Genomic DNA, 61835 nt, shown 5'->3' on the forward strand with positions numbered 1-61835 from the left:
CTCACCCTGTCCCCTCACGGAGCTGCCCAAACCCTCCTGGAACACGGCCACATCCACAACAGGAGTCCTGCTCATCGCGGCCCAACGCCCCGGCTGCTCGCACCACGGGGACCTCACTCTTCCTGTGGGGCCCCCAGCCCAGCCCAGTCACGGAGCCCTGGGCTCCGTCCGGGAGGTGCCCCAGCCCCCCGGCCCATGGGGACTCAGGCTCCAGGGTCAGCCGCAGGCCTGGGGCGGGACCTCGTCCAGGCATCTGAGGACATCCTGGCACCAGTCCGCCTGCCCCCATGCCCGCCTGGTGACGCAAACGGGGTCCTGCACAGGAAGGAACCTCGGCCAGGAGGGCGTTCCGCTGAGTTAACAGGATGAGGCCAGCAAACGGCGCTCAGGGTGGCGGTCCGCCTGCCCAGGGTGTCAGGGGCGAGGTCCCGGGGAAGCCCGGAGAGGCCCATTGTCTGTCTCCGACACCCCCACCTCCCAGCCCCCAGCGGGAGCAAGCACCAGGATTTGGCAGCATTCTGGGGTTCCTAGGGCAGGGCGGGGGGCAAGAAGGAGGGAGGCAATCCTGTGGGCAGATCTGGGGCGGGGGGGCTGGGGGCCAGAGGCTCTCCACAAAGGCTTGTCTATGGGCCCAGACCTGGGAGTTTCTTCCAAGAGGAAGGGAGTCCCGAGCAGGGACACAGCAGCCCTCCACCAGGGCTTGTGTGGCCGGGTGCCTCGCACGCAGGACCCAGGTCCCTCTGCCTCCTCACTTCCCCCAAATCTCAGAGGCCAGCCGGACGAGTGAAAGGACAGACCAGGGACTGAAACCGGAGCCCTAGCTTGTCTGCAAGGGAGGCCCCCAGTGCAGGGCTGGGAGCGGTGGCCACAGCACATGTGCCCACACGCGGGCTCAGACACACTGGCCTCCTGGCCCCCAGGCCCCAGCACGCCCGCCTCCCCCCCAGCCTCCCATGCTGAAAGCCACACCTGCAGGACTCATCCCACCCACCCCAAGAGCTGGCACTGAACCCAGAACCACTGTGGACCATGCCAGGCTCATCTGACCACAACCAGGTGGGGAAACTGAGGCCCACCCTCGGTTTCTGACTTGGCCGGGGAGCAGCCAGACCCCACCTCCACAGCTGCCCAGGCTCCACCCCCCAGACACCTGCTGCGTGCAGGACGGAGGGCGCGGGAGGTGCGCAGGGCCGAGGCCGGCGCTAAGAGAGCACGGGGGGTGGTGGGGAGCAGGTGATCTGGACAGTGCTCCCCAAAGACCAAGGGGTGGGGCTGAGAGGGACGCACGAGGGCCCCACGGCTGAGTGCAAGCTAAGGCGCGAGCCTGGAGCGACAGGCCCGGAGCCCACCGATCCCCTGAGGCCGACACGAAGCTCAAAGGCCCCACCCGGGCCGCCACTGCTGGGTGCACAGGGCCTGCTGGGGCGGCAGTGGCCGTGGGCCACGTGGGGTCATGGCAGCCGCTCACCCGGAGGGCTCCTTCCCAGAGTCCAGACCACAGACCTGCCGAGGGCAGCGGTGTCAGCCCTCCTGCCTGCGGCCAGTGCGGGTCAGGAGCTAAGCCCTGCCCGGAGCCCATGAGGGGGGCCCTCGGCCTCTAACTCGCCAGGGGCAGGAGAGCACCAAGGAGGCCTGGGGGCCTTCCTTCCGGAGAATGGGGGAGGAGGACACAACGAGCACTGGCGCTCAAACGCACGTGTGCACACACGCACACTGATACATATATGTTTGTTCACACTCACACGTTCACATGTGTTCACACACTCCCACCCATGCACACCCACACACTTTTCCACGTCCTCACTCAACCACGTGGCACGTGCGTGGGCATGGACACACTCACAGGGACGCAGACACACACTCGCACACCCAGACACACACTCCCAGCAGCACGCACTGGCTGTCTGGGGGTGGCCCAGCCCCAGGGCCTCCGTCAGGATCCTGCCCCAGGACCCCACCGCAGGGCCCCGCCCCGCATCAGGCCTGCTTGTCACACACACAGGGACGGAAGGAAGTTCCGCAACCCTGCACTGTCCAGTGACATGTGAGAAAGCCCAGGCCTGGCCACCACTGACACCAGAGGCCCCCCGCACCATGGGCCCCACCCCCATGGCCGGTCCCGGGCTGGGGGGCTTGGGGTGAGCACGGGTAACTCGAGTGCTGCCTCACATTCCCCTCTGACCGACACGGGCTCCTCGGCACGAACGCTCCTCCCACTTGGCCCCAGCCTCGTCCACCTGTCCTGAGACATGCACGCCTGGGGGCTCCCACTCCCCCTGGGGGCCTGTGAGTGACACCTCGGGAAGACAGTCTTGGCCATTTTGTTCATCTGGGGACCTGCCCTGACACGTGCTGGGCACCAGGTCACCCCGAGGGACCCGAGCTGGATAGATGAGTCCCTCTCCTGAGCATGGCCAGGGTGGGGGGCGCTGGGGGACAGCAGCTTGGTAGAGGCCAAGGGGCCACCAGGCTCAGAATCGCCCAAGCCCCAGATTTCTTGCCATCCTTGGCTCCAACTTTCTGCCTGGACCCCATGCAGGGCAGAGTTGGGGTGAGGTCGGCTAAGGAAGGGGGGTGGCAGGAGCATTGCCCATGCCAGGGGTGGCCTCAGCCACAGGAAGCAATGTGCCCGTGGGCCTGGCAAAAGGAGCCCAAGGTCTGCCTGCCCGGGGTAGGCCCCACCGAGGAGCCAGGACAGCTCCCTCTGAGGCTAAGTGGCTTTGAGAAGCCCGAGCGCCAGTCCGGAGGTCGGAGCAGATCATTCCTCTAGGACAGAAACTGCCTCTCGGAGGGGGGGCTGCTTCCCACCAGTACGGCTTCAGGCACCCTCCCAGAATAAACAGGATGGTCCAAATGCTTCACAGCCAGCTTTCTGGAAAAAAGGAAGAGAGAGGGGGAAGGTCTCGAGGGGTCGCGTTTGCCTCTCCCGCGGTGGCCCGTCGGGCGACCAGCGTGGTGCCCCTGAGCTCGGAATCAGGAAAGACGCGCTCGCACGCCGGCACACTCCACAGCTACGCGGTGGACACGCAGCCCGCGACCAAGTGCAATCCGAGCCACGACACACCTATCTGCCCGAGGCCTCGGTCGCAGAATACGTAAATATGCCCCAGAGTGATAAGAGGAAGGCTCAGAGAGGCGTTCGCGGGAGAGATGGGAGAGCGCCAGGCAGTCAGACCGCCACTCCCCAGATCGGCCGCGGTGAGAAGCCAGACGCCAAGCGCTGGGAGTGAGCCCCGACTCGCGAATCCGGGGACACAACGAAGACCCCGTGTTGCACGGTTTGCTGCTATGACGTGTCCTCGCCTGCGTGGGCCGGGGGTGGGTGGTCAGGGAACAGAGCCGGACTGGCAGGGTGTGTGGGGTTTGTCCTCGGGGACTGAAGTGCTCTAAAATTGGTGGTGACGGTTGCACAACCCCGCGAGGCTGATAAACACACTGAAGCACACGCTTTAAAGGGGGGAGTCCTTGGGAACATGAATCACAGTTCAACAAAGCTGTTAAAGAGGAGCAGCGGCGACTGTCTACAGCGGGGCCTGTGAACGCACTGCGCTGTGTCCCCGGGAGAGCGCTGTCCGCAGAGTGAGCGAGGCACGCGACGGGCAACCCCCACCCCACCCCCAGCGCCATCCAGCGAGAGGCTGAGCAAGAGCCCATGGTGCACTGGCTCCGTGTCCCGTGGAAAGTCGAATTCCTTCTTCCTGGGGCTGGCGGGTCTCCCTGCCAGCACCCCTGCCTCTTCCTGGGGGCCACAGGCGGTGCCTGGCAGCCCGCACAGGTGTCCAGCATTACAAAGTCACCGCATCCCTCCCGGGGGGCCGGCAGCTGGCCAGGGGCCCTGAGCGGCACTGGCCGCGGAATCTGCAGGGCTTGGGGCAAAATGGAGCCCCAGGACCCCTCGTTCAAAACTGTTAAGAATTTTAGTGTGGCCGGAACAGGGCGTGAAGCCCTGCAGGACCCTCCCCGGAGCTGGAAGCCCAGCGAGGACTCCTCGATGCAGGACAGTGTCCTCTGCACCATCCTGTGGCCATCTCTCACGCCAGCCTCAGCACACGGGAGACCCCAGCAGAGGCCGGGTCTGGGGCCCCGGCTCCCCTGCTCCTGGCCTGGCTCACAAGGACGGCAGCTTGTCTCCCTGGCCAGCCCAAGTCCAGCTGTCGGGGCTGCCCGAGGCCATGTGCCCAGGCCAGCAGGTGGGCGGCAGCTGCGGGGCCCCCTCCTTGTGGGGAAGGAGGGGACACACCACACCCTCTCCAGGGGTCAGCAAGGCCAGGCCCAGCCACATCCCGCCGTGAGAGGTGACCTGTGGGTTCCCACCCTCCTCCAGTCGCCAGGACCCCACTGCCTCCCCCCACACCCCCGTGACAGGTGAGGGACCCCAGGCTGCCCAGAACCAGCCACCGCACTAGCCCTGCCCATTCTTGTCCTGCCACTTCCTCCGCCAGAGTGGGAGCCGGGGTCGCGGCCTCATGACTACAAGCCCCCGCCCCCCGGGGCCAATGGGGAGGACAGCGGCCCACATCCTCCCAGAAACCCCCACGTACCCGGCTCGGGGCAGCCGCTCCCGCGTGGCTCCTACCGCTGGTCTAACCCCAGGGTGACCGTCCGGAGACCCCCCCCACCCCACTCCGGGCACCCAGGCGCCCTGCCTCAGCCCTGGCCCTGGCAGAGGAAGCCAGGGGGCTTGGTGTGGACACAGCCCAGACAGGCTGCCTGGGGACTGGCTCCGGCCCGGCGTCCCCTGCCCTCGCTTCCTCTGCGGCTTCCTCTGCGGGGGGCGGGGAGGCCTCCGGCCGCCGTCCTACTGGCGCCCGTTCCTGTGCGAGAGGCAGGCCGGGCCCCGTGGACACGCAGGTCCCAAGGCTGCCCGCACATGCGTTCCCTCACTTTCCGAGACTCCTCCAGGTGGGTATGGCCGCCACGTGTACCAAGGTGAGGCCGGCTGGGGCCCGCCGGGCAGGGACCCGGGGCTGCCGGAACAAATCACGAGTGGGGTGGGGGAGCAGCGACAGGCCTGCAGGGTCTCAGCACCGGCGGCCAGAAGCCCTCCATCAGGACCACACTCCTAGACCCTGCCAGCCTCTCCCTGCCTCTGGAGGCGCCCGGGGCCTCTTGCTCTCCCAAACTCCCTCTACTTTCTCCCGTGAGGACCTCGGCCGCTGCATGTAGGCCCACCCTGAACGGCATGACCTCACCTGAACTCCTAAGAGCCACAGAGACTCCTGAACCAGTACCATCCCGAGGCTCTGCGGGGGGGCAGGAATTTGGGGGGACACTAATATCCAGGAGCTCACTGAGGCAGGGAAGATGGGGTCCATGAAGGAGTTTCCCAGATAAAGGAGGGGCGCGTGCATCCCTAGGCAATGGCTGCTGGGAGAGGCCGGGCTCAGCCCACCCTGGGAAAAGCTCCGTGACCGGGAGACAGCAGTGGGTAGACTTTGAGGACCAGCCACCAGGACAGACGGCTCTGTCCACAGGACTGAAGTGAGATCAGTGGTGGGGGCTGCGGCCCAAAGCAGGGAGGTGGGATCTGGTTCTCCCCTCAGCCAGGACCCCTGCCCAGGAAGCCCTAGTGCCCCCCTCCCAGGCCAGCGGAAGTCAACAGCAGAACGGGGCTGTGGGTGTGACACCCAGGAGGTCAGGGCCATGGTTGCAACAGGCCCTGGTCGGGGCTGAGTAGACCTCATGGCCCGGAACCCCATGGACGTGGGGGCGAGAAAATCCACACACAAAAACCAGGGGGAGCAACGTGCCTCGTTCAAGGTCACCCAAGGCCTAGAAGACAGTCCGGGGAGAGGGTCCCGGCCAGGCCCAGGTCCAGGCTCTGGCTGATGGAAGGTGTAAGAGGCTCCCACGGCAGGCAGGGGAGACGGGCAGCCAGCGGCCCAGGAGACCACACTCAGGGCAGGGCGAACTCGCCCAAGACACCCCCTCCGCCCCCAAGGAGGGGACCACGTGTTTGAACCCGCCGGCTGTGCCCCGCAGCGGTGCTCCAGCTGCCCGCGGAGCGTGTGCTCCCGTGTGAAGAGATACGTGTGCAGGTGCGCACATGCCATGGTCACCTGCACGTGCGTGTGTGTTCACGCGTGTGCTCGCGTGTGTGACCTGTGTGCGTACCTGCCTGCGTGGGTGCAGGGCCCTGTGGGGGAGAAGCAGCTCCCTGAGGGAAGGGCAGAGCCCGGCTTCCTGGAGAATGTGCCCGAAGTGAAGGCATGCCCCCTCCCCGCCCCCTGCCCAGAGGGGCATGCCTCCCCTCACTGGCCCGCACCACACAGACCTGCCCAGCCCTTCCAGGGCACGAGGAAAGGAAGCAACACTGGCCGAAGGGCCGGCTCTGGGCCCCCCAAGCCTGAGCGGGTCCGGGGGCACCTGGGCAGCGTCTGCCTCCAGCCAGGCCCCACGGCAGCAGGCTGTGAGCAGAAGCCACTGGGGTTGAGACTGCCGCCAGGTGCGTTTGCCAGCCTAGGAGCAGGGCTCCTAGCCCGTCCCCCGAGGGCCCCCCAGGGGGACCTCTCCCCATGGATGCGTGCCCAGCCCCGGGCCAGGCGCGGGGCACAAGTCACAGGCACGCACGAGCCCCTCCTGGAACGGGGCGGGGGGGTTATGACGTGAGCAGAGGGGCTGGGGGAAGGGGCTGGGGGAAGGGCCAGGGGCTGCCTGGTCTGCCAAGTGTCCCCAAGCTCCCCGTCCCAGCAGCCAGTCAGCTGCGGCCCCACAGCCTGAGTACTCGCTTCACTCGCCCCTGCACCACGGAGCCTGCTCACCCTCCTGTGACCCTCAGAGGTGAGCACCGCACTGGCTCCCACCTTACAGGTCAGGAAACTGAGGCAGCAGACAGAGGGCCACTGGGCCAGGGAGAAGCGGGTCCGCCACCCACTGCCGGGGACCCCCGGGGTCAGGGACTCGAGGCCTGCCCAGAAACCACAGCCTGAGCAAGGCCTACCCCCTCCAGACACCGACTGAGGTGACCCCGCTCCCTCGAGGCCTCCTCCCAGCCCGGCCCAACTGCTCCCAACCAGCCACGTGGCACCCCCAGCACCCCTCAGTTCTTGGCTCCCACACCTTGCCCACTTGGTCTCCCCAGGGTCAGGTGTCACCTATGTGAGGTTGAGTCTCAGAGAGGTTGAGTTATCAGCCCAAGGCCACACAGCACTGAGGTCATGCAGCTGCGACACTAAGAAATCCCACACGGCCACCCACATCCTGGGAAAGAGCCAGACCCCAGAAGTGCAGCCTGCACCGGCCCACGTTGCCCCAAGAGCACGCATTCGGGCCTGGACCCTCATGGCACCCCGGTCCTGCCAATCTCTGAGAGCTGGTGGTGGCCCAGACGGGCACTGGTTTAGGTGAGGGACGCCCAGCCCCGGGCCTCACTTGAGGCTCAAACTCAGTCCCCTTCTCAATATAACCGCCACCATCACTGCCTCCCCGCCATGGGGGCGACCACAGAATCCCAAGAAGGATGCATGGCCTCGCCTGGTGATGTTGTGAGAACCCCCTGCCTGGGCCCGGCCTCTCTGTCCACCCCTGACTGTGGAACAACCACAGAAACAAACTTCCAGATGGCCAAGGACATGGGTCTTCCCTGCCCTCTGGGCTTGGTGGCCCCCAGCAGGGTCCCCCCGCTCCCGCTGCCCCACAAGCAGCCCTCCAAAAGAACCACCTCTGTCCACCTTGGGGCTGGAGAGACGCCACAGAGCCACTGTGTGTTTGCCACCACCCCCTCTGAAATAGCATCTTTGTGCGTGGAGGGCCAAGCTCCCCCAGGCACTGAACGAGCACAAGGCGGGCAGGCATTGCTGTCCCATTTTACAGATGAGAAGACAGCGTCAGAGAGACTCCAGTGGGTGGGAGCTGAGCTCCGAATGCCAGGCGTTTATCAGGAGGCCAGGGGATCCCACCTTTCCCCTCCCCAACACCCACGTGGGGACCAGCCGGTTACCCACCGCCACCAGCCAGGGCTGTCCCTCCCACGGGGGGGACACAGCTCTGCCCTTCAACGGACCTGCTGACGAGACCTCCCCGCGCCCTCCTGACAACGTCTTTCCCTGTAAGTCATTAAACTGACACGTGATAATTACACTGATCGCAGCTGTTCACACAAACACTTGCAAGGCACGCAAAGCTCTGTTGTTTCTCTCAAGGGGGGAAGGGTCTGGTGCCCAGGACACACCGAGCGTAGGGAGGAGGGTGCTGAACCCCACGCAGGGCAAGTCTGGGCTCTGCAAAGAGTACAAGAGGCCGGGCGTGGGGTAGGGCCTCCATCCCGGGGTCACTCCTGGCACATGCGTGTGCACACACACACACACCACAACCCTGCCAATAGTTCCAAGGCCGCATCGTAAGGCTGGACCCCCAGCTCGCAGCCTGCAGGCTGCCTGGAGCACTGGCCTGGAGCCGCCTGGAGGCCTGTCCCTAAAGGTTGTCCGGGCCTGGGGCTGCTGCCTTCCAGCCCCCGGGGCCAGCCAGGGCTGCCGCCCAGACTCTGGGCCATCTACTGGTGACAGCGTGCTCTCCAAGCCCTGGGAGCTGGCCGCCCGGGAAGTCTTTTCTGAGAGATTGACACCCACACCATAAACCCAACAGAGACACCTCACGTCAGCTCCCTTCCCCCAGGAGCAAATGCCTTCAGATGGGGCTGTGCCCAGGGGACCCTGAGCATGGCTGCACACACTGGGCCCTGCTCCAGGCAGGGAGACCCAGGGGAGCCCGTCACATGTGCGAATGGCTTTGTTTTGGCTGGATTAGCCTGTGCCAGAGCTCCAGTGACATGTGGGTGGGACTCCGGCCCCTGGGCCGTGGCTCCAAGGCAGGGATTTCTCTCCCACACTGGTGACGGAGGGCTGGAGGTGGCCAAGACCGAGGGAAGAAAGCCTACCACCTCCTGGTACCAGACGCTGGCCCCTAGCTACCCCTGACTCCTGCGCCCACTGCAGCTGCCCACCACGGCCAGGCGGCCAGGCAGCCTCGGGTAAACATGTGGCTGGTGCCGTCGGTCTGGCAGAGTAAGACGCCGGGCCCCGGGTCCCCCGCAGCCAGCTAGGGGGTGCCACCTGGGCCTCCCCCCCCCATCCAGGAGGCCTGGACACCCACTGAGGCCCGTCTCCTCCAAGCCTCTGCCCAGTGGGCTCTGTCCTGTGGGCGGCCGCTGCTCCCACCTCCCCGTGCAGTGGCTCCCTAGAACTGGCTCCCAGCATGGAGAGGGGCTTCCCACACTAAGGCCATGGACAGGCAAGGGGCCATGGTGGCCTGGGACCCAAAGGCAACAGTCCCACCCCTTCCAGGGGGCCCTTGGTCCTGGCCACTTCCACCCCTGGACACCTGGGGCCAATGCAGGCCCCCCTGCCCCAGTTACCGGAGCCGGAGGCATCCACAGAGACAGTGGCCCGCAGCTCCACTGCCCACCCCCCTGCCAGAAGCTTCAGTGCAGCCAGTGCCAGCACCAAGGCCTGCCCACCTCCTCCGAGCGGGGTCTCTAGGGGTCCTTCCTGTCAGGAGGTCCTTCTGCCGGCTCCGCTCCGGGTGGGGAAAGGGTTAATTTCCATGCAAAAGAGGAAACCGCGGCTCAGGAAGCATCATGTCCGCAGTGGGGGGACTGGGGGGAGGGCAGCACCGGCAGTTTGGGGGCAGCTGCAGCGGGCAGAGGGCTGGCCCAGGGGCGCGGCCAGCGGACTCACCGGGGTCGAAGTGCGAGCTGAAGGCGAAGCTGGGGTTGAAGAAGGACGACGACATGGCCAGGGCCAGCAGCGCGGCGGGCATCCCCGGGCTGACGCTGCGCTCAGGACGCCTGGGGCCCCGGCCCGCGCCGCGCCATCGCCGAGCGGCCGCCGCAGGTGCGGGGCGCAACCCCCGCCTGTGCCACGGCGCGACGACCGGGGAGAAGGAGGCGGCCGCCCCCGCCCGGGAGTGCACAGCGCCGGGCGTTTGGGGCGGTTGCGGCGGCGCCGGGCACCGAGGGACCGTCCCCCCAACGCCCCGCCATCTTGCACCGCTGCGGCGCCCGCTGCAGGGGGGGCCCGTGGGGCGCGGGCGGCCGGCGGGGGGCGGGTGTTGAGGCCCACGTCCCTCCTCCTTGTGGGAGCGGGGGGAGTTACAGTGTAGCCGGGATGGGTTTTATGTAACTTGGGTCACGCTCGTTCATCCGTCCATTCATTCCCTGGCGCGATGAGCACGACCCCTTGGCAGGGCCCAGCTCGGGGGCAGGGGTGTTGTTGGAGCAGGGGGAGGCATCTACACCCGCAGGGCCCAGGGCCCAGAAGGCTTTGGGGAGAGCAAGGCTCAATGCTCCTGGCAGAGGAGTCGGCCCCTTAGGGAGAAGGTGCCGGAACGTGACCTTCTCCTTCTAAGGGGGCCGCTTGTATAGAAAGTACCCAAAAGGCAAAGGAATGGTCCCGTCCTTTCCCTTCAGACCTTACAGGTCCCCTGAAGGGGCAGTTCCACCCCACCAAGGACCTGCGGAGAACAGGGTATCCGGAACCTTCTTACCAGCCCTGATTGTATGGCGGCTGCTCTAAGCAGCTTTGCCCCCAGGCCACGGTGGAGGATGAAGGAGCCACAGGTCAAGTGGCCAGTAGAGGGCCTGGTCTGTGGCAGGTGCTCAGATCCCAGGGGCTAGGAGGGTCAGAGGCCACCGAGGGTGGGGGTGGCTGAGGGCTGTGATCTAGGAATGTACCCAGGGAAAGGGGGCTGGGTCCACAGTCGAGGACCTCCCCTCCCACCCAAGCAGGTGTCCCACATATCTGGACCCCAACCAATCTGGGCAGGCTCCTTGGGGACACGCAGGGGAGATGGCCAGTGGCCATAAGCTGCCTGTCCAGAGCCTCTGCACCACTGTGGCTGGCCTCAGTGACCAGGGTCAGAAGATAGTTTTCTGTGCCACGGTCTACAAATGAACTCACGTGTGCATACACACTCCCAACACTCAGAGGCCACCTGGAGCAGAAGCCTCAGGCAGAGGGTGGCTCAGAGCTCTGAGGCTCTGAATCCTCCTCTGGGGTCCAGGCAGGGCAGGGGAAGACCCAGGGGTTCTAGGTGCAACACCCCATTTGACCGTAGTGACACCCCTCCCCCACACCCCACACCTGCCCCCCCTGCCCCCCTGCAGGGAACCAGGGTCCTCTGAGGTTTTTCCGGAACCAGGAGCCCTGCTACTCCCTGGGCATGGTGACCATTGAACTAGGTACGTTCCAGGTCCCCCACCATTAGTCGATTCCTTGGGTCAGTGTTTCCCATGGGAGGGCAGCCAGCAAGCGCTGCAATTCAGGGGAGGGTCTGTGTGCGTGCTTCCCAGAGGCAGAGACAGGAACTGCGGTCCTTCCGGGAGCTCCCAGCAGGCCAGCGTGAGCCTGCCCCTCGGCTGGCATGATGAGGCCGACTGGGCGGGACAAGGCACTTCAGCCCTGTGGAGGGCAGCGCGGAGCTGCTCAGGCCAGCCAGGCTGCCGGTGACTCTTTCCTTGGCCTCCAGGCTGGAAGTCCAGTTCCCCGACCTCTGAGAAAAGACAAGTCCGACAAAGGACCCACACACCAGCAGGAAGATGCAATCCTGCGGGCCCAGAGTTACAGGGCCTTGCTTGTCCAGTGGCAGGCGCAGGGGCAGTGAGAGACCGGTCCCGGTGTACAGGGCAGGCAGGGGTGAGGGCGGGCAGGGGCGGACCTGCCAACCTGGGGCTGACCGGTGGCCAGCGCACCCCAGGGTTCCCACAGGGGTGGCTTCTGCCAATCCTGGGATGGCCAAAGGTTCCTGAAAACATGCCCCCTCCTTCCTGGACCTGGGGGGAGGCAGGAGGCCCCAGAGCCCTCCACAGCCAGAGCAGGGGCTGGGCCTAACAAAGGGGGGGGCAGGGGTGTCACATACCTGAGTGACCACTGCCCAAGGGGCTGGCCTGTCACAAGGTACTTCTACCCATAAGGGCCAGGCGGGCTTCGCCAGCATAGGACACGGAGTAAGCCCTAGGCCCACGGAGACCGAGGTCACGGGCAAGATGCCTCTGGGCCTATGATCACAGAGGCATGTAGGGCAGCCAGTGTCCAGCACAAGTCCTTCCCACCCCATGCCGGGGGCGGTGGGGGGAGGGCACTGTTCCCTGGAAGGATTCGAGGGGGCGGGCCTAGCTGGGCAGGGTGTATGCAGAAGGGAGCTGGGGGCCGGAGGAGATGCAGGAAAGGGGAGGTCTCTCACATGCAGGGGCGTCGTGGGGCCAGGGGTGTGACATGAGTGAGGCACCAGGGGGGCCCCGGAAGCTGGGGAGTTGTGTCTGTCCGCAGGCGAGTGAGCACGGGGAGTGGAGTGCCACCAAAGCGCTGGCCGGGTGTGTGCTCAGAGAGAGAAGCCAGCCCGTGTGAGGGACCACACTGGCCCCAACCATAGGCATGTGGCGGGGAGATGGGCAGTGCCTGCAAAGGGGCGCAGGGCCTCTTTCTGGGGTGATGAAAGGGCTCTGCAGTTAGAGGTGATGGTTGTACAGCCCTGGGGGTACCCTTACGACACCCGGAACTGTGCGTTCTGAGCAGTGAGCTTTACGGTGTGTGAATTACATCTCAATAAAGCTGTCGAACTCAGTCATCGGTAACCAATATTTTAACGCGCTGTTACAGTCAGAAGCACTGAGGAAGGCCGCGATGAGCAGCGCACCCCAATCCTGACCCACACGGCGGCCGGAGCAGAGCCGCCTGGGGGCCTGAGGTGAGCGGAAGCCCCGGGACTGTTTGCCTGTCGGCCTAGCACCCCTTAAATCCACACCCCAGACGTGCAGCCTGGTCCGCCCATGCCGGGCACCGGGAGCCCATGAGCCTGGCCAGCCTGGGGGTGGCCGCCTCCTTGTGCCTCCCCAGGGACCTCTGCCTCTCCAGTAAAAGGGTCCCTGCGGTGCGTTCTGCCCGGTCCTCACCTGAGGCTTGGGAAGAGGGTCACAATAAGGGACAGGCCTGGGGTGGCAGCAGGAGCAGGAAGGAAAGAGCATGAAGGGGTCTGGGTGGGGGCTTGGTGAGTGTCCCGCGGTCACCCTGACAAATGACCGCGAACCAGGGCCTTAAAACAGCAGAAATGGACTCTCGCAAGTCGAGTCTGGTCTGAGCTGTCGGCAAGCCCGCACGCTGGGGGTCCAGGGGCAGCGTCTCCAGCTTCTTCCAGCTCCTACTGTCCTGGGTGGCCCCTGGCTTGTGGCCATGTCACTTTGTTCTCTGGGTCTCTCTGGTTCTCATAAGGAGCCAGCCAGCGGATTGAGGGCCCAGCCCCATCTAGTATGGCCCCATGCTAACTGTAGTGACCCCAAGCTAACCGTAGTGACCCCACGCTGATTGTAGTGACCCCATGCTAACTGTAGTGACCCCACGCTAACTGTATGACCCCATGCTAACTGTAGTGACCCCAAGCTAACCGTAGTGACCCCACGCTGATTGTAGTGACCCCACGCTAACTGTACGGCCCCACGCTGACTGTAGTGACCCATCCCCAAGGGGGTCAGCACACCCACACCCCCAGACCTGCTACGCCAGGAATGTGGCCACAGCCTGGGGGTAGGGGTGGGGTCAGGTGCTCCTATTGTCCTCACAGCCCCTCCCGCCGCCCCCCCTTGGCCATGGGTGCTACTCAGAAGGGGATGGGCCTGTTGCCCGCCCCCAGAACTCTCCTACACAGGCCTGCCCACCACAGCCGTGCTTGGTAGGGTGAGGATGAGAGGGGTCCTGGCATTTGCCAAAGAGGCTTCAGAGGGCAGGGGGCAGCCACCGAGGGTGCCAGTGCTCAGAGCCAGCCAGGCGCCCCCAGCACCCCCAGGGGGACAAGCCAGGACCTGGGAGGAGGCAGAGGCTCTAAGGACCCTTGTCCTTACGTCAACATGGCTCGCTGGAGAGGAAGGGCTAATTGGTCTTCACTCCTTGGGCTCGGCAGGCTGGAGTCAGCGGGAGGGGAAGAGAGCAGGCCAGCCCCCTGCCCCGCACTTTGTTCCAGGCGGCAGGGACAGTGCCTGCTGTGCCTGCACAAGCACAGGGACGAGTGTCCCCAGAGCCACAAGGTGGTCCCGTTGCCCCTCCAGGCCAGCTCAGCTCAGAGCGGGGGCCGGGGCCGCAGGCGCAGAGAGAGGTGTGGCCCGACTCGGGACAGAAATGAAACCTGCAGGGCCGCCAGGAGCCAGCCATCTGTCAGCTCAGGGCGGGTGCCCGTTCCAGGGGCCTGAAACTCACACCAGGTTCCCCACCCTTCATGTGCGGCCCGGGCAGAGATGGACACAGACCAGGCCTTCCAGAAGATGCCTGCCCTGCAGGGCCAGGCGGAGGGGGGCTCGACGCTGGGCCAGTCCCCCCGCAAGACCCTTCGGTGCCACTTGCTCATGTTTTTTATTTGACTTAACGCTTATTCAAGCATCGTTTCTCATTCCACATAGTTCTTTTTTTTTTTATCGAGGTAAAATTCATATGACATAAAACCATTTTTTAAAAGATTTTATTTATTTGTCAGAGAGCACACACACAAGCAGGGGGAGAGGCAGAGGGAGAAGCAGGCTCCCTGCTGAGCAGGGAGCCCGATGTGGGGCTCGATCCCAGGACCCTGGGATCATGACCTGAGCCGAAGGCAGACACTTCACGGACTGAGCCACCCAGGCGCCCCAAAAACCATTTTAACATGAACAATTCAATGGCATTTAGCACATTCAGAATGTGCTACCATAACCTCTATTCAGTTCTAGAACATTCTCCCCGCCCCAAAACCCCAACATGAGCTCCTCACTCCTCCCCTCTAGCCCTCGGCGGCAGCCGCCCGCTGCTTTCTGTCTGAACGGATTTGCGGGATCTGGGTACTGCGTACAGATGGGGCCAGGTGCCATGCGGTCCTCTGAGACCGGCTTCTTCCCCTCCACGTAAGGTGTTGAGATTCATCCACATTGTGGCCTGGGTCATTCCTTTCGTGCAGAAAGGCCTTCGGCTGCAGGGACGCGGGCATCACGTGGCGTCGGTGCTGCCTGCTGGGGGCCTCAGTGCACTCGCAGACCCACAGGTCTACGTCCCACACGGGCGCACGGAGCACACGGTGTGCTGGGAAGCGTCGGGGGAAGAATGTGGACGCTTCCACTGTTTGTCGTCCCCGTCATCCCACTCTTGTGAACGCGGCCAAGGAGCAGGAGACACTCCCCTGGACAGACACACATTGAAATAGCATCTCTATGAGCAAAATGCTGGGATCTGTTCAGTGTCCAGCAGCAGATGGCCGGTGGTGGAAGTTTCTGGAACGTCCTCAGCTCGCCGGCCTCCCGTGTAGCTGGGACACGAGGTGGTGCACAGAATGTTATATGAATTTCCCGGTGATGCGTGAGCAACTCTCACACCGAAAAGGGAGATCTCAGAGCCGCGTCCACACTGTGCAGAATGACCAGGGAAACCCGCACAGAGGAAGCAGTGGTCGGGGGCGGGGAAGGCGCTGCACCCCAGGGTCTGCTCTATTACTGGGGTGTAGCACCGTTCGTGAAAACCAGTGGACGTGAGGGGTCCCAGGCACCGCTGGGAGGGGCTATGGGGTGCATCCGTCTATGGTCTCCCCGTTCTCAACCTGGCGACTGTCCTTCGAGGGCCCTGCCCAGGGAGAGAGGCCAGCCCTGCCTAGGGTCACACAGCCCTGCCCCCCATGACTGCGGGAGGCAGCGTGGCCTGACAGACTTGCTCTCCTCTCCTCACCTTTATGGCCAGCCCTGACTTGGCTCCCCAGTCCCCTACAGTGACCCAGGGACAAAGGACAGCTGCCCGGCCCGGCTGCTCACCAGAGGAGGTCCCCTTGTCCAGTGGCTTCCGGTGTCTTGTCAGATATGCTGGCCAGCCTGCACGCCCTGGGTGACCCTTGCAGGCCCAGCCAGCCCTCTCCCGGCCCAGCATATGCCCCTCACCCTGTAAGGCCAGCGGGCAGGGTGGGACCTAATCAATAGACAGAAACTTCCCTGCCCCCCTGGGCTGTCCGCTCCCCCCACCCCCACCCTGGGCTCGGGGAGGCCGGCGCTGCTGACGGTCAGTCTGCCCTGCCCCGCGTGGATGTGCCAAGTGCCAGCGAGCCCCTGGGGGAGGCCCGTGCCAGGCTGGAGAGCCCGGGAGGGGCGGGGGGCGGGGAGGACAGGTGCAGCCCAGGCTCTAAATAGGCCCAGTGCTTGCAGGTATAAAGCTGGAGCCCCCACGGACTCTCAGAACCCCCAGCCTGACCTGCTTCCCCAGAACCCTCGAGGGAAACCAGGCAGAGGTGAGCCCTGCCCAGGGCGGGAGGCGGGGGTACAGGCTCTGGGCCCGGCCAGAGCCTCCCACGCTGCACAGCCATAGCTGCGGCCTCGTTTTCATCTGCAGCACAAGTGGAGGCCCAAGGGACTGTGGGGACCCCAGGGAGGTCCAGGGGAGGCAGGAAAAGGAGGCGGAAAGGGAGGGGCAGCCGCAGGGAGCCCCAGTCTAGAGGCGGCCTCGTGTGTCTGGGTCTGCAGAGGTGGGCGCGTGGGCGCACGTGCGCTTACGTGGGACTCTGAGAGAGTGCTGGAAGCTGGGGAACAGGGTGGGGAGGCTGGGACCTGCTCACTGACCTCCTGGCCCCAGGTGCTGAGTGGGGGGCCGGGGAGCCTGGCAGGCAGACGTCCAAGGCCAACAGACCCACCGACTCTGGCGGGCACACGACGTCAGCTCCGGACCTCCGGGACCTAGTCGCCACTGCTGGGGCCCCGTCTCGGTTACCCAGCCCTCCTGCCTCCCCCCAGCCCATGCAGCACTTTTTCTCATGTCAGCCTCTGAATTTGGTGACTCACTGGCAGATGCTAGAAGCAGAACGCAGCCCCCAGGAGGGCTACGCGGGCCGTCCACAGTAGTCTGGGGTGGGGCGAGGTCCCTGCCAGCCTTGCAAGGGTGTTCAGGGCACAGCAACGCTGGGGACAGGTCGGGGTCTGGGGGTCTTAGTCAGGCTTTAGAGCTCCAGTCCTGCTTTGGCTGTGGAAGGCGAGGTGGGAGGGAGGGAACGGTCCTGTCCGAGGAGAAGGACAAAGTGGGAGCAGCCCAGGAGGCTGGGCAGGGGGCCACAGGGCACCAAAGGGTTGGCTTTGTGTGGTGCCTGCAGTTCCCACCCCCCAGCTCCGGTGGGACATGTCGGCTTCCCTCTGGGGGTGAGTGAGACGCCATCCCAGGCCCCGGATCAGGACTATAAATAAACTGCCAGCAGCCCAAGGCCCCAGGCCCTGCCCCCGTACCAGCTCTGATCTCAGGCTCCCCTGCCTTCCTGTGGGGGGACCCCCCCCCCGAGAGCAGTGGAGTGCGACTGGGTGGTGAACGAACACAGCCCAGCATGCCCTGCAGACAGGATGTCGACCCCAGGCTCAGCCAGACCTGGCCTGGAATTCGGCCCAGCCCCTCCTTCATAAAGCGTGGGACACCGGCTCTAGCGGGGGCCCCAAGGGGCAGGCGGGGCATTCTGTCCTTCCGAGTGGAGTTCTGAGATTCCGGCATGGGAGAGGGGAAGCAGGCGCTTGGCTCAGGATGTGGGGTGGTGGGGCCTGTCCTGTGGGCCTCTGTGGCCCAGGTCGGCCCTGGCTGGCCACTGACCGCCCCCACCCCACCTCCCAGGCCAGCCCCCCGGGAGCTGGCTTTCAGGCGTGATGCTCAGGGGGCCCAACTCCAGGCCCACTTCAGGCCCCAAAGCCCTTTCCCCAGCATCTCCCTTCCCTCCTGGCTCCTCGCATGACCCCGAGAAGGGGCAGGATGGGCAGGGGTCTCCCCATTTCACAGATGAGGACCCTGAGGCCCAGAATAGCTGTGGGGCATGGCCAGGGTCAGGAAGGAGGTGACAGTCCTGGGGCTCTACCCCCCACTCCCTGCACCCCCAGGCTGCCAGGCTTGAGCTGCGACCTTTGACCAGTGGCTTCTCTTTTGGAAGGAGAGTAGAGACTCCCCCGGCCACTGCCCAGCCCCACTCAGGATGCATGGGGCACTGGGCTGCCCTTCCTGGCCATGGAGTATGTTCCAGAAAGTTCTGCCACCCCATGAACTTTTGAGAGGGCCAAGGAGCCTCTGAAATAGCTGTTTGCCACAAGCCCCAGAACCCAACCCCCTCTGGGGACGGCAACCCGAGAGCCCAGCAGGTCACAAGGCACTGCCTTGAGGGCCACAAGACAGCCTGGTCCCCACCTGCTGGCCCCTCAGCCTTTGACCAGACCCCCACCCTCCTGGCTGGAGTCCTGGCCTGCCCCGGGGGCTCCTGCTTGCCACAGACTCTCTGTGACCTGAGGACAGTGACGCAGACACGTCCACGGGGCCTGTGGGCAGATGCGTAGAAAGGGGGCCGTGGTCCTCCCTGCTCGGAGCATCTGGGCATTGCTCAATCCAGAGCCAACTTGCTGTGGGCGGTCAGCGGCCAGCCGGGATGCCCACGGCCTGCTGGTCTGGGGTCTGGGAGAGTGAGGCCCAGGCTGTGGGCCCCAAGTCATTGTGGAAGGAGGTGGGGCTTCGGGTAACCAAGAAGGCTTCCCAGACGAGGCAGCTCTGACACGGGCCTGGAAGGACAGAGGGAAGCTCCCTGGCGGCGTCGAGGGATCGGGTGGCGGACACCACCTCTTCCCAGCAGAGTGAGGGACCCTGTACTCACCACTTGTTCTCTGGGGGCCTCAGCCTCTTCTGTGAGATTGAAGTGACCCTCGGGGTGGCCAGCCAGCCAGAGGTGGGGCCTTGGGTGCGTCTTCCTCCAGGGCCCTGGACGCCCGAGTCCCTGCAAGGCCAGGCACCCCAAGGGCCTCTGCAGCCAAGGTCAGCTGCCCCTGGGGACCCTGCTCAGGAGGCAGGAGCTGGCGCCATGCAGGGACTGCGTCTGCTTTGGTCTGAGCCGAGCGCCCCCACCCGCTCATGTGCGCCCACCGAGCTGTCTCCCCATCCACCGCAGGGCCAGGATGGATGAGGACTTCTCCTCTCAGATGAAGAAGATGGCCTTGGCTATGGGCACGTCCCTGTCGGACAAGGACATAGAGCTGCTGCCCACGGACATGAGGCATCACGGTACAGCACTCCCCTGGTCCCCAGCATGGCCTCCCCGCCCCGGGCCCGGCCCAGCCATGGCCAAGGAAGCTGTGGACACAGGAGCCCATCTGCGAGCTCCCCGTTCCCTGGGCTGAGCGGCCCGGGACACGCAGGGTGGGGGAAGGGTGAAGAGCGGCCACGGCAGCCCCCACCCCAGGGCAGAAGCCTCCCCCTGGGCCCCGTGACCTGCGCCTGGCTGTCCCAGGCTCCTTCAGCTACCCTCAAGTTCCGGAGCACATGCAGAAGTTCCAGGCCTCGGGGCAGCTGGACAGTGCCATCCGCCAGGCCTTCCAGACCCTGGACAAGGACAAGAGTGGCTTCATCGAGTGGAATGAGATCAAGTAAGGGCCAGTGGCTGGGGACAGGGGTAGTGACGCCCAAGCCCACCCCAGTGGGAGAACTGGCACTGCCCCAGCGGGTCCCAGCTGGCCTTGCGGGGGTGGGGCTGGCAGGAAACAGTCAAGGTCCACAGCACTGGGGCCAGGCCCAGAGAGCCGTCTCCAACTGGGCCTCAGTTTCCCTACCTGTAAAAGGGGGAGTGAGCACCACACAAACCACTGGGCACCATCCGGACACCCCCTCAGCTCCGACCTGAGCCCACCCCTGGCCCCAGGTACATCCTCTCCACCATCCCGAGCAGTGGGCCCACCGCCCCGCTGACAGACGAGGAGGCAGAGGCCGTGATCCAGGTGGCCGACACGGATGGGGACGGGAGGATTGACTTCGAAGGTGGGTCAGCACGGACCATGGGGCTACAGGAACCTCTCAGGCCCTTCCTGGCCCGCCCCTCCGGGACCCCACTTCACGTCAGGTGCCCATCTGGGCACAATACCGAGTAGGATCCCCCACCCCAGGCACGAGGTTCACAGCCACCGTCCCCACCGCAGACGGGAAACCAAGCGTTGGGGATGGGCGGAGGGGAGCCGCTGCGGGTGTCTGAGTCGGGGAGAGGTGGGCTGAGAGGGCTGTGGGGGGGCTCAGCTGGACGGCAGCTGGGGTCCGAGGCGCGCTGGACGGAGGGAGCGCTCTGAGGTGGGGAGGGGTTTTGAAGATAGGAACGGGGACCCGAGGCCCTCCATGGCTACCCTGGGGTCTGGCCATCTTCTAGACCCCCTCCCCAGTTGCTGGCCCTGGGGCCGGAAGGCAGAGGGCAGCAAGGCGGCCCTGAGAAGAGTCGAGCGAGGCTCAGCGCCCCAGACGGACGGGCCTCCAGACCGCACTGCCCGCTGGGAGCCTGTCCTCACTTCTGGGCCAGCAAACCCTGCCTTGTGGGGTAGCCACAGGACTTCACGGAAGGGCAGCCTGGCTGAGGCGACGGCCCAGGACTCGGTGCCCCAGCCGCTCTGTGCCTCGGTTTCCCCCACCGAGAAAGGCAGGACGATCTCAGCTCTGAAGGAATTCCTGAGGGTCCCCGCAGAGACCCAGTCCGTCATAAACCCCCAAAGGCGGCTGTCACACCTCCACCAAGTGGGCCATGGGTGGGGGCATGGGGCCCACAGCTCTGGTCAATGCTGCTCCCCGGGACCAGGAGGGCAGGATACGGGGTCCCCTACACCGTGAGACCCCCCGCATCAAGTGGGGCATGCCTCCCTGTTGGGTCTTCAGCGCTTGAGAGGCACAAAGCAGGGGGATTATTTGCTAGAAATCTGTCTCCTATTCTAGAATTTTCTGAATTGATCAAAAAGGAGAAAATGCCAAAGAAGAAATAGAGCCACGCCCAGCCCTGGGCCGGGGGAGGGTACCCCGCGGGGCATCGTGGGACATCTACGCAGCCGACCAAGGAAGCGGTAGGGGTGGACGCAGCACGTGCCAGGAAAATGGAAGAACGGCATCATTAAATGAACAGTGCAGCCCGAGTGTTTCTTGGGAGCGGGGCAGGTGTGTGGGGTGCACGGGGGGTGGGAATGGGAGGCTAGGCGGGTGGGTGCATCCAGCCCCTGCCCCCTCTGCCTCCGCCTTGTCCCCACATCACGGCGAGCACCTGCGGGGGGTGGGTACCCCACCGCCAGCTCTTGCCCCCCCAGCACAGTGCTCTCTGTGCCTAGACCCCTGCAGGACCCTCTTCCCCAGCCGGGCTCTGCTAGGCTGCCCTGGCTTCACACAGCAGCCACGTGAACACAGAGCGGGGATACCTGTGACCCCAAGGGGGCCCTGGCATGTGCCCTGGGCCATGTGCTCCCGGTCAGTCCCTTGCCTTCTCCTTCCTCCTCTTGACGCCCCACTTCTCCCTCCCCCAGCTGGGGCCTCTGCTCCCCCTCATAACTTGCCCTCCTGGTGGGCTCCCATCCCGCGGTTTAAGTACCACGTGTGGACCAGGGCTCCCATCCCACCTCTCTCCCGTGCTCCCGACTCTGCCTGTCTGGGCTTCCCGATGCCCTGTTTGCCTGTCTGGGCTTCCCGATGCCCTGTTTCATGTGAAAAAGGCATCTCAAACTTAGAGCGCAAGGCTGAGCTCCGATTCGGCCTCCGTGAAGACCGGCCACCTGCGTCTTCCTGTTAGCGCCCCATCATTCCTGGGGCCGATCCAGCCAGGAGCTTTGCGGCCACATGCGGAGTGTTGGCCGCACTCCCCCTCCATCCTGCCGACTGGTCCGGGGGAGAGTCCTGGGCCCCCTTCCCAGCACCCCCGTGTCCACAAGTGGGGGGCGAGCAGAGGGACATGTGTCACTTGTGGTGGGAGTGGGTTTCCTCTTCCAGCTGCTCCATGGGACCCTACACCCTCTAGGAAAGAGGGGCCAAAGATGGCTGGACCACCCCGGAGATGAAGGCGCCGCCCCTCACAAGCACCCTCGCTGGGCCATGGCCAGAGTGAGGGCCTAACTCACATACCACCCTCCCCTCCCCTCCTCACCCACCTTTGTGGGGATCCCAGCAGCTCCGCCCTCAGAAATCATCCGGAGCCCCCTCCCTCCCTGCCGCCACCCTGGCCCCCACCCCCTCTGTCTGGGGGACGACCATAGCCCCCAGATCGGCCTCCCTGCCTCTACCCTCTGACAGTCGGTTCTCAACACAGCAGTGGAGAGGTCCTTTAAAAATAGAAGTCAGATCTGCGGCTCCTGGCGGGCTCAGTCAGTAGAGCACATGACCCTTGATCTCAGGATTGTGAGTTCAAGCCCCATGGTGGGCATAGAACTTACTTGAAAAAAAAAGTCAGATCCATCGCTCCACTCAGAACCCTCTAGAGACTCCCCTGTCAAGCCAAGTCCTTGGAATGCCCACATGTCCTGTTCCCCTCCACGCCCCGACTTCAGCCACATTGCTCCCTCTCTGCTCCCTTTGCATGGCCGTGCCTCCCTGGCGTGTTCTTCCCTAGATTTATATCTGCACGACTAACTTCCTTGTCTCCTTCAAAGTTTCCTTGAATGTCACACCCCAAAGAAGTCGATCCGAACCCACCCTATTGCATGGCACGCTTGCCCTCCCCACGTGTTCCGTGTCTCCTTGGCCTGGCATCGCTCCTCACAGTTCTCACCATCCCCTGACATACTATAATACGCATTTATTTATCATGTTTATTATGAGCAAGAAAAGCACCAAGGACATGGGTCTGAGATCCCAGGGAAGAAAAGCTTTGAGAGGTGAAACTGATGTTGTCACAAGTTCCCCATCAAGCGTTGGTAACTGTGGCCAAGAGGCTTAGCAGCTGAGGAGGGCACTCAGCAGCCTCCTGGGTGTTTGGTATCCGCCAGGGAGGAGGAGGAAGGGCTTGACTTGGGACTCTAAGGGGCTAGAAGTGAGGAGTGAGGACAGGAGAACCAGGCCAGTCCTCACAGAGACTGGAATCTGGCCTCAGCTAGCCCAATTCCCCTCACTGCCCCTCAGAGCAGAAGCAATCCCTCTGGACCAGGGACCAAATGCAGCTCAATACAGGCCAGACCTGGCCATGCCCATTTATTTGCATATTATGTGGCTGTTTTCAAGCTATGCTTAACTGGAATGCCACGGAAAGCCTGAAAGTAAAAATAATCGCAGAGATACACCGCACAAGCACTATGGTGAGAAAGCTGGTCCAGCTACTACTATCAGGTGAAAGAGACCATAAGGCAAGAGGTACTGCTAGACAAAGAAGGCCATTTCATAAAGATGAAGGATCAGTTCACTAGGAAAACACAAACTCTAAATGTGTACGCACCCACTAACATAGCCTCAGAATTTGTAAAGCAAAAAGGAACAAACTAGAACGAGAAAGACGCTGTGCCATCACAGTGGCAGTTTTTAGCATTCCTCTTGGGAACTGACAGAGCAAGGAGGAAAAAAACCAGTAAGGATACAGAAGACTAGAAACGAGTTAACTCAACCCAGATGATGAAGATCAACTCTGCATCCAACAACTGCGCTCTTTTTAAATCAACAGATAGAGGGTTTACCAAAATTGACCACGTGCTGGCCATAAAGCAAATCTCAAACGAGTCAGAGAGTTGAAATAACATAGAACATATTTTCTGATCATAGGTAAGTCAAATTAGAAACCATAAACCAAAAAGATAAAAAAAAGCAATGCAGTGGGAAACAACCCAGAGTTCAGAGAAACCACCATGGAAATTAGAAAATATTTTGAATAACCAAACTACAATAAACCAAAACCTTGTGTTGCATGGAGGAAAATTCAGTGTTTGCCGCGTGGACTTGGAAGGGAAAGGCCGACATCAATGGTTTAAGAACACTTCCTGAGAAGTCAAGGAAAGAAAGGAAAACTCAGTTTAAAGGAGAGGGAGGGAAGTAAAGGAATTCTGAAAGGTCAAGGCCAGTACTCCCTGGCCTGCCCCCTGCTGGAGCTCACACCCCACAGGGCAAGCTGTTGGTCTGTTTGGCTCACAGTCCTGCCCAGCACAGATCCAACAGGAATTTCAAGGATTTGTTTGTGCTGTCACTTGTCTCCAAAAAGGATGGGGGGTAAGAGGCAGGCTCTGTCAGACGACATGAGTGCCGTGGGTCTTGGGGAGGGGGTCCAGGCGGGGTGATGTCAGAGATTCCCCCAGCCGCCCCTATAACCCACAGCCATCCAGGGAAGGGACTGTGCCAGAAACTCAGGGTGTCCCCCCATCCTGTCCACAGGAGGCTTTGGGGCGCTCCTGCTGGGTGGCATCCAGTCCTGCCTGGGCTGGGAAGTCAGGCCCGCCCCTGGTGGGAGCATCACCTCTGCCCATCTCCACAGGTCTCCTGGCTTCCCTGCCTGCCCCGCTCTCTGGACACCACCCTGTCTTCTCATCTGCTGAATACCTTACTTGCAAAAATACATAGTTGAGTAATTTACAGCCACTTCCCCCGGGGAACTCCTAGTAACAGCTTCAGACAAAAATACCTTTTCTAATGGGCAGAGAGGGGTCAGAGCCTCGATAGGAAGACCAGTCTTCCCCTGTGTGGTCCTGGCCGTGCCCCTGGGAGCCCGGCCAAGGGCCATGAGCCTCCAGCTCCTTCTGGTGCAGCCGCAGCCCAGGGAGGAGTTTGAGCTGGTGCCCGCTGCCCCTCCCCTCAAGGAGCCCCACGCCCAGGGGCCAGCCACCCGCCCTTCTCGGGACTTGAGACGAAGGTACCCAAAGGCTAGCCTGGATCTTCGAACAGAGGGCAGAGAGGGTGAGCTCCAGGGCAACAGTGGTCCTGCGGGGAGGAAGCGGGCCCGGGAGCTCTGTGGAGACAAGAGCCACCCTCCTCACCTCAAGCCCCAGAACTGGGCGCCCCAGGCACACATCGATGGACGACCACAAGACCTTCTCCCCACCCAGGCATCTAACAGGACGAGACAGCCCTGTGAGGAGGGGACAAGCACAGGGCTCATGCACGCTGCCTGGGGGGCCAGACCAGGGCTCCTGCCCCGGGGAGCTGTCAGGCCAGAGGGACCCGGCGTGTCTCCCTGCTGCATCTAGCTCGGGCACTAAAGAAGGAAAAGACACCCTTGTGCAGGTAAAGACACAGAAGCTGGACACACGCCAAGGCAGGAGACAGCAGTGACAGGGGAAGGCCACACAGGTGAGCGCCCAGCAAGCCTCAGCCCTCGTGCATCTGAGGGGCTTGGCCTCCCCCAGGGAGATGCAGTGAGACACCCCCCGTGAGCCGCAGGGCCTCCCTGGCCAGCATGGGCTCCCCCAGCAGCCAGGACAGAGCACCTGCAGAGGGGAGGCGCATCCTCGAGAAGGAGCCCCTTCAGCTTGGGTGAGCCTCCACGCTCCTCATGGGCAGGGCCTGTCCAGTGCCCACTCCTCGGGGGCTCCTGCCTGTCACACTTCTGGGGGGGGAGTCCTCAAGTGGGGGAAGGAAAACGAGGGTCTCCTGGGAGCACTACATTGTCTCCAGCCATCAGGGGAGCACGACAGCAGCCAGAGCACCTGGAGAGGATGGGAAGAGCCCCCGAGCCCCTTGTGGGGGTGTGGCGAGCTAGCCAGGGAGCCATGCTCTCTGCTGGGGGACCGCGACCCAACCCCAGGGCCCGCAGCAGGCACAGAGCACAGGCTGTCAGGCTGAGACACCCCATGCCTGGCCTCCAGCCCCCGCCACCCCGGACCCTGGCCCAGGAGAGAGACGAGGCAGGGGTCACACAAAGTATTAAAAACACCTCTTTACTGTTGAAACGCAGCCATGGCACTCTAACGTCAGGATGACGGAGCCCAGGGCAGAGGGATGGAAGGGGGCGGTGGGGCCGGGCTGGGGTCGACCTTGCTACCAGGCGCCCTCGGCCCGGCTGCTGCTGACCCCATCTGGGCCATGGGCAGCAGCGGTCACTTGGCACTCGGCAATGGCCACCTGCGCTGCTCCAAGAGCTCTTCCAGGTGGTCGGCCCGCTTCACTGCGGCCTGCAACGTGCCGTCCACCTGCGGTCAGGCCCGGGTCATCCCACCCCCGCCCCCGGCCCCAGGGAAGGCCCGGCCTCAGGGACCCACCTCATGCTGTTTCCGGAGGCTGCGCACGGCCTCCTCCTTCTTTGCCAGAGCCAGCTTCACCCTGGGGGGGGGGGGACACGTGGTGGGCTTCAGGGCAGCGCCCCCCACACCCCATGGCCGGCATGTGGCCGAGTGCGGCAGGGCAGCCGGGCTGCCCACCCCATCCCAGCCCTGCTGACCGCGGGCACGGGGCTGTCTGGGGGAGTTGGTGCCGAGCTGTGACCCCCGCGGCCACGGCCCACAGGACCAGCCTCGGTGAGTCAGAGCCCAGGGTGGGGATCCTGACTCGTGCTGGGAGGGCTGCCGGCTGAGAAAAGAAAGCTCCCAGCCCATGTCCACCTCTCTGGAAGAACTAAGGGGTCCCGTGGGGCTGGGGGAGCTGCCCACTACTGACCCCTCGGGGCTCCGATTCCTCCCGTTTCACCCAGGCCAGGGAGCCGGGGAGCCGGCCGGTCCTGCTGGGATGCCTGGTGCTAGCCAGCCAGGCCCCAGGGCCACGCGCCGCACGGAGCCCCAGCGGCGGCTGATGGCCCGGCTCTGCATGCGCTGTGAGGCCGACCACAGCCCCTTCCCTTTCTCAGATCAAGCATCCCCCCCACCTCCCCCCAGGCTCCGGCTCCGGCCCCGGCCCACCTTCCGTGCACCTCCTCCAGGTCCGCCTGCTTCTCCCGCGTGAGCCGCTCCAGCTCCAGCCGCTGGCGGGCCCGCAGCTCGGCCAGCTCAGCCCTGACCTGCCGGGTCTCCTCGTCGGAGGCTGCGAGCCGGTCAGCGAACTCCTGGCGGAGCACCTCGGCCAGGCCGCTCCTCTCGCTGACCAGCTGCTCGTTCACCTGCGCCGGCACGGGGTGCGAGTGAGTGGGGGGGGGGCTGGGGCAGCCGACCGCCCCTCCCACCCTGCTCACCGCTGTCAGGTGGGCCAGCTCCTTCTCCTTCTGCCGCACCAGGCCCTGCAGACGCACGCTCTCCCCCTCCGCCTCCCCGAGGTGCCCCTTCAGCTCGGCGCACCGCTGCTGCAGCGTCCGCTCCGACTGCTCCAGCTCCGAGAGCTCCGTGTCGTACTTGTCCCGGATGCGCTGGACGCTGGCGGACAGGGGCAGGGTCAGGGGGCTCCGGGGACTCGGGGCTGTGCCAGGCACCGGTGGGAGAAGGCCTCACCGGCTCTCCGCGGCCCTCTCGCTCTCCTCCCTGGCGCGCGTCATGTCGGCCTCCAGCCGGTGGATGACCAGCTCGATCTCCTTATCCCGGCCCCTCCGGACTTCTTCCCTCAGCTCCCGTTCCCGGTTCAGCAGCCATGCTTCCTGGGGGGGGGGGGGGTGCACGGGGCTCAGTGGGACTGGTGCAGGGTCGGCCGCAGGACACCGGGTGGCAGGACCAGGCCCTGCCCTGGGCCCCGTCAGCCCTTTGGTCAGGACCCAGGGTGGGACAGAGCGCGAGCACCAAAAGCACCGCCTCGGGCTGCTGTCCTGGGTCTCAGGGCAGAGCTGGACATCTCCAAGCCCGGGGTGGGTGAGGGCCCAAATGGGGCAGGCTCTCGGAAGGCAATCTGGAAACTCCCATCAGGCTTCACAACACACCCTTTGACCCCGCCGCCCTGCATGTGCAAACATATCTCACAAATACAGCGACCCCCGTGCACAGTTCCGGGGCAGACAGGGAGGCTGCTTGGCCACTGCTGAGGCTCCGTGACCAGGCCAATGGGCCCTGGCCTCACGTGTGGCCCTGTGCACCTGTCCACCACGACCTCTTTCCAGAGATGCCTGGCAGTGTGGACTGGTGCTTCGTGTGGAAGGCACCGGAAGATGAGGGAGCCTCCTCCTAGGTATTCCCCATGCAGGCTGAGAGTCAGCTCATTGTGAGGGCAGCCCCCCGGGTGAAGGGAAGCTGAGGAACGCCGCCGACTCTCCCAGAGCCCCCCTCTGCAAAGGGCCTAGAGCGCAGGCAAGAACACAACCACCAGGCCCCGAGCAGACACACCGTGGAGCGCAGGACCGTGCCCACAGGGAGGCCATGGAAGGGGAACCCACACGTGGCCTGTTTCAAGGCCTGGGGTGCTGGGCAGGAGGGAGGAGGCTGCTTCCCACACCGCACCTCCTTCTTGGCGCAGTTGGCCTCCCACATCTGTCGTTCTGCCTCCAGCTGCTCCTTCAGGGCCTTCATCTCCATCTGGGGGGCGGGCAGCACCGTGAGAGCAGGCCACGACCCCTCCCCCTGCACGTCCCAGGTGGAGGGTCTGCAGGGGAGCTGCCACCCCCAGAACGGGCGCTCCCCACAGCGCAGGCGCCGGGAGGGGCGGGGACGGAGGCACGCCCACCTGGTGCCGCCGCTCCTGTTCCTCTCTCCCCTTCTCAAACTCAGCCCTGAGAGCCCGGCCCTCGGCCGCGCTGCTCTCCTCCAGCTGCTGCCGCAGCTCCTCCAGCTCCGCCCGCTGCCTGTGGGCAGGCGAGACGTCAGCACGTGCGTGGGCAGCGCGGGACGGCAGGCGGCGGCTACGCCCCCCTCCCGGTGGCACCTGGCTGCCTGCTGGCCCAGCCGCTCCTTCTCCTCGGCCACCTCGGNGGCCTCCCGGCGGCCCCAGCCGCTCCTTCTCCTCGGCCACCTCGCCGTAGAGCCGCCGCCGCTGCTGCTGCAGGGCCCGCTGCTCCTGCTGCACGTGCTGCTCGAAGCTGCGGGAGCAGAGGCTCGGTGCGGGCTCCGCCCTGGCGCCTGCCCACCCCTGTATTGCCCGGCAGCGCCCCGCGCGAGCTGCAGCCTCACGGGGCTCGTGGGGAGGCCGCGGTCAGCTGCGCGTCCCGGCCCCTGGGTTTCCTGCCCTGGCACCAGCCTCTGTGCCGGCCGCGTCCGCGGTCCCCTCCCGCGGGGTCCGGGCACATCCCAGCTCTGCTCGGGCCTCGGCTGGGGACACGCACCGCTGCTGGGCGCGCTCCCGCTCCTGCTGGCCCAGCGCCTCCTTCTCCCGCTCCAGGTGCTCCCGCAGCTGCTCCAGCTGGCGCCCGAAGCGCTGGGCCGCCCGCGTGTCCGCCTGCAGCAGCTCTGCCTCGTGCAGACACTTGAGCTTCTTCACCTCCTGCTTGTGCTTGGCGATCAGCTTCTGGACCTCGGGCTCCAGGCCTGGAGGGAGGGCACCGCACTGCAGGGGCCTGCCCCTCGGCCCCTGGGCGGCCAGGGACCCCTGACCCTTGCCCCGGTGCTGCAGGGGACTCCCAGTTCTCCCCCACTGTGACACCAGGGCCGCAGTCCCACCAGGGGATCCCCCACCCCGGCCACCCCAGAGGCTCCAGCCCAAAGCACAACTGAGTCCCCCTGGGCCCACCATCCCTCTCTGCCGTGGGGCTCCCCCTGGTGCAGGGCCCCCTGGAGGAGGGATCACCAGGGAAGAGGGTGTCTGGGGCAGGAGGGCGGGGCCAGGCATTAGCGGCCACAGCTGGGGAGCTCCGTCAGCCCTCAGACCCACTCTCTAAGCAGGGTGCAGTGACAGTCCCAGGCGTCAGGGAACCCGGGGCACCCCCCATGCTCCCACCCGGTGCGCTCCCCTGGGTGGTGGAAGAGGTCAGGGGACAGAGGAAGACAAGGCCCATCCTCTTGGACCTGCCCTTTGTCCTGGGTCCTGGGCCTGTGGCCGGCCCCCTCCCTGCTGCCAAGCCGGCTGGACATCCCCTGAGGGCTACCATGACTATGACTGACACTGCTGTCCTTGCTCAAAGACACCCCATGGCTGCCTCTGGGCCGTGTGGCCTGTCAGCCTCTGACCAGCTCCCGGGGGCGGCCGGTCCCCACCTCGGACGGTAATCTCCTTGATTTTTCGGGTTTTCTCATTGATCCACTTCTCCCTGCGGACTTTCTCAGTGGCACTCATTAGTTCTTTGAGTTTCTTAATCTCCTGCCAGAGAGGAAACAGAGTCCACAGAGCAGCTGTGAGGAAGGGGAAGATGCAGAGAGACCCCCGCCCTCGGCCACCCCTCCCCTGCCCACGCCAGTGATCCTATTCTGCCCTCCCCAGACGTGGAGGCAGGGTCCAGTCTGGAGGCCTGCGGTGAGGGGAAGTAATCGGGCTGCAGAGGCCCCACTGGGGTACCCAAGTCCCAACCCTGGCTGTCCCCTGCAGTGGCTGGGGGACTTTAAAAATGCTGATGCCGGGGCATCTGGGGGGCGCGGTCAGTGAAGCATCTGGCTCTTGGTTTCGGCTCAGGGCATGATCTCAGGGTCGTGGGACGGAGCCCCGAGTGTGGATCCCCACTTGGCGGGGAGTCCGCTTGAGAGTCTCCCTCAGCCTCTGCCTCTCCCACTTGTGCACGCACATGCTCTCTCTAATAAACACATCTTTAAAGACAAATGCTGGTGCCACCGCCCTCCCAGAGTCAGCCCGGGGCCTAGGGACCACCAGCACCCACACTGTGGGAGGTGCGGCTGGGGGGAAGCAGCCTTTGAACGGCGGCTGCCAGCAAAGCTGGATGAGGCTGGGTCCGGTCCTCGGCCGACAAAACCAGGGAACACGTGTGCGGTCCCTCTGCCCAGGGTCCCAGAGCTGGGGCAGCTCAGGTTCCCACACGGCCAGCACTGCGGGTGGGCAGGCAGCGGCCCCTCCCGGCCCTCCCTCCTCGTATGGGACACGGGAGGGTCCTGTGAATCCCTCGGCCCCTGCCCCAGGGTCTGGCACCCAGCGGCCCAGGGTGAAGCAACGCCAGTGGCAGGAGAGGACCGAGACTGGTGCCGGGGCGGCACCCCCACCCCCACCTGGCCCGCTGGCTGGCACCCTGGGCGCGGGGCTCAGGCCCGAGGCTCCGCCGTGTGCGCTCCTGGCTCCGGGGCTGCATGCTGGGCCCTGTGGTCTCGTTCACAAGCCCCCGACACTCTCATGCTCAAAGGCTGCCCTGTTCTGGGGCGGCCAGGCAGGGACCCCCCTCCCACAGGGGCTCAGAGCACAGCGGGGCTGGAGGCAGGCTGCAGGGACAGTGGTGGAGAGCCGGCCACTCCGGCCACGGCCACCAGCCCGAGGGGCTCACCAGCTCGTGCTGCTCCTGCACCTGGGCCTCCCTGTCCTTGCGCCTCTGGTCCCCCTGCTTCAGCTCTGCAACCACAGCCTCACACCTCTCGGCCAGGGCCTTCTTGTCCTCAATCAGCTGCAATCAAGGGCTGGGGCTACAGCTGCTGCCCTGAGGGGACCCCGCCCCAGGGACCACCGACTACCAGGAGCTTGCGGGGGACCCCTGGCCAGGAGGGCAGGTACGCCTGTGGACGGGGCCGTGGCTGGGGGACACAGCCGTGGGGTGGGGGTGGGTCACGGCTGCGGGGGGCAGCACCCAGGGATGCCCTGGACGAGCCCGTCCAGCAGTTCCCACGGGGAGGATGCTGCCCATTTCCACAGAAGGGAGGAGGCCCGGTGCGGAAGGCCCATGGGTCTGGAAGTGTCCTCGAGGCCCGAGCCAGGCTGGCACCCGATAACCCGGCGGACCCAGCAGTCCTGACCCCTCTCCCCTGGAGCCCCACTGCCCAGGCGGTGTTACCTGGTCGATGAAGGACAGGTGCCGCTGGATAGTGGCCTCGTAGTGGTCCCTCTGCTGCCTCAGCTGCCGGCCCAGCTCCTTCTCCGTCTCCTTGACCCGCCGGACGGTCAGGTCCCGCTGCTGCACCTGTAAGGGGCGCCGGGGGAGTGACTGGGCAGAGAGCGCCAGGAGGAGACGGGGGCGAGGCTCTCGCAGGGAGCAGCGCTGGCAGAACACACACACCCAGGCTGGGGAGCAGGGCCCGAGTGGTCACGGCCCCCCTGCGGTGTGTGAGGCTCTGCCGGGCGGGGGTGGCGGGGCGTTACCAGAGCTCTCTGCAGCAGCCCCACCGCCTGCTTCTTCTCCTCCACCTCCAGCTTCAGCCGCAGCACAGACGCGCTCACCGTGGACACGGGCTCCAGGCGCCCCTCCTCCGGCACCAGCCCCTGGAAAGGCAGCGTGCGTCAGGCAGGCCCGGTCACCTGGTGAGAACCTGCCGTCCCTCCCTGCGTCCGCTGCGCACCTGGGGGGCTGAGGCCGGCCGGTCCTGCCCTGACGTCTCCATCTCGTGCAGAAAGCTCATGATACCCTGCAGCTTAGCCTCGGACAACAGAGTTCCGTCTTCGGGGGGACCGGCGCACGTGCTGAGCTTCCCAAATTTCTCCAGGTTGTCGGCTGTCAGGGAGCTGGCATCGTCCTCCTACAGGGGAGGGGGCACAGCAGCAGGGGCTGTTGGGGTGGCCGAGGATGCTGGGCTGGGCCTCCAGAAGCCACTCAGGGACCCCCAGGGCAGGGGAGGAGGGGGCGGAGCGAGTGCAGGGGCCGCTGGGGAAGGTGGGGGGGACCTAGTCTGGGGGGGGCCTCTCAGGGGCACCACGGGCAGATAGGCGGCACCCACTCCCCACCCCAGGGTTATTCTGAGCGTCTTAAATCTCAGCGAGCCCTCGAATGAGTGGGGGATCCCACAAAGCCCCATTGGGCCCTCATCCGGGTCCCGACAGAAGCAGGCAGGTGCCCCCGTGACCTGCGCGGACACAGCCCACGGTCACCTCATCAGTCCAGGAGTATTTGTCCTTGTGGTAGGCCCTGGGGCAGGGCAGCGGCTCCGGCTCCTCCTCCAGCAGCCTGAGCGTGTGGAGCAGCTCATCCAGGGTCGCCCTAGGCTTGGCCCTGGCCCCGGCGGGGCCCACCACCTCCACATCCTCACTGGCCACATCCTGGGAGTTGGCGTCCTGCAGTGGACACAGAGGAGAAAGAGCCACTGAGGCCATCAGAGACCCCCGGAGGGCCGTGGGGGGAGGCTGGGGGGAGATGGGGGGCCAGGAGAGGAGAGGCCTCCTCGGCACAGGCTCGTGCCCACGTAACCATGTGGACCAGGCTCGCCCCAACCGAACTCCAGGGTGGCTGGGTGGGACGCACCTGGGCCTGGCCTCCTCACCCCAACCTCTGAGCTTTCTGCTCCCTCTGTAGGCACACAGAGCCCCACCCCAGAGCCGCTGTGAAAACCCAACGGGATTCCAGAGCAACCCACAAGACCCCGTCCCCACACTGGAGCAATGGGACCCATTCTGGGCAGCCTTTCCTGGCACGAGTGACCCCACGGCCACAGAGGGGCAAGCTTGGGTCACCCAGGCATGGATGAGCCCTGAAGCTGAAGGCAGGGAGGGCGGATAGGAGGAACTGTACGGACACCTGAGGCTTGTCGTCTGGAAACTGCCGGAGCTCAGGGGAGGAGTTGGAGGCAGACTGGTGGGGGTCCTCTGGGCCTGTGGTTCGGAAGCCAGCCCCTGCACAACACAGCACAGCATTGGAGCCCCCGGGCATCACCCCGGCTGGGGGCAGCCAATCTGGGGGAGCCCTTGGGAAGAGACCACACACAGGGGAAGTGGAGCATGTGACAGCAGGTGCCATGGCAGACCTCAGGGAACACAGGGAACTTTCGGGAGCCCCGACCTTCTGAGATGAAGAGTCGGGGGAACCACTGCGACCCCAGAACTCCTGGCCTCCCTGTGTCTAGCTCTGGAAGAAGAGGGGCAGGAGCAGAAGGGCAGGGCCTAAGGGTCTGCTGCACAGTGGAGCAGGGGCTCCAGGGGCCGGGGGCATCAGCAGAGGCCACAGCACTCCCCGGGGGAGGGGGCAGGGGTGTCTGTGCCGGGGTTGGGCTGGGTGATATCCTTGAGGGTCCGCAGAGCTGGGGCAGGGGGTTCACCGGCATTGTTGGCCTTGTGGGTCTGCTGGGCGTGAGTGGTGTCCCCCGGCCTCGGGGGTGGCTCCTGGGCCGGCCGGGGCTTCTCCGTCTCCCGGGCCTCCTTCAGCAGCCCAAACTCAGGGCCACCTGCCTTCTGGGCTCGCTTCTGCTGCAGCTCCTGCCGTGAGGAGCACCTCTGAGCAGCCTGGCCAGGCCCCCCGTCCTCCCCGTGCCCAGCTGCCCTGAGGCCCAACGTCCAGGGGCTTGGAGAAGGAGGGCTCGGGGAAGGCAGCAGGCAGGGGTCCCCCAGGGGCACAGGGGGTGGACCCAGCAAGCGTTTGCTGCCTTGGTCACCCCGGGCACCTGAATGGCCGCTCGCCTGGCCTGGCGTGCCTTCTCCTCCCGGACCCTCCTCCTGGCCGCCTCCTTCTGCTGGTGCAGGCCCAGGAGCCCCTCTCCCAGCTGCCGCCGCTGTTCCTGTGGAAGCCAAAGCCATAGCTGCTTTGAATGGGAACATGGAGTTGCCCGATCCAGGCCTGGGTTTCCATGGGATCCCAGGGCCCCCTGACATGCCACTTCTCTGCCCAGAGAAGACAAGTCTCCCTCCAGGCAGCCAGCGGCTCCCCTAGGTGGGGGAGACAGCTCTGCGTCCTGGAGCAGGGACCCTGCAGCCAGAGACCCGCTCGGACTGCTCAGCCCAGGGGCCGCTGGCAGGCATGTCCTGACGCCCAGGCCCTGACTCAGGGCAGGAAGGACACGGGGCCCCCAGACAGCACGTGGACCCGCGGAGCAATCCCAGGTTGCAATCCCATCGGTCCCAGAAACAAACTGTATGCGGCTGGGAGCCCTGGGATTCTGGCCTGCGTCCTCAGGGCATGGCTCACACGCCACGCTGACCTCACTGACCTCTTGCTTGGATGTTAGCAGGGGCTCTAGGCGGGCGGCTCTGGCTTGGCGCTGCACCTGCCGGCGGTACCATCGCTGGATGGTAACAGCAGCCTGGTTCACCTGGTGGATAAACCTGCGGGGTGGGCGGGGGGCAGCGCTCAGACAGAGGCCGGGCCCCCGTGGAACCAGGCGCTGAGCGACGGCCTCTCCCCGCTGCGTCCCCCGGAACGCCCAGGGTGGAGGAGAAGCCAACACATTCCCGCAGAAACAAAAACGCCCCTCCGCCGACGCTCATCACCGTCACGGAAATGACCCAAATGCCCGCGGCTTGGCTGTGGGTGACACTGCAGCCCTGACGGTGGATGCTAGTCCTGGACAGAGAGCCACGCCCCAGGCCACGCGCTCCAGCCGCAGAGCGTTCTAGAAGATGCAAAGCCCTAAGGGGACAGCTGGGCGTGGCCAAGGTTGGGCCTGGAGAAGGTGGATAAAAGGCCTGGGGGCGGGGGTAACAGACGTTCTGCGTCTTGGTGGCTGCATCTGAGACAACACAGGTGGGCGCAGCCACCCCAACTCCCCAACCACCCGTCTCTCTATACGGTGCGTCTCACTTTGCAGATTCGGGTCAGTAAAGCTGCGTAAACTACCAAGTCTTCCTCTCAGCTCTCGGGACCATTTAAAGGCCCTCACGGAACATCCTGGTCACAGATGGTCGCTGGCCCCGGGACAGGCGCACAGAGGGGCCCGTGCAGCTGACGCACGGCTGGGCGGGGTGCCTGGAGCGGTGGGCTCCCGGCCTCACCCGGCTCCCCCGCCAGGCCTGCTCCCCGGGAGCCTGCGGGACAGTGGCAGTGACTGCCCGCCAGTGGAGGCTCTGAGAAGTCCACCCTCGGATCGCCCGCAGCTTCCCACCAGGAGCAACGCTGTGGACAGGGGGCCGCCTCGGAAGGGGCCCTAAGGCGGGTTTTTTTTTTTTTAAAGATTTTATTTATTTATTTGACAGAGAGAGACAGCCAGCGAGAGAGGGAACACAAGTAGGGGGAGTGGGAGAGGAAGAAGCAGGCTCACTGCGGAGGAGCCCGATGTGGGGCTTGATCCCATAACGCCGGGATCACGCCCTGAGCCGAAGGCAGACACCTAACCGCTGTGCCATCCAGGCGCCCCGGTTTTTTGTTTTTTTATCTCCCTTCCACTTAATACTTTTTGGATTAAGAGCTTTAGTGAGTTATAATTGACATGCCGTAAAATTTATCCATCTTAAGTATGCAGTTCGATAATTTTGCATAAACTGACAGACATGTATGACCGCCAGCGTGACCCAGGTTTAGAACATTTAGAACATTTCCATCATCCCGGAAAGGACCCCCCACCCCATCAGCATCCCTCTTTTTCACATTTAGTACAAACGGGCCCACGTGACACGTGCGCTCGTCAGCATCCATGTTTGAAAACAATTATTCAAGGGGCAATTCCTATCATGGGAGCTTCAGGCCCCCTCCCGGCCCCCAGCCCTGGTTACCTCTCGGCCTCCTCCTCTGTCACCTCCTTCCGTCTGAGCGGGCCTGGGGCGCCCCCGGCGTTGCTCTGGGCCACGTGGTTGCTGCTGGCCAAGTTCTTGTGCGGCTTCGCGGAGCTGCTCTCCCCCTCACCGGTGGCCGCCTTGAGGATATTGCTAACGGGAAAGGGCAGAAAAGGGTCGCGGCGGCCCATCCAGGCCCCCTCACAGCCCGGGCAGTTGGCTCTGCCTGAGAGCAGAGGGGGTGACCCTGGCTTCATCTCAGGGGGCCTTGGGGATGGAAGGAGGCACCCACAGGACATGAGGAGGGGGCACCGCCTGCTCCCCGGTCCCGAATGCTGGTCGATCTCCCCATAGGGCCCCTTTGGTGGCACCCAGGGTTAACGGGCTCTTTCCATTCAAAAAAGCAAAGAGGTCTCAAGAGTCGCAGGATCCCGGAGCCAGACGGTGGTCACGGGCACTCCCCGACTCCGAGCGCACTGTGCAGGGAGCATGCCGGCACACGTGCGGGGCCGCTCCGGACTCAGCCAGGGGGCTGGGGACTCCAGGAGGGGCTGCGGCCTCCTCAGCGGGACCGCACGCTGGGGGTGTGCCCCAGGCCGGCCCAACTGCCCGCCCAGGTCTGGTCTGAACGTGGTCTCCCCAGTGCCCCTCGCGGGCGCAGCACCAGACCTCACGGGGCCCCGGCGCGGGCTGTTCCTGGCACACCAGCTCCCACACCCGCCCCAGCCCAGAGCCAGGCCTTACTTGAGGGAGGGAGCTGTGTGGTTGGAGCTCTTGGGGGGCGGCACCTTCCCTGAGGGGGCGTAGTGGTTGTGCACCATGCCGGTGACGCAGTTCCCCACGGCGCCCTTGTTGCTCCTGCCAGAAGAGATGGGAGCGGCATCAGGCTCTGGGAGGCCACACGGACCCCCAATGTGGGCTCACCATGGCATCATCCAAGTGTCCCTGGGGGCCCCTCCACGGCCACCATACTGACAGTGGGGGCTTCTTGGGACCCGGGAGAGCTCCACTCCTGGCGTTCCACTGGGCAGGCTGTGAAAACCCAGGCCCCGGACAGCAGACACGCCTGCTGGGGAGAGGCCGGTCACAGACCGTCAGTCCACGGAGGACGGGCCTTTCTGTGCCGGTGAAACAGGACGAGAGACACAGTCCTCTCTCTGCCCCTCTCAAACCCACCGGAAGGCACACACACGGTATAGACACACAAGGACAAGGGGAATGTGGAGGAGACAGCCACGAACACATGACCACAGCGTTTTACAGGATGAGAAACAGAAGGGCCAGTGGTAAGTGACACGGGGAGGGAGGGAGGAGACGCCCAGGGCCGCGGGGCCATGGGATCGCGGGAGTGGCTGCTATGCCTCCTAGAGCCCCACGGAGGTGCAGGACGCAGACGCCTGGCTCTTCTAAAGCAATGGTGTACCCCAGATCCCTTCCCCCCGTCGGAACCCTGGCACCAAGCCCATCCATGCGCTCCAGACGGGAGGCTGGCTCTGCCCGCGAAGTGTGTGCCGAGCAGGACGCCCACGTCCCCTCGCCCACGGGGCGCACGGCAGTGGCGGGCAGGAATCAAACCTCAAGTCAGGAGACCAGAGAATCCCTCCCCGGACAGACTGAGCAGCCCAGAGAAGAGCCCCAGATGCTGGCAGGCGCGGACCCCCAGGACAGCAGCCTGGCCCCTGCCCGGTCGCCCCGATGTGAGCCACCACACGGCTCTGCGCGCTGGCGGAGCCCGTATTCCAGACACCCGAGGACAGACGCACATGCGAAGAGCCGACAAACAGGGCGGGCGGAGACGAGGCTCAGCAGAGGACAGGGTGTCTCCGAGAACCCATCCTGGCGACCAGGCTGTGCCAACACATGTTTAACAGCCTGTTCTCTGTGGGAAAAGCTCTTATTTGCAGGGTTTGCCAATTTCAATATTGCCCACGTGGCTGACGAGATGGCGTGAGAACCGCCCTCAGGAACAGGAAGAGCTTGTGGGACCAAGGGCCACGCGGCTCAGCTACGCAGGGACGGAGGAAGAGCAGGCTTGCCGCACAGGGGTACAAGGGCCCCTGGGGTCCCAAAGCTGAAAGCAGAGGGCACGACGGGGTGGGGCCGACGAGAGTCCATCCAGGAGGACCGCCGGCCCAGCAACGCAGTCATAGGGGGGCGGAGCAAAGAAAGGGAAGAAAACCACCAAGGGAACCGCAGGATGACATCTGCCGTGACTGAGCAACACAAGTGTCCAGGACGGGGGACCCCCGAGGCCAGCAGGCGAGTGGGGAAGACCCAGGGTAGAGGGCAGCACCTCAAGATTCCACGCGGGGAAGCGAGGGGGAGACACAAAGTGCTTCTAAAGAGAACGCAGGACCTGGAAAAGGACCGGGGATTGGCACGGCAGAGGACTCCCGGGCGGCTGTCCGTGGAGCCGGAGTGACGGCTTCCAGGTGTCAGGAAGGTTTTCTGACCTGGGGCTCTGCGAGCTGAGGGTCACGGCATTTTTAGGCACACGTGCGCCTCGTCATCCTCGCTGGGGGTCTGCAGGAGGCTGTGCTCCCGGAAGACGGGGGAACGGAGGGCCCACACCGAAGGCGGGGGGTGGCCCGTGGGCACGAGCGTGGGGCCCACAGGGAGGGCAGCCATCCGGCCCAGGTGGGAAAAGCCAGGCTCCAAGGGGTTTATCCAGAGGAACGTGGACAGGGACACAGACAACCATGTGGGAAAAAAGACCCTCTTTAACTCTGGGAAAGACAACAGCCTGTCCCACATGTTGATAGCCCTCCTTGAGCACAGCACTGCTCTAAGAGGCTCACGTCTTCCCCACTGCAGCCTCCTGACTGTGGGGCAAACACAAGCATGACCCCTTAGCCTAAATGAGGATCCTGGGGCCCAGGGAGGTTAAGTAACCTGCCCCAAGTCCCACAGCAAAAAACCATGGGAAATCAGAATTCGGACCAGGCAGAGCTGTGCTGGTCCCTGCATGGCATCCCCACCCTCCACGTGGAAGGCGGTCAGCGATGAGCGACACTGGTGTAACTTGGATAAATGCTTCCTAGAAAACACTAGAAGCAGCAGCTCCCTCTGGGGAGCGGGGCGCCGGGGGGGGGGGGCAGCGGGTCTGCTAGTTTCCCTCTTAGGTCTGTGGTCCAGCTCCATGTCTTAGCTGCGTGCAGGTGTCACTGAGAGAAATTACAAGCATATTTTCATTTAAATTCTTGCGTCCAGAGCACCTCTCTCAAAGACTGTTCCTTCCGGAAACGGTTGCCGCATTGGGAAGTTCTTTCTGCGCCAAGGCAAATGTATCTCCTTGTCCCTCTGCCCAGGGGCGCCCCCGAGGCCAAGAGCGAGGGGGACCAGTGCCCCTGACAGCCCAGGGCGGGCGTGCCAAGCCCGCTTTCCTCCAAGGCTTCTCCAGGCCGCCCGCCCACCCCGAAAACTCCTGGCCGGCAGCCCCATCAGCCGAGGCCGCAGCCTGCCCAGCCCTCTGCACGCCCCACCATATTGGGCATCGCTCTGCATGTGCCTGGTTCCGTGCTGCCGTGGGCGGCACGGCTGACCAGGGACCACCATGGCCTGCACGCAGCCCCAATGTTGGCATGCCGCGGGCAGGTATGGCCGCAGGGAACACGGTCTACCCCTCCCTCTGCTGAGCCTTATACAGTGGCCCACGGCCCCACGTGAGCCTCGCCAGGCCTGACCTCTTCAGGGGCAAAGCCGGACGTCTCGGGTCATCTGGAGGCAAGTTGCCCTGCAGAGGAGAGGGCGGGTGGGGGCCTGCGGGAGTGTGCCCCGTCTGAGCCCCCCAGGCCAGAAGAGCCCCTGCCTTGTGTGCAAGATGCCTCCCTGCAGCCTCCTTCCCTGGGCCCTTGGGTGGAGATAGCCAGCCCCTCGTTCCCTCATTCATTCATTCATTCATGCATTCACCTATTCCAGAGCACACAGGTCCCGCCATGAATAAGACAAACAGCGCCCCCTGCAGGGGCTCCAGGTGGCCGGGGCCACGGAGAGTACCCACAGGCGGTCTCACCTGTTGTTGGCAGTGAAGCTGGGGGCCAGGGGGACGGTGCACTCTCTCCTCCGTGGGCCCACCGGTGCGTCCACGGTGCTCGGACTCTGGCAGTCCGGTGGCGAGGTGAAGGCCCTGGGGTGGTCATCCTGTCGGTGACACAGTAGCCACCTCAGACCACGATGTGCTCCAAAGGCCACTGACCCCAAGCCCCTGGCGTGTCCCCACAGCCTCACCCGCAGGCGGGATGGCCCAGGGGCTGGGAGCGTCCGTGCCCCTGCTCCACTTGTCACGCTGTGGCTGTGACCGAAGCCGGCTAACACCGACTCCCTCCCCAACACCAGCCCCGCCCGCAGGTACAGCCAGCACAAGGCAGGAAGCAGGCGTCACTGTCACAGGGACACTTAGACTCAGCCAGGAAGCAGGCGTCACTGTCACAGGGACACTTAGACTCAGCCGCTGGCGCTTACCAGGACATTCCACGTGGCTCCCTTCTCACTGGCAGCTTTGCTCAGCCCAGCCAGCCGCTTTTTCCCACCGGAGCTGCCCTCGATGAGGGTCAGGGAGTGGGGGCGCTCGGCCGGCCTGGGTCAGGAGAGAGGATGCCAAGCAGGGACAGTTAGTCTGGGGAGGCCAGCTCCAGGAGCGCAGACAGGCAGGTCTTCCGAAGGCACAGGAGGGGCCAGGTCACCACTGCGTAATTCTGTCTCCAAGCCCACGGCCTGGTGCGCTGTTGCTTAGCTATAATCTGACAAGCACACCTGAAGGAGATGCTCGCACCTGAACTGCGGCCACCCTGACACCCATGCGAAGGGCGCAGCAGGGACAGAGGTAGAGAAGCAGGCGGGGGGACGCTGGCCTGGGGGTCCGCATCCCTACTCACGGAGATGGGTCAAGAACCATCCCGCCTGTCCCCCCACCCCCTGCTGAGGTGCTGGCCTGCGGACAGCTCACATCAGGCCCTGGTGCCCAGCCCGGGCCCAACCTGGTGAGGCTGGAACAGGGGCTGACAGAGGCAGGAGAGGCCCGTGGCGGGGGGGGCTACCTGAGGGGGCTGGTCCAGGCCTGGCTGGCTGGCGGCTGGTGGACCTGCGTGGTGCTGTTAGATCTGCGAAGGTTGTTGATGGCTCCGGAACCTCCAGGCCCCTCCTGTAAAAGGAAGAAATCAGCAACCCCGAGGCGAAGACTTCAGACACTTGCCAGTTCACCCACGCCACGCCAGCCCTCGGAGAATGGATTTAGGGCGAGGAGAGGGGTCTCCTGGTTCTTTGGACAAGAACAGCGTGGGGTCCTGGGCAGGGCCCACTGGGCTGGGCCAGGTCCTCGGCCTCTCAAAGCCCCATCTTCCTTGAACAACGCGGGAACCCTTCGTCCCTGGCTGGTGAGGGTCCGGGAGGAAACGCGTGGGGCCTGGCCCAGAGGCTTTGGCAACGGCTGCCCGGCCTGCCCCTCACGTCATCTGGTACCCGAGCAGCATGGCTGGCTCACTCCCGCCAGGCACCTGCTGCCAGCCTGCCCGCCAGGCTGTCCTCAAGGCCGCCGGGAGCTCATCTCCTCCCCCACGGGTTGCCCTGCTCCTTGAGGATGCAAATAAATCCAACGTTGGCGGAGCAAGAGGGACCGGGAGATTAGTGCCAGCAGGATTTAGGCTCTGCCTCAGGCCGGCCGACCCTCAATCGACCCTGGCCTTGACCCCTTTGTGAGTTAGGTCTCTGGTCTATGGAGCAGGAGTCCCTCCTGAGCCTGCGGCAGCCACAGGCAAAGACAACAGACAGGAGGTGCCTGCGGAGGGGTGGGGTGACTCTTCAGGAGGAGGGGGTGGTGCAGGGACACTCGCACACCCCCAGCCCCAGCACTCACCAGCGCCTTCCTCCTTGGCTCACTGCCCGTGACCACGGAGAGGGAGCGGGCGATGGGCTTGGCGGTGGAAGCGCTGCTGGGGCGCCAGGACACAGGTGGAGGGAGGCCCGTCAGGCTCAGGTCCACACCTTCTGACCTGCCCTCGGGGGCGCCGGAGGGACCGCTGCTGGCCCGGGAGCCCTTCATGGAGGCTGAGCAGGCCCTGAGCAGGCAAGAAATGCAGTGGGACGCCCTCTGAGGAGCCAGGCCTCCCCATGCACCACCTCCCGCCAGGTCAGGGAGCCCGCCGCCACCCAGCCACATCCTTGCAGGGTGTGTGGGGTTCCCTGTCAGAGCAGGACTCCGGGCCGAGGTGACTACTCTCTGGAGGGACCCTGCCCAAGGGTGGCCGGGGGCAGCACTGACCCCCCACCCCAGGACAGGTTCTCCAGCTGTCTGAGCCGTCCCTCCTTCATCTGTAAGACGATGTCACAAAGTGCCTCTTCCTGGAGTTGTCCTGAGGTTTGGACAAGGTGGCTGTGAGGATGGCACGCAGGACGCACCATGACAGGCGTTCTAACCCAGGCTTGGTCTGATTCATGCTGCCCAACCCAGGGTCCATAACCAACTCCCCTGGCCGCAGAGCCCCTGTGCTTCCTCAGGGCCCCCAGGGACACCCCCGAGCGCCCTGTCTGTGGCAGCTGCTCCCTTCCTTCCAGCACCCCCCAGCACCAGCCACACTTCCATCTCCCTGGCTGTCCCTTCCTCTTCCCAAACCCTCAAGGCAGAAGGTCCCCAGGCTCAGCCCTGGCCTCCCCTCCACCCAGCCTCTCACCTGGGGGCCCACGTCTGGCGCCCAGGCTTCAAACAGAGGCTGAAGGTTCCTGCCGCCGCCACCCATTCCCTAATTTCTGACTCAGGACCAGCCGAGCGTCTGGCGCCTCAGCCCCCAAAAGACCAAAACAGACGTCCGCCTCTAGCTGCCCCCTCACCAGGGGTCACGTTCTGTAACTGGCTCAGGCCAAAGACTTGGATCTCATGCTGACATCTTCCCCTTCCCCACCACACCTGCTGCAACTGCCCTCTCCCCACACACCCCTTCCCTCCACAGCCTCTCCTAGAACCTGGACAAGCCCAGCAGCCCCTCCTCCGGCCCCTCCCCACACGGCAGCCAGAGCTGAGCTTTGTCCACCAGGTCTCAGATCACACTGCGTCCCTGCCCAAAACCTTCCAAGGGCCCCCTGGCACAGAGAACAAAGTCTAAACACTCAACACCCCTCAGATCTGACCCTGCTCTCTCTGTGACCTCCTCACTGCCCCCCACCGTTGCCCCTAACTCTGCTTCAGCCAAACCAGCCATCCTGCTGCTCCTCAAACTGGGCCAGTCTGTTTCCATTGCAAGCCTCTGCACCTGCCGGCCCCTCTGCCTGGGGCCTCTTCCCCTGGGATGTCACTCACAGAGCCACCGGTCCCCCATCACGTTGCTCCCTCCTCCTGCTTTATTTTTCTTCACCTGGCCACACAGGTCGGTGTGTGGCCAGTGGTCTGCACTGCCTGACTCCTTGTAAGAACATCAGCGCCACGAGGACAGGGACCACGTAGCCCGGCCCCTGGCACGTGGCAGGCACTCAAGCAATAGAAGTGGACAAGTGCATAAACCGGCAGCACCAGGAATGACCACGGAGGAAAGAGCACAGCCCTCCCTGCCACGGAGGACTGTGGTGGGCCAGCAACCACACACCATTACCACCGCAGGTCAGTGCCGTGGCCTCCTCCACACGCACATAGTGGGGGGCCCCTGAGCTCTAGCGCGGAGCACAGAACGGTCCCTGCCGTTCACCAGGCCGGTGTCCCCACTCATGCATTTCCGGTTGTGTGGGTGATTTTAACACCCTCCTCTCCCCAGGGCACTGGCCACGCCCAGCGGGACCCAGGCTGGCTGGACTCAGGCTGGCCGGCTGAGCCGCTGGGGCAGCAGCAGCACGCGTGGCTCTGGGATGGTAAACACAGCCTCTCCCTGGAAACCTCCAGGCCAGACCTCGCCTTGAACACAAAAATGTCTGTCCCAGCACCCGAGCCTCTGCCCAGGCCCCTCAACACGGGCTGGCGCAGGACCCCCGCAGCTTCTCCACCGAGCAGCTCTCAGTCCCCCAAGGACTTGGCTCAAGGTGGTGGGACCGAGACCGCCGACTGGACTCCGCTCCCTCGTGCAGACCCCCGCCCGCTCCTGCACGGGGGAGAAGGGGTGGGGGAAGCCTTCAGCCGCGCGGGCCCCGCACACCCGCATCCGCGCGAGCCCTCCTCACCTGCGCGGGCCGGGCCCCTCACCTGCGCGGAAACCCCCTCACCTGCGCGAGCCAGGCCTGGGGCGCGGAGCCTGCGGGGCCGGCCGGCGGGGGGATGTGCGAGGCCCTCCCAGGTGGGACGCCCGGGGCTCAGGCTTTGGGCGAGCGACCTCGCGCCCCGGCGCTGGCTCCGAGGCCCAGGTGACAATGAAGCGGCCGGGCCGTAGGGCGAGGGGCGGCAGCTAGCAACCAGCAACCAGCCTGGCACCTCCTCCCCCGTCCGTCAGGGCGGCCCGCCTTTCCTGCCCGCGCCGCCTCCGGATTGGCCGGCATGCTGCCCGCTCCGGCCGTCCGGAGAGCTCATTGGGTCCCTGGGCTGTCCTTCGGGACGTCGCGGCGTGGGAGGAGCCGCGAAGGGCTGAGCCCCAACCCCGCCAGGTGCAGCGGGCCGTCGATTGGACCAGCCGGAGGAGGCGGGGCCTCGGCTAGTGTGGGGCGGGACCTGGGCGTAGAGCCTCAGGGAGAAGGAGCTGGCGTGGGGTGGGCGGCGTGGTGCTCTGGGCAGAGTTCCCCGAGACCCAGCCGGCCTGCGCCGACACCCAGGCGGCCCCGGGCCCCCACAATCTCTGGTCGCCGACGCCGTCCCGCGGACTCCCACGCGGTCCCCGGTTACACACGGGATTCCACGCTCCCTCCTGTCTGAGGCCTGTCTGGACACGTAGGTCTTGCTGCGCTCCCCTCCAGACAAAGCTCCATTTAGGGCTGACACCTGCAGGTCCCAGAAGCCCGTTGGTGCCCTTCCTCAGGCATCCCTGTCCGAGGACCTGGTCACCGACCCTGCACCCGAGGCCCACTGCCCCTCATCTTTCAAGACCATCCGGTGGTTTCCTATCTAGGTCTATGGTTCAACTGAGATTTTGTGTGAGGTGTGAAGTATGGGATTTTTTTGGGGGGGGGGGTTGTGCATGGATATCGAATTATCCCAGTACCACCTGTTAGAAGGTTCTCCTCTCTCCATTGAATTATCTCCACACTTTTGTGAAAAATCAATTGACCATATTTGTATGGGTCTATTTTTTCTTTTCTTTTCTTTTTTTAAGATTTTATTTATTTATTTGACAGAGATAGAGACAGCTAGCAAGAGAGGGAACACAAGCAGGGGGAGTGGGAGAGGAAGAAGCAGGCTCATAGCAGAGGAGCCTGATGTGGGGCTCGATCCCGTAACGCCGGGATCACGCCCTGAGCCGAAGGCAGACGCTTAACCACTGTGCCACCCAGGCGCCCCTGTATGGGTCTATTTCTGAACTGTCTATACCCGCCTGTTGATCTGTGTCTGAACTTTCACCAACACCACAGTCAGTGCTGCTTGACAGTAAATCTTCAAATCAGGTAGTGGGAGTCCTCTTTGTTCTTCTTTTCCAAAATTACCTTGGCTATTCAATTTGTTTTGACTTTTCCTATAAATTTAGTATCATCTTGTTACCATCTACCAAAAAAACCCAGCTGGAATGTTGATGAGGATTATGTTTTGATTTGTAAGATTTTATGTATTTATTTATTTGTCAGAGAGAGAAAGAGCAAGCGCACAGAGGGAACAGCAGACTCCCTGCTGAGCAGGAAGCCCCACATGCGGCTCAATCCCAGGACCCCAATATCATGACCTGAGCCGAAGGCAGTAGCTTAACCCACTAAGCCACCCAGGCGTCCCTCGATAACAATTATGTTAAATCTGTAGATGAATTTGGGGAGAATCGACATCTTAATAATATGAAGTTTTCCAATCCATGATCATGGTATACCTCTCGGTTCATTTAGGCCTTCATTGACTTCTTTCAGTATATGGTGTTATTACTAGTATGCAAAAATACAGTTGGTAGTATAATTCACCCCGTAGCCTGTGCCCCTGCTAAACCCACTATCAGTCTTAGGCATTTTTGTAGATTCTATGGGAGTTTATAGACAGTAACGTCTGTGAATAACAGCTCCCCTTCCAAAGTATTTGCCCCCCCTTTCCTCCTGTTTCATTGAACTGGCCAGGGCTTCCAGTATAATGCTGAACAGAAGTAGAATGGATACAACTACCTTGTTCCCAATCTTGGGGGGAAAGCATTCAGTCCTACACCATTAAGTATGATGTTAGCTCTGGAACCAGGTGAAAGAAATTGTTGTATTTCTCATAGCAAAGATTTTTCATGAATGAAATGCTGAATTTTGTCTCTTGTGTTTTCTGCATAAAACATGATTTTTCTTCATAAGTGTATTAATTTGATGAATTATACTGACTGATACTCAGAGGTTGAACCAGCCTTACATCCCAGGGATAAACTCCACTTATGGTGACATATTAACCTTATATATATATATATATTTTTTTTTAAAGATTTTATTTATTTACTCGACAGAGATAGAGACAGCCAGCGAGAGAGGGAACACAAGCAGGGGGAGTGGGAGAGGAAGAAGCAGGCTCACAGTAGAGGAGCCTGATGTGGGGCTCGATCCCACAACGCCGGGATCACACCCTGAGCCAAAGGCAGACGCTTAACTGCTGCGCCACCCAGGCGCCCCAACCTTATATAATGTTGGGTTCATTTTGCTAATATTTTGTTGAGGATAAAAAAAAAAAAAAACCAAACCTATGCTCACGAAGGATACTGGTCTGTAGTTCTCTAGACCACGCACACATGGAATATTCCCCAAGATGCCTATATATTCTGGGCCATAAAACAAACTTCAACAAAAGTTTCAAATCTTGAACAATAGAACTGAAGTTATAGAAAACATGTTCTTATTAAATCAGAATTAAAAGGGTAATAACATAAATAGGCACATATAATAACCCATTAGACAAAAGGACATCGCAAGGGAAATTAGAAAATATTCTGAACTAAATAAAAATAAAACTATCATCAGGGGTGCCTGGGTTGCTCAGTCAATTAACTGACTCTTGATTTCGGCTTAGGTCATGATCTCAGGGTCGTGGGACTGAGCAAAGAGTCTGGTTGTCCCTCTCTCTCTGCTCCTCCCCTAGCTCTATGTCTAAAATAAATAAATAAAAATTAGAAAAAATAAAACTATCAAAATTCAACAGATGCAATCAAAGCAGTGTCTGGAGGGAAACTCACAACATTAAAATTTTAATGTTAGAAAAATAAAGGTCTCAGGGGCGCCTGGGTGGCACAGTCATTAAGCATCTGCCTTCAGCTCAGGGCATGATGCCAGAATCCTGGGATCGAGCCCCACATCAGGCTTCTCCACTGGGAGTCTGCTTCTTCCTCTCCCACTCCCCCGGCTTGTGTTCCCTCTCTCGCTGGCTGTCTCTCTCTGTCAAATAAATAAATACAATCTTAAAAAAAAAAAAAAAGAAAGAAAAAGAATAAGAAGGGTCTCAAATCAATTATCGAAGGTTTCAATCAATAATCGAAGCTTCCACCTTAAAGAAACTAGAAAAAAAAAAAAGGGAAAAAAATAACCCCAAAACAGTAGGAATAATAAAAGACAGCAATGAAATACAGAACATAAAAACAGTAAAATAAATAAATAACACCAAAGATTTAGTTCTTTGAAAAAAATATTAACAAACTTCTCATCAGACTAACCAAGAAAGAGTGGGAAAAAGTCATCAACGTGAGAAATGAAGGACAGAGTATCGTTACAGACCCTGCAGACAGCAGGCTTCTGTGGACTGGACTAAGTCCTTGCAAGACAAATTCCTGACAGTCACATGGGATGAGAAAACTTGAAGAGCCCTGCACCTGCTTAAGACACTTAATTTCACAGTTAAAACCTCACAGTTAACATTAAAGGACCAGACGACCCCACTGGGGCGTTCTCCCCAGCGTTTAAGAAATCATACCTGTCCTGCTGTCAGAAAAGTCCTCTTAGTGTGCCCCTCGTTAATGCTGTTTTCACCGAAACGCGCACACGCAGAAAAAAACAGCGTCCGTGCAGCTCTGTGCAAACACTTGCGTTTACTTAGGACGTTCAGGTGGTGTGAGAGCCCCGGGCAGTCTGCAGGAAGCAGCCATAACTCCGGGGGCCACACGTGGCGCGTTCAGTCATCTGCACTGCGGACAGAGGCTCGGCTGCTTATACCCCCACGGGAGCAGCGATCTGAGCTCAAAAACAAAGACCCAGGCAACAGTTCCAAATCCACACAAAGCCTTGTTTCTGCGAGGCAGGAGTGGGTCTCCAGGGGACCCTGAGGTCCACACTGCCAAGGCCCTGCTGTCAGCCTGCCTGCTCTACGGGGATTCAAGTCCAAACGGCTAGCCTCTGGTAAGGGAGACATGGGGGGGCGGACACTGAGGCAGTCCCACAGCCTCCTCTCGGTGGTCACCTGGAAACGGGAGCAGCTTGGCAAGGGCCATGGCCTGGGCTCAGTCTCCTCCTAACCCGTCCCCCACAGAGGAGCTGGACGCCCCTCTCCCTGGTACCTGTGAGTGTGCTCTGAGGAGCCAGGCCTCCCCTCCTGTCCCCTCTAGGCAGGACGTGCTGTGCCTTCTGCCCCATGGCTCCCCCTGCCCATCCCCCTGGCCATGGGGAGAGGGGCCTGTTTGCAGATGGGGCCACACATATGGCTGCATAGCAGAAGACCCAACAGTCCGGGCCCCCAGCTGCCTATCTGAACAAGCCACCCAGCTCCTAATTCTGCCTAGAAACCAGCACGGCTCTCCCTGCGCAGCCACCACACCCACAAGAAGGGCCCAGTGTGAGGGGGTCCGTCTTCTCCTGCAGGAAAACGGGGAGCCTGTCTTTGGGTTGGGAGCTGGCCCCCGCAGACTCCTCTGCGCAGTGCCACCTGGCTCCGTCTACCTCGCAGACTCCAGCCTATCACCCAGGCTTGACGAGTGGCTGTTCCATCGGCTCGGTGAGTGGCCTGCACCTCGTCCTCTGTGAGCGAAGGGTAGCAGCTGGAGGGAGAGCAGGGCCGGCCACAGACGCCCAAGGGGAACCACTCCTTGGTGGGACATGGGGGCTGTGGGCAAACGGAACAGCACAAAATCATGGGGTCCTGGGAGTTACAGGCCGGAGGCCCCGAGGACTCCACGCGTAGCTCAGGCTGGCCAGGTCATGAGTTAAGAAATGGGAAAGCTGACGGCTCTGGGCCAGGAGGCTCTCTGGCTGCCACCTTCCGTGACAACGTCCAGGGGGGTTGGGGGGCCTCTTCTGTGGCAGTCCCGGCCCCCACCAGGCGAGGACAAGCCACCAGCTCCATTCCAGCGAACAAAGAGCTGTGGCTGCTACTGGCTGCCAGGCTCTGCAGGCAGCTGCTGGGCCCTGGGCTACGTTCTGGTTCTCCTTTTGGGGAGCCTGTGCCCAACGGGCTCCACTCAGTTGGGGCCCCATGCTCTCTGGAACCCACCAGTCTGGTCTCCACCTCCCCAGCATCCCCGGAGACTGAGAGGGAAGAGCCATCCAGGGGAGGGGGGAGTGCAGAGCCCTGGAGCGAGAAGAGAGTGGGATTCATAGGCTGCAGAAAGGCTTGGCCCCCGGCGAAAGGCATGGTGTCGGTCAGCAGGTCTGAGGGGCCCATGTGGAGAGCAGCCGGGCCCGGCTCAGCCGGGGGCCTCCGGGCAGGGGTCCGCTGTCGGCAGGAGGCTTCAAAGTGCCTCAGGATCTGGACAAGGAAGGAAAGAGGACTGACTGAGGGTTCCAGTGCGCCCCTGGGGGCACAGAGACACCCCCCTCCCAAGCACCCCTGCCCAGAAAGCAGGCCGCTCGGCTGCCCGCCCAGACCTCCTCCTCCTGTCATCCCCCCACCTGCTTCGACACCGCCATACCCTCTGCACCCGCACACAGCCACGCCTGCTGTTACACAGCTGACATCTCCCTGTCGGTGAACCTGGCTGCATGACGAGCCAGCTCGGGGAGAGACGGTTCCTTGTCGGGTGCCACGCCAGCAGCTGGCACAGACGCCAAGGGAAGGAAGGGGCCTTAAACCCTCTGGTCCTTCCCCACTGCTGCACACAAGGCTTCCTCCTGCCTTCTCATCCCCAGAAATCCCACTGTGACTGGGGCTCATGTCACTGGGTCACTAATTCTTTGAAGGAGGACAACTGAAAGACAAGGAACTAAGGAGCTGAGTTTCCTGCGGCCACAGAGGAATGGAGAAGCCAAAGATGCCGACAGGCAGAGATGTGCCGGGGCCAAGTGCGGGGCGCTGCCCAGAGGGTCCCCAGTGAGAGAGTCAGGTGGCCTGCACACCATTCAGGCGGAGTGGAAAAGGGACTCTGGAAGAACAAAACCATTGCTGCCCTCCAGGAGCCAGGAAGGGATCTGGGAGCCAAGCACAGACCCATGAATTGTGACCCAGGGTGGAGAACAGAAAGATAAATCCAACTGAGCGAGCAAGGAGGACTTCCCGCAGGAGGCTGCCTGTGAGCTGAGCCAAGTGGGGAGGAGCTGCATGCAGAGCGGTAAGGCAGGTGAACGGGCAGGTTCCAGGAACTGGAAGAAGCCAGCGAGCCTGGAGTGCCATGAGCCGGGGACCCCAGCTGCTGTTCTAATGGCGCGAGTTGTCCCGCACAGCAAGGAGCAGGGCTATACAAGTGCGTCTGGGAAAGACTGGGAAAGGCTGGACGGAACAGAAGTGGGACTCCTGACACATCCCCTCATCCACTCGTCTGCGCCCCGGCTGCTGCCCACCTTGGTGGCCTTGTTGGTCACAGGTCCAGGACTGCCTGCACTGAGCTGCTGTAGCCGTGGCCGGGTGAGAAGCAGGATGTGCTCCTGGGAGAGCAGGTCGGTGCACCCCAGGGATGCAATGGCGCCCAGGGCTCTCTGACAGGCACACGGGAGGTCAGCAGGGTCCACCCAGGAGGGAGGCCCCTCGGACCAGCTCCCCTCCTCCTCTCGGCCCAACAGCAGCCCCAAACTGGGGAAGCCCCATGGCCGGCCCCCTGGAATCCCGTACTCACTCCCCCTCCTGACCAGGGCAGACCCCCACTGAGGAGGCCACCAGCCACGGTGGCCGACTCCCCTGCCCCGCACGCACCCGCCCCGTGGGCCAGGCCTCACCATCTGCGTGCACTCGCTGGGCCCGTCCAGGTGACGGGTCAGCAGCTCCAGCACAGCCTCGCAGTTGAGCAATCCACACCTGCAGGAGGGGCAGCCATGGGGGGGGGCACGGGCGTGGGCTGGGGGCCCGGAGCGGGGGTGGTGGGGGACTCACTCTTTGATGAAGCGCTGTGCCTCCTCTCGGCTCAGAAAGGCACGTGGCCCACGTGTCACGGTCTGGACCAGGCTCTGCTCCTGCTGGCAGTCACTCAGGGTCATGGCCTCAACCCTGCTGGGGACACAGCAGTCAGGGTTGGAGAAAGACCCCTCCACATCAGGCCTCCACCCAGGCTGGGACCCGAAAAAGGACCAGGAAAGTGCCCTATGGTGCCCACTCACCGCTCCGCCAGGTCACTGGGTGCCTGGCTGGCTGCTGAGGGGCTGTCACTGCCCGACCGACTGCCCGAGTCCGAGGCCTTGCTCGGGTCACCATTCTCCTGGGAGGAAGTCTGGGAGCTGGAGCTGCTGTCTGTCTCGTCCCAGCCCCCTCCAGCCTGCCCAGGCTGGGGTCTCAGGACTGTGAGAGACAAGACTGGGGGTGAGATCGCGGCGGGGGGGCTCTGACCCACCTCATACAGCCCTCCCCAAGGCACCTGAACCAGGAAACCCAGGGAAGGGCCTGAGCTCCAGAAAGACACCAGGCACGAGGTGACAAGGGACAGAGCAGAGCACCCCTCACATGGATGGCTCAGGGCAGGGACCACTGGCCCGGGACACGCCTGCCCTCAGGCCAGCCCATGCAGACCCAGCAGCACCGGGCACCAAAGGCCAGGGCGGGTGCCGGCCCGTGGCAGGAGGTGCAGGGCCTGACCGGGTAGCACTCAGTTCTCAGGGAGTCCTGCTGTTCTTCCTTCACGCCAGCCGAACTCCCAGAAGCCTCTGCTAGAGGCAGAGGCACAGATCGCCCTGACGCCCATTCCGCTGTCCTTCCTCGCCACGCACCCTGTGCTGCTGTCTGCTGCCCCCGTGGGACGTGCGTGCTGTGGGGGCTGGCCCTGGCCCCGGAGTCACTGCTGTCCTGGCTGAACCAGCAGCGGCTGGGCTGGGGTCCCGGTCCGTATCTGAGCACAGGGAGCCTTTGGGACTGTCACACCTGCATTTCTACCCCAAGCAACTGGCAAAAGGCTAGGAAAGCAGAGTCCATAAGCTGCATGTAACCTTTATAGGACAAGGAAGCCACCGTAGAGGCCATGGTAAACGTGCACCAAATCGGTGAAAAGCTCTGTGGGGGCGCCACGCGGCCAAGGGAGCATGGGATAGCACGCCGCCTCTGAGGCGTGGCTGGAGCAGCAGAGCAGGGCTCCCCGACCCCATGCAGGGCACGCTGCCTTCCTCCCCCGCGTCTCGATGGCTCCCTCCCTGAGCCGGGAGCGTGCGGCTCCTGCTACTAAAGGAGTCCTGCCCCTCCCTCCCCACCGCCCCCCTTCCCTCAGCAGAGAACAGGGAGGGGCCGCGCACCCAAACCCTGGCAAGGAAAGCCAGAGCCCCCAGAAGAGTCTCACCACTTCCTCGGGCACCCGGGAGGGCTCCAGACAGTGGCTTCCCAACAACCAGGCCACCACGGCTGGTTGAAGGCGTCATGGCAGGCTGGTAGGCATCGCCCCGTGGGAGAGACCTCTGGGTGCCAGGGCTCTCGGGTCCGGGGCGCACAGCGTTGGCCACCACCTCTGCAGCCTTCTGGATGGTGGAGAGGAAGGCTTCGCCCGCAGAGCCTGCGCCAGAGGGAGAGGGTGACAGCCCTCTTTGGTCCCATCCCCATGCTCTCCTGTATCTCCCAGGAGGAGGCACTGCTCCCACTCAGGGCCCGAAAGGTGGAGAGCTGAACATGGTTCAGAGCCGAGACCATGCGGGAGATCTGGCTCCTTCCAGAAGACAGCTGAGCTATAGTTCAGAACAGAGTCCATAAGGGGGATCTGGGTCCTTCCAGAAGCTTTCCCAAGGAATCCTGCTTTGGTAGATCCCCAGGCCTGACGGAGCCTGGGCGCTCCACAGCTTACGGCAGAACCACGCCCCCAGGTCCCCTTGGCCCCGTGTGGGAGCAGGGGACCTTGTGAGGTGACACCTGCGCTGGAGCTCAATCCCCTCAGCAGCTCATACCCTTTCCCACGAGTGCCCTACAGGGACCAACCACCGTCACCCCCGTGTTAGGAAGAGGCGAGGCCTCTGACCCAAACCTGCTTTAGGAGTCAGTGCAAGCACTGGGGGTCCGAGAGCTGTGACAAGAACGGGTAGCACACAGGCCACTGCGGCAGGCCTCGAGCACACGCCCCGCACACCGAGCTGGCTATTTCCAACCGCGACCAGCACCGTGCCCGCTCGGAGCTGCTCTGTCCCAGCCAGGCCCAGCACCCTCTGCCCTCCAGCCCTTCAGGGAGCCAGGGGCTGCGCGCCCACAGCAGCTGAAGCTCAGCCCGGCTTCTCTCCTGCTGGTGAAGCGGACTCGCCCTGCCTCGTTGTCCCGCAGGCCCGGGCAGAGAAGACCGCAGGCACCAGGCACACCAGCCCGACCAGACAGCCCTCCATGCCTTGGTAGGCCTGAGCTGCCAGGCCCTCCCTCAGCCCTGCACCCGGGAGCCTCCGCAGCACTCACCCGCGTGGCCCCGTTCCTTGCTGTAGCCGAAGCCCTGGAGAGCACTCTGGGGTCTGGAACGCGAGCCCATGCCTGCGGGCAAGGCCCACGTCAGCCGCAAGCGTGGCCACCCATCCTCAGCCCTGCACAGAGCAGCGTGCTGGCCAAGGACGGCAGGTGGGGAGAAGGGACCCCGAGCCCTCCCCAGAGGGACAACTCAGTGGCAGGGACGGACAAGGTTGCGTACCTGCGGGAGGCAAGGCCCTGGGCGGCTGGGAGGGAGGTGGAGGCGACAAGCTGTCAGAGAACAGGGCGCTCCCCAAGTGCTAGACAAGGAGGAGAAGGACGCTCAGCGCATGCGGTCTGGCTGCTGTCCCCCCGTCCCCACGGTTCTCTGAGGACCAGGCTCGGGGAAACTGGTCCCGCAGCAGGAGCGGAGCCAGGGTCCCGGGTGGTGGGAGAAGGACAAATGTCCGTCGCTGTCCTGGGACTGACCTGAATCCTGGACTCACCTGGGCGGCCGCCCGCACCTTCTGGTACAAGCTGTTTCCGTGGAGAGGATCCGGGGGCCCTGAGAACACTGTGGGCAGAGCCAGAGAGACAGCACTGAGCACGTGCTGCTGACCCCCCGGGCGTGCTGAGCTGCAGCCCATTCCAGCTCAGGCCCCCCATGGGCCCCTAGAGCTCTGAGCCCTGGCAGGTGACCCCGGCATGCCCAGGGTCCAGGTAAGCATCCTGAAGCACAGGTCTGACCTCAAACCCCCCACGTGACATCACTTCTGGGTCTAAGTCCCTATGGCAGCCACCAGCCTGGGGAACCTGCCGCTCCCCAAGACACCTCTGCTCCTTGGCCAAAGCCTGGGGGGCCCCTAGAGCCCCTCATCCCACTGTCCCAGGCTGCTTCTCAGAGCCACACCACCATCCCCTGCAGCCCCTGGCTGCCCCCTCGCTCATGTGCATGGCAGCCAGGCCCGTGTTTCAAACTGCAGAGTGTGACAAGGGGTCCCTCTCCCCGACCCCACTGCTATCTCTCTCAGCTGAGATCTGCACTGGCGGCCTAACTACCTCCCTCAACTCACTCTCCACCCAGAGGGGACACAAGTGAGTCTCGTCCAATTCAAACCCCAGTTCCCAGGGACTTGACGATTAGACCCCCGTTCTTTATCACGGCCTTCAAGTTCCATCTTTCAAAAACCGTGAGTTGTGGCAAATGAGATTTTCTCAGAGAGAATTAAACGACCCTAGGCTCTCCCTGTCTTCTGTCACACACGTGTCTCAGGTCCCACCCCCGGCACTGTCCCATCTCCACCCTGGCAGCTGGCCCAGCGTGCACACACATCAGCCCCTGGGCCCAGCCAGGACTGGCGGCTGGAAGCTGAACCAGCAATGGACAAGGGAGGGCACCTGGCCCCTCCTGCGTGAGCCGAGGCAGTCTTCTGCAGGCCCTCCTGCCCCAGACCCACCTGCTGTCACAGCCCCACCTCCCCACGGCCAGTGGCACAGTCCCCCGGGGTCGGCGCTCAGAGCACGGCGGACTGAGACTGCTCACTGGTAGTCGCCCTATGGTGAGAGAGGCTTTGGTGCCGACAAAGAACCGCTGTCTGCCGCGTCCTGTGCCGCTCCACCCACGCTCCAGGAGCGGGGACAGACGCGATGACTCGCACGGGCTGCAGCTGGCCCCGCCGAGACCCGCTGGCCGGCGAAGATCAACGAGCATGCTGTTTCCGTGCACAAGTTTTGGGGAGCCCACTGAGGCAAACACAAGCCCCGGCAGACACCTGGGGTAGCGTCTGGGTTTTGTGCGGTGATGCTCTCCCGGGCCCTGAGCGCCTACCCTCACTCAGCCCTGCCCTCCGTGAAGGGCCAACAGTGGTCTCGGGGTGTGGGGGGTATCCCAGCACCTGGCGGGTGGGATGTGCTGCGTAACTGTGGAGGGTCCCCGGTGAGCACCAAGTGGCCAAGAGCCACTCGGTCCCCCCCCGGTGCTCCCTTCTCAGGGACAGCTCAGTGGGCACAGTTCTTGCCTGAAGGCCAAGCCCTTCCAAAGATTCATTCAGGGCGTGTGGTGGGGTCCGTGGGTGCTGTGCCCCCGAGACCACCTGCGGCCAGAACTCCTGCTTTACCTGAGAAGAAGGTCTCAGGCCACGTCCCCCCAAGTCCTAGTCAGGGAGAAAGATGTATGACAGCCCCCGGCCTGAGTGCAGGTGGGGGTGAAACATGGAGTTAGACCACGACAGGCCAGAGCCCCACCCTCCTGATGGCCTCCCATAGACCTTCTGGAGCAGGAGCTCATAGTGCCCCCTGTCTCGGGGCCGAGGAGCAGCCTGGGAAGGAGACAGAGCCTGTGACATGGGAGACGGCACAGAGGCCTGCAGAGAGCCTCTGGTATGCCAGGTGCTAGAACAGGCAGGACAGGTCTCGGCCGCCCAGGCCCGGCAGGACACACAGGCAGAAACAAGCCCCCCTGCCCCATGCGGCAGGTGCAGCGAGGGCCAGAAGAGGAAGGCGCAGGTCAGAGAAGGTGGTGGCTGGAGTATGGGGTGCTGGGGAGAAGACCGGAGCTGTGGGGGGGCGCCTCTGGTGGTCGGCCGAGGGACCCTGGCTGCCCTCTCCCCCGTGCCCGGTACCTGCAGCTTCCTGGATGAAGGCGGGGTTGCGTTTGAGGATGAGCAGGGAAGACGGGGAGCCGTGACCACACAGGTGGAACAGGATCTTCAGCACCTGGGGGGCAGTCACACAGGGCAGCACAGCCCCGAGGGCAGCCTGCACCCACCCGCTGCCAACCCAGGGGAGGGTCTGCGGGGGCCGCGCGGGGACTCACCTTGAGCTTCACTCGGCCAGAGCCACTGTGCAGACGGTTCAGAAGGTACTCCAGGAGGCACTGACTGCTGCCCAGGGACTCGTGGGAGATTTCTGGTAGGTGCTTGGGTTAGGGAACGAGCGAGCTGACCCCAAGTCACACTAGGGCCTGGCTGGGGAGAGAACCAGGCCTCCCTGCCACTGGACTTCTCATGAGTCCTCCCGCAAACACCCACCCAGGTCCCGGTTTCCAGAGCTTGGGGCTTCCAGGGCCTCCTGGGCCCTGTAAGGTCAGTAATGAGGCTTCTGGACCCACCCGTGCTTGGTCTCTACAGTAAAGGAGCTGTGGACCTCCTCCGGACAGGAGAAGCTGCTCCAGGGCCCTGCATGTGGCTGACGAAGAAGGATACTGGCTATCTCCTCAAACAAGTAGCCCGGACACGGGACATCATCATCCGACGTTCCCTTCAGGAGAATCGGGAGCTGAAAGGGAGCGAGGGTCCTGAGAAGTGAGCGTTACCGGGCTAAAACCGAGACACCCATTCCCACCTCGTTCCGCACTGGGCGGAGCGTGAATCTCGGTGAGGAGGCAGGACACACAACGTCAGGGACACGTAGGCTGACGAGCACGTGGACTCCCTGAGGCGCTTACTATGGACTACAGTTTGAATCACAGCTGTCCGGGGTCCCAAGGACAGGTGCCTGGAAATCGTGTGAGGCTGCGTACGTGCCCTACTCGCACTATTTGTCCACAAAGACCCAAAAGGGAGCTGGAGAGACTCATAGAACCCTCGGCACAGAGTGGGGGTTCTGCACTGACAGAACTGAGGGGCCAGCCCCGTGAACACCTGCCTGAGAGAACTCAAGGCCGCCAGCAGAACCCGCTTGTGTCCTGGCCACACCAACGACAGGCCCCGTCCTCCGCTTCTTGGAGCACTTCCTGAGAAAGGCTCACGATTGTGAACCCGGGCCTCCTACAAGTCAGGAGGTCTTTCTCAAGGGCCTGAAGGCCCCTGGAAGCTAAGGATTAGGAAGGACAGGGCCCGTCTCCGGGCGGCGCTGGGATGGGACCCTAACCCACACACAGCTGCTGAGTTGCCCGGACGCTGCCCAGCCCCACTCCTCCCTCGGTGCTCCTGGCACGGACGGGACCCGAGCTCAGGGCTTTTCCCCGGGCTAGGGACGTCCCGGGTGTCCGTCTAGGTTTATCTGAGACATTCTCCGGGTCTGTGTTTTTCTGCAAAGCTGCATTGGGCTGGGCAAGAAACCAGAAACCGGGGCTCCCAGCTGCCTTTCCACTTCGGGTTCCGTCCCCGGGGCCGCACTGCCCGTGGTGGGTCAGACGCAGGGTCGGCGTGACCTGCCCACGCCGCGTCCCTGGGGACGGAGAGGGCCGGGGGGAGGGACGGCATAGTTGCCGAGCCCGGGAGGAAGCCCCGGCGGGGGCCGAGCGGGCGCTGGGTGGGGCCGCGGCCGCCCGCACTCACCCGGTGCAGGAAGCTCAAACGGTCCCGCAGCGGCGGCGTGGCCGCCATGATGCCGGTCACCTTCCGGCCCCGCCCGCGGGCGCGGCCCCGGACCCCCTCCAATCACCGAGCGCGCCTGGCTCGGATGGCCAATCGCTCGCGCGGGGCGGGTCCCGGCGCCGACTTCGACAAACAACCTGAGCCTGAGCCAATCCGAAGTCTCAGATCCAAGACAGACAAATCCAGGGGCCACTTGCAGAGCTCGGAGAGATCGGGCACCGTCCCGGAAGAGGGGCGGGGGCTGGGGAAGCCTGGCCAGTCAAGAAGCGCAGGGAAGGCCGCGGGCGGAAGAAGCCCATATCGAGCCGCAGGGCGCCGGAAGAGGATGGACCTAAGATGGCGGCGCCCATGGGTGCCAGGAGGAGCCTCTCATGTCGGGGAACGGAGCGGTGTGGGGGCGCGTGCGAGGCCGCCTCCGCGCCTTCCCCGAACACCTAGCGGCCTGTGGGGCCGAGGTGAGGAGTTGCCGGGCGGGGAAGTGCCTACGGGACAGGAAGGGCCTGCGCGGGTGGGGCAGTGACCGGCGGGGCGGGGCGCGGGCGGGGCCCGGGCGGGGTCTGCCCCGGGACCGGCGGGCGCGGGGGCCGCCGCGATCCTCGCCCTTTCACGCCCGTCCCCAGGCAGCAGCCTACGGCAGGTGCGTGCAGGCGTCCACGGCCCCAGGCGGCCGCCTGACGAAGGACCTCTGTGCGCAGGAGTTCGAGGCCCTGCGGAGCTGCTTCGCTGCGGCGGTAGGTGTGCGCCTCCCCGGCCCTCTCCCTTGCCGTGCGTTCGGTGCCGGGCGCCGCGGAGCTCGTGTGCCCGCGTGTGTCGGGTATAAGTCCGTGGGGTGCCGTGGCCGGGCCGTAGTGTCCAGACGAACCCCGGGCGCCTCGGCACTTGCGGTCTTAGCTTCCCGGGTGATTAGGGCCCCACGGGTGTGCTGTGCGCGCGGTGACAGCCCCGGGCCTGAGGGCACCCCCGACCGCCCCGAGGGTGGGAGGGGAATCAGCAGGTCCCTCTCCTGGGCTCGTCAGCCGTCGCTGGCCCCGAGTGGGCCGTGGTGGGAACGGACGGACTCTCACCGCTCAACAGCACGTCCCTTCTGTTTCTGAGGCATCTTCTGATCCCTGTCGGATCGGATGCCGAGCCAGTGAAAGTCGGTGCATATCGCCAGCTCCAGCGGAAGTGAAGAATCACAGTGTGTGGAGCAAGTGGGTTTGGAGTAGATGCAGACACGCCCAGGGACCTGGATGGGGGTTCCAGATGGCATGAGGAGGGGACTGCCTGCGATGCAGGTCCTGGCCTGGTGCCCAGATCCAGTGGGTCTGGGTTGGGCCGTGACACCAGTGACCAGATGTGTTCTCCGGAGCTGCTGGTGCAGAGAACTGGATCGCAGACTGGGCAGTTGGGTGAGCTCGGCAGCAATCAGGGAACCTGAGGTCATTTCCTGACGTTCCGGGATCATCCTGAGTGGAGTGGCTAGCTGTGGCTTAGCTGCTTCTCCAGGGAGAGGACAGTGCACGAGCTGCCTTCCCCGGGGGGCCTCGGAGATCTCCTCGCACCTCCCTCGTGATTACAACTGCTGAGACACTCTGGCCTCGTCCTGCCCCCGCCGCCAGTCAGCCCTCGTCACCAGCCTCGGATCTGACTTGGGCCGTTCATCCAGGGTCGCAGCCGTCCTCTTGGTGTCTTTCTTGTTTTACAGCCCTCCCCAGGGGACGAGGGGTTACTGTTTGGAAGAATTTACGTGTAAGACATGGACCAGACGTGTCAGTTACACACAGGTCTTTCTGTACCACGTTTTGTGGTTAGGAGTTACCTGTTAACAGGCATCTTTACTCGCCTTTGCGGCGATCACATAAAGACGTCCCCGCGGTGTGCGTCCCGTGTGCTCGAGCTGTTCACGGAAGACGACTGAACTGCGGCCCGGGGACTAGGTGCTTGAGTGTTTCTCACCACGAGGACTTGCATGGAGGAGCGCGTTTTTGTCTGTTCTGCTGTAGTCCACGGCACTTGTGGGGAGTCGCGTGAGGAGGCAGAAAGGGCGATGGGCTCCTGTCCAGCCAGCTCTGTCCCGGGGAGCAGGCGTTTCGGTGCTTCGCCACAGTGTTCTCTGTGAGAAGTGCCCTCTGCCTCTCGACCACCGAGCATGGTGTGTGTGGGTGCGTGTTGGGGGGCTTGTCTGCAGTGCTTGGTCCAGGGGGCGCGGCTTGGGGGGCACGCTGCCGCGGAGCAGATAGAGCCCCTTGGCCTGTGGCAGCTCCGAGGAGCCGAGCCCCCTGCCACGCATCCATGCCGGCTGGCACCCGTGGCCAGACTCTCGGTAAGGCGTTTGCCGCCAGGCAGCTTGTGGTGGGGTGGTCTTGTTCTGCAGTCTCACCTAACTTCACTCGTTCATACCAAACCCTTTATCTTCCAGGCCAAGAAGACCCTGAGGGGAGGCCTTTAGGATGGACGACCCAGCGCGGCACGTGCCCGAGGGAGCAGAGCCAGGCGCCTGGTGCTAACAGCCCCAACGACAGATGTCTAAAACATCTGAGGGTTTTAGAGCTGAAAGGACAGCGGGCATGTCAGGGCGAGTTACGGGCAGAGGGCGAGTTGGTTTTCGTGCATTGTGTGTGTGTGACGATTTGGGTTAGAGTGAGACACAATGAAGCGACAATAAAGACCGTGGCAGACCACGCAAGAGCCCTGTTGTGTTGTATGCAGAGTGTGCGCGGGCCACGCTCCGACACGCCGCTCAGGATTCTCACTTTTTAAAGAATTTTCATCCAGAATAGCTTATCTGAACTTAACAGAGCCACCAGATGTAGCTAGCAGTGTACAGGACGTACCAGAGCCACGAGGAAAAGAGCCACGGGTAGGGGAGCCAACTCAGGTGGTTTTTCTAGACTTGAAGGCAAGAAAGGAGAGGGCTGCCCTTCTAGAGGGAGCCCACCGGTAGTGACACTGTGTGGGGCACCTGCCCTTCTGCCGCCCCCTCGGGTCAGAGCCCAAGCCCTCCTGACTCTCCCTGTCCCCCACCCCAACCCCTCGACCTGAGAATGACATCAGGGGTGCGGCATCTTGCCCGTGCACACATACAAATACACAGGCGTGTGCACAGCTCAAGGAGTCCTCAGGTCTGGAGCGCTGCCTGCTGGACGCTTGAGGACAGTGCCCTAGGAGCCCCTCCGAGGGACGTGGAGGTCACCCTGGCCTGCCAGAGTCCAGCATCCACGCAGTGATGGGGGGCGGTCTGCACCCCGACCGCACACACACCGAGGGCCAGAGCAGGAAGGGGCAGGCCTGGGAGCCAAGCCCTCTTCACCCCGATGCTCCTCCCTCACCCAGCTCCAAGGGCGGCTTCTCCAGACCCTCACTCTCTCCATTCTGACCTTTTTCGGCAGCCTCGGTGGGTCTCTGCTGGGCCCGATGGCTCCAGGCCCCTTCCCAGTTCTCCAGCCTCCTGTGTCCCTCCCCTTCGGGCCACACACCTAATTCCCTTCCACGTTCCTTGGCCTTTGTCCTTGCTCTCCGGCTTCCCCAAACTCACGCCATCTTCAAGACCACGTTTCTGAGGGAAATGCCCCAGAACTGGTGTCTGGATGCGGCCGTTCCTGCAGCTGCACCATCACATACAACCCTCACGTGCCTCTGGATCGCCACCTGAGTCCTCGGGCAGCATCTGGACTCCCGGGGCCTGGCTCCCACCGGCTTTGCACCCTCACCTACCTGCCCGTCCGGGCTTCCCGACCCTGCCCTAGAACGGGAGCCCTCGCAGGCAAGATCCTAGCCCAGTCGCCCAGGGCAGCTGCCGGCAAGGAAGGTCGCCCGCGGACAGCCGTG

The 61835-nt window shown here is 63.4% G+C and overlaps 5 protein-coding genes across 14 annotated transcripts in view; 2 read left to right on the plus strand and 3 right to left on the minus strand.

The window, feature by feature from the left end:
- Window positions 1-9831, minus strand: part of AATK (apoptosis associated tyrosine kinase) — a 31441-nt gene extending 21610 nt beyond the window's left edge. The window contains exon 1 of the mRNA XM_034641548.1: window positions 9675-9831. Within this exon, the coding sequence (XP_034497439.1) occupies window positions 9675-9756 (82 nt within the window). The 5' untranslated portion in view covers window positions 9757-9831. The remainder of the gene's footprint in view (window positions 1-9674) is intronic.
- Window positions 9832-9845: 14 nt separating this feature from the next.
- PVALEF (parvalbumin like EF-hand containing) lies at window positions 9846-20853 on the plus strand. The gene is made up of 5 exons (XM_034641176.1): window positions 9846-11176; window positions 12594-12681; window positions 18880-18992; window positions 19219-19354; window positions 19627-20853. The coding sequence occupies exons 1-5, from the start codon at window positions 11158-11160 to the stop codon at window positions 19850-19852; spliced, it is 582 nt and encodes a 193-aa protein (XP_034497067.1). The 5' UTR covers window positions 9846-11157; the 3' UTR covers window positions 19853-20853.
- Window positions 20854-25566: 4713 nt separating this feature from the next.
- CEP131 (centrosomal protein 131) lies at window positions 25567-44368 on the minus strand. 6 transcript variants are annotated; one of them, XM_034640710.1, is made up of 29 exons: window positions 44119-44368; window positions 43249-44017; window positions 42217-42307; window positions 41812-42013; window positions 40997-41100; window positions 40422-40536; window positions 39973-40100; window positions 36705-36818; window positions 35961-36113; window positions 34463-34577; window positions 33920-34033; window positions 33578-33734; window positions 33061-33155; window positions 32418-32600; window positions 31892-32068; window positions 31695-31814; window positions 31390-31515; window positions 30889-31005; window positions 29663-29765; window positions 28795-28996; window positions 28485-28551; window positions 28398-28438; window positions 28200-28317; window positions 27977-28051; window positions 27044-27186; window positions 26791-26968; window positions 26522-26718; window positions 25889-25949; window positions 25727-25801 (listed from the first exon to the last, which is right to left on the minus strand). In XM_034640710.1, exons 3-29 carry the CDS (start codon window positions 42264-42266, stop codon window positions 25727-25729), a joined length of 3330 nt encoding a protein of 1109 aa, XP_034496601.1. In that variant the 5' UTR covers window positions 42267-42307; window positions 43249-44017; window positions 44119-44368. The 6 variants fall into 6 exon arrangements, with proteins under 6 accessions (XP_034496600.1, XP_034496601.1, XP_034496599.1 ...); XM_034640709.1 differs by having other exon boundaries at window positions 25567-25801; window positions 42217-44017; XM_034640708.1 differs by having other exon boundaries at window positions 42217-44017; window positions 44139-44368.
- Window positions 44369-48024: 3656 nt separating this feature from the next.
- TEPSIN (TEPSIN adaptor related protein complex 4 accessory protein) lies at window positions 48025-58125 on the minus strand. 5 transcript variants are annotated; one of them, XM_034641334.1, is made up of 13 exons: window positions 57987-58125; window positions 56910-56982; window positions 56522-56613; window positions 56328-56421; window positions 54213-54280; window positions 53948-54026; window positions 53722-53793; window positions 52634-52843; window positions 51471-51648; window positions 51247-51360; window positions 51093-51171; window positions 50721-50855; window positions 48025-49692 (listed from the first exon to the last, which is right to left on the minus strand). In XM_034641334.1, exons 1-13 carry the CDS (start codon window positions 58032-58034, stop codon window positions 49144-49146), a joined length of 1791 nt encoding a protein of 596 aa, XP_034497225.1. In that variant the 5' UTR covers window positions 58035-58125; the 3' UTR covers window positions 48025-49143. The 5 variants fall into 5 exon arrangements, with proteins under 5 accessions (XP_034497225.1, XP_034497224.1, XP_034497226.1 ...); XM_034641333.1 differs by having other exon boundaries at window positions 51247-51363; XM_034641335.1 differs by lacking the exon at window positions 57987-58125 and having other exon boundaries at window positions 51247-51363; window positions 55250-56421; window positions 56522-56672; window positions 56816-56956.
- A 194-nt stretch (window positions 58126-58319) lies between these two features.
- NDUFAF8 (NADH:ubiquinone oxidoreductase complex assembly factor 8) lies at window positions 58320-60693 on the plus strand. Its single transcript, XM_034641338.1, has 3 exons — window positions 58320-58480; window positions 58646-58756; window positions 60427-60693. Exons 1-3 carry the CDS (start codon window positions 58397-58399, stop codon window positions 60454-60456), a joined length of 225 nt encoding a protein of 74 aa, XP_034497229.1. The 5' UTR covers window positions 58320-58396; the 3' UTR covers window positions 60457-60693.
- Window positions 60694-61835: the final 1142 nt, after the last annotated feature.

This window comes from Ailuropoda melanoleuca, chromosome 13, assembly GCF_002007445.2.
Source record: "Ailuropoda melanoleuca isolate Jingjing chromosome 13, ASM200744v2, whole genome shotgun sequence".
Lineage (NCBI taxonomy): Eukaryota > Metazoa > Chordata > Mammalia > Carnivora > Ursidae > Ailuropoda > Ailuropoda melanoleuca.

Bases quoted from the DNA above. Each gene is read 5' to 3' on its own strand.
- NDUFAF8 (XM_034641338.1), top strand. From the start codon at position 58,397: ATGTCGGGGAACGGAGCGGTGTGGGGGCGCGTGCGAGGCCGCCTCCGC. The intron at 58,481-58,645 runs GTGAGGAGTTGC...GCCCGTCCCCAG, and splicing joins TAGCGGCCTGTGGGGCCGAG to GCAGCAGCCTACGGCAGGTG. The intron at 58,757-60,426 runs GTAGGTGTGCGC...TTTATCTTCCAG, and splicing joins GGAGCTGCTTCGCTGCGGCG to GCCAAGAAGACCCTGAGGGG.
- PVALEF (XM_034641176.1), top strand. The intron at 18,993-19,218 runs GTACAGCACTCC...TGGCTGTCCCAG, and splicing joins CACGGACATGAGGCATCACG to GCTCCTTCAGCTACCCTCAA. The intron at 19,355-19,626 runs GTAAGGGCCAGT...CCCTGGCCCCAG, and splicing joins ATCGAGTGGAATGAGATCAA to GTACATCCTCTCCACCATCC.
- TEPSIN (XM_034641333.1), bottom strand. From the start codon at position 58,034: ATGGCGGCCACGCCGCCGCTGCGGGACCGTTTGAGCTTCCTGCACCGG. The intron at 52,844-53,721 runs GTGAGTGCTGCG...CCTCTGGCGCAG, and splicing joins CAAGGAACGGGGCCACGCGG to GCTCTGCGGGCGAAGCCTTC. The intron at 51,649-52,633 runs GTGAGACTCTTC...TGTCTCTCACAG, and splicing joins CCCGGGTGCCCGAGGAAGTG to TCCTGAGACCCCAGCCTGGG.
- CEP131 (XM_034640709.1), bottom strand. From the start codon at position 42,356: ATGGTGCGTCCTGCGTGCCATCCTCACAGCCACCTTGTCCAAACCTCA. The intron at 36,819-39,972 runs GTGAGACCGCCT...CTCTTCTGGCAG, and splicing joins AGCTTCACTGCCAACAACAG to GAGCAACAAGGGCGCCGTGG. The intron at 33,156-33,577 runs GTGAACCCCCTG...TGTGTTGTGCAG, and splicing joins CCACAAGGCCAACAATGCCG to GGGCTGGCTTCCGAACCACA.